The 60,875-nt window shown below is 41.8% G+C and overlaps 2 protein-coding genes across 5 annotated transcripts in view; one reads left to right on the forward strand and one right to left on the reverse strand.

The window, feature by feature from the left end:
* BEST1 (bestrophin 1) overlaps positions 1–6,802 on the reverse strand; it is a 22,655-nt gene extending 15,853 nt beyond the window's left edge. The window contains exons 1-2 of the mRNA XM_018565188.1: positions 6,651–6,802; positions 3,188–3,282 (exon numbers count right to left, since the gene is read on the reverse strand). Coding sequence (XP_018420690.1) covers positions 3,188–3,282; positions 6,651–6,802 — 247 coding nt within the window. The remainder of the gene's footprint in view (positions 1–3,187; positions 3,283–6,650) is intronic.
* Positions 6,803–25,319: 18,517 nt separating this feature from the next.
* RAB3IL1 (RAB3A interacting protein like 1) lies at positions 25,320–50,921 on the forward strand. Of its 4 annotated transcripts, XM_018565172.1 has the most exons (12): positions 25,320–25,682; positions 28,597–28,810; positions 36,726–36,821; positions 38,741–38,818; positions 38,902–39,111; positions 43,394–43,519; positions 44,785–44,913; positions 45,835–45,947; positions 46,076–46,099; positions 48,958–49,057; positions 49,787–49,853; positions 50,412–50,921. In XM_018565172.1, the coding sequence occupies exons 1-12, from the start codon at positions 25,669–25,671 to the stop codon at positions 50,492–50,494; spliced, it is 1,254 nt and encodes a 417-aa protein (XP_018420674.1). In that variant the 5' UTR covers positions 25,320–25,668; the 3' UTR covers positions 50,495–50,921. The 4 variants fall into 4 exon arrangements, with proteins under 4 accessions (XP_018420674.1, XP_018420675.1, XP_018420676.1 ...); XM_018565173.1 differs by lacking the exon at positions 46,076–46,099; XM_018565174.1 differs by lacking the exon at positions 43,394–43,519.
* Positions 50,922–60,875: the final 9,954 nt, after the last annotated feature.

Raw genomic sequence — 60,875 nt, forward strand, 5'->3', positions numbered from 1 at the left:
GTCATCGTGCGGCGGGACTTTTTTAATTGCGGAGGGGCAAAGGGCGTTGTGCATCGTGAACGACGATGGATTACATCAATGGAGCCATTTTAATTTAATTTTTTTAAATTAAAGGAATAGTCAAAAATTGGCTCTTTGGTTTTTATTTTTCAATTAAAGGATTTTATCAAAAGTCTGGACTATTATAACTATTACTTACTATTATTACTATAATAACTATTTTATTTAACACTTTAGTGAATGGGTAGGTGTGCAAGTACCCCTTACTCATTCACAAGGGGGGCGGCAGCATCTGGGTGCCCCTTAATTAAAGGGGTACCCTGATGCAAATAAGCCCCCTTGCCCGCATGACCCCCACAACCACCGGGTCAGGGTTGTGGGAAAGAGGCCCTTGTCCCCATTGGGATGGGGACACCCTCCCAATGCCGAGGGAACGTGGCCTGGTAAGGCGCACGGAGGGAGGGGGCCCTCGATCATCCCCCCTTTCCTGCCCTGCCGGCCGAGTGCTCGCATCAAGGGTCTGTTAGGGGGGACCCCGTGTTTCCTCCCCCCATTTCTTGGGGCTGGGGTTCCCCCTTAAAATTCCTACCAGACCTAAAGGGCCTGGTATGGATATTGGGGGGAACCCCACGCTCTTTTTTTAAATTTTAACTTGGGGGGATCCCTCCTAACATTCCTAGAGGGTCTGGTATGTATTGGAGGGGGGACCTGGTGCTTTCCCCCCCCTTTTCTAATGTCATTTTGCTGCAACGAAATTTCGTCCACACTACCACTAACGAATTTCGGAATCTGAAATTCGGATTCGTTTGCACTCATTATATCTGTGATTTGGAATTCGGATACATCCGAATGTCCGAATTTACGAAGTTTTTTTCCAATTACGGTTCGGAACGAATTGCACATGTCTACAAAACAATTAGGCAGAATGTGTTTGGAAAATGTTCCGCTTAGCCCTTTTTACATTCTGTCTCAGTGACGATGGCCATCAGGACTAATAGGAAGGGTCTCTTTATCACAGAGGAGGTAGGGATCCTTTCTATGCCTGTACAGCTGTTTTGTTAGGTGCAGTGATCTCTGCAATGAGGCCAAAAGCTTTCTTCACCCTTTTCTATTGATGATACGTACAGCTTATGTGATTTATAATTATAATACAAGCAGACACAATCACTGTGAGTACACGGCACAAATATCCAGAAGCTGTAAATATTCTTTCATGCAGAACAGCATCAATAAACATTGTTAAGACTCTATAATCTGATTATAAACCTGTTTAAACCTCTCATGCATGTGTAGGCAGCAGTGTTTACCAAGCGCCATAGTTTGCTTACGCAACCCTTTAATGACAATTACACATGTGATAAGTATAATGTATGTCACAATGGTGTTATTTAGAGATCAGAACTAACTTGAAAACAAAAGTCCAGGAAAGATCTGATTATAGTATACAGTTATGTGGCAATAGCTGTAAAACCCGGGTGACTGTAGTATGCAAATATGGCTATGCAGAGTTTTATAACACAAGTTAAAGTGACACTAAACCCAGGAATGAAATCTTAAGAATGCATTTAGGCTGGGTTCACACCTGGGCGTAGCATAGGCGAGTTTTTTTCTGCTAGTTTTTTCCGTTCAGTGAAACGCGTGTTTCACTGGCGGTATGATTTTTTTCCCTTTATTATTTTCTCTATATATTTTTTTTTAACTTTCAAACTTCCCGCGGGTTCTGCCCCCCTGCGATGTGGCCGCTCGCAAGGGACGGAACCCAGAAGTCGCCAGCCGCCGAAGGACACAGTGGGGATCGCAGACAAGGTAAGTCCTACGCTGTATTCCCGAGTGTGGCTCGTGGTTACCGCCTTGTTATGTAGCTCATTTGGGCATCACTCAGCTGTAGATCCTCAAATCATCACTGAATTGGTGCTGCTGGAACGTGGCTACTTTTGTTCCCCATGGTCCCTGTGTGTGTTGTAAAGTTAACACCGCTCCAAGCTCACTCCTGTGATGGACTACAATCTCAATACAAATTAGAAAACTAAACGAGAGATTGTAGTCCATCACGGGAGCGAGCTTGGAGCAGTGTCTACTTTACAACACACACAGGGATCATGAGCAACAAAGTAGCCAGCCTCCAGAAGGAAGGACAGTGTCAGCACCAATTCAGAGATGATTTGAGAATCTACAGCTGAGTGCTGCCCAAATGAGCTACATTTTCGTTAATAGTTAGGGTAATAGAATGCATTTTTATGATTTAACTCCTAAGTTTAGTTTTTTCTGCAGCGTCTGTTCTAAATGAATAGAAAGTACAGAGGCTTCCCATTCATTCAGAAAATATTTACTATCAACCAGTTTCTGAATGGGGAGAAGTCTCTGTACTGAGTGCTACTACCCATTCAGAAACTCATGAATGAACAGGAAGTGATGTAAAGCATTCATTTATAACTGGGGACACATAGAACTATGTGTCCCCAGTTATTTACAAACACTGGAGTGATCACTGATATTTACCGATCCTCCGATCTCCATCCTGAGCCGCTCAGCCTGCAGCTTGTTCTCGGATCCCTGCTGCTCTCCCCCGCCTGCATGGGCAGAGGCAGCGGGGAGATCCGAGGAGAAGTGAAGTACTGAAGCCGGCAGAAGGGAGTGGAGTGCCGTCACTTCAGGATGGCCCAGCGGTGAGGAGAGAGGAGAGCCGCCGGCAGTCAGATCCTGGCCGAGCAGCTCTCTCCTCACAGCGAGTGCCTCAATCGCCTCGCCCTAGCTAAGGCCCTGCACTGAGATCAAAAGCAATCATATCAAACTAGACCTTCTGACACTCCCTAGATGATGAATACCAGTGCTCTGTCACTGACAAAAAGGCTGGTTATCTCAATGAGACCTCTCCATGTAGTAACACAGTAAGGGGACCACATGTTCCACAGTTGTCTTATAATGGGTCCTTCCTGCTGCTATTTACAATATTTGAAAGACTAAGGTTCCACCACTACAACAGGTTCTCATAGAGATCTTTGTATGTTATGGATTTGCAGTGATATCATATTTGCCATGAGGTGGAGATGTACATGTAATCTTCAGTTGCAGCTTTCCATCACTGTCAATCTCATTTAGGTGACCTCTTTATAAAGTGCATGTGAGAATGTATCATAGCCATCATTCTACTACAAATAGGTGACGTGAAGAATAATCTAAGTGTTACCTAGGACAAACGACACTGGAATCAGCTCTGCATAGTTGTTACAGTAAAGTGCCAGCTTCTCAAAGTGACTCCTCTGCTGCTCATTGAGAAGGAGCCTGTAGTACAAATGAAAATAGGTCAGTGCCATACATTGGAGATCAGTGGAGGTGACTCATTAATGACAGCAATATCATAAATTGCAGTAGGAACTATAGTTTCACCAACTATTTTTTATTATTCATTCCCTTTAAAGAACCATTGTGTCCTGAAAATGTCACTGACTTTGAACAAATGAAATATATCTACTTATTCTATAATACATTATAATTAACTAGCTGCTAATTATTATGACTGCAGAGCTTTTACTTGTCTTGAAAGCTGTAAAACCGCATTAGCCTGAAGGTTGTTTTTCAAGTGGAGGCAGGGGAAAACTGGGAACCTTTGGCCTGGGGGGGACACAACCTTGTAGCCTTTTCATGGTTGTGACAGATTTCGGTGGGCTCAAGTGGTGCGTAACTTATTGCTGAGCATGGTAAAAGGTGGGTGTTCCTAAGGGATATGGCTAATTGTGACACAGCTTTTCACAGCTTCCAGCATCAGCATCTTCTGCATTAGGACACATCTCATATTTAGGAGCCACAACAGAAGTCAAGGCAGGAAGACTTTCCTCTGCCAGGTTTGATTCCAGGTCTGAACAGAGAGAAGATGGCTATGCAATGCCCAGAACGTGTGACTGATTGCAGGTCCCACTCTGGTCAATGTCTTAATGGTGAAGTATCTCCACTAAGGGCCAACAACCCAACATATCCTATTAATACTCACCCAGGGGGCAAATACCCTTATGCCCTCCAGCCCACTTTTTCCCTAATGAAGGAATAATTTTTATGGACTCCAGAGCTCTAAAACTGTAGTCACTGAATAATGCCCTTGCATGGAATTCTGCTTGGATCCATAACAGAATCCAGTGTTTCAACCAGTCCTGGATTTGTGGAAAGTCCACAAAGCAAAAGTCTAGGGTGGCAAAATATTAGGTAGTGGTAAGTTGCTCCTTGTTTCATTATCTTATTTTTTTTTTCCTATTCAGACCTGCAATGGTAAAACAATGTTATTTATAATGAGGTGTATAGAGCTATGTGGCCAGAAACATGCAATGATGGAGGCAGCACTTTTAACATGACCTCTGAAAGCATTCCACTGGCATGAAACCATTGATATTATGTCCTCTGTATATTCCACTGACATGACATCATAGATTTTATGTCCTCTTCATATTCCACTGACATCAAACCATAGATATTATGCCCTCTTTATATTCCACTGACATGAAATCATAGATATTATGTCCTCTTTATATTCCACTGACATGAAACCATAGATATTATGTCCTCTTTATATTCCACTGGCATGAAATCATAGATATTATGTCCTCTTTATATTCCACTGACATGAAACCATAGATATTATGTCCTCTTTATATTCCACTGGCATGAAATCATAGATATTATGTCCTCTTTATATTCCACTAGCATGAAATCATAGATATTATGTCCTCTTTATATTCCACTGACATTAAAATCATTGATATTATGTCCTCTTCATATTCCACTGACATTAAAGCATAGACAGTATGTATTTTGTAATGCTGTTTTCTGTCTTAAACAGCACTGGTCCAGAAACCAGTCCTGAGAGGGACTTGCAGGCCTGTATGAATCATTGGAGCTGCATGTTTTTACCCAAAACTATTTTTGATTTTTAACTATTTTCTGTTATCATGCATCAGTGTTATATTTCGTTTATAGAGGTATGACTATAAAACATACACATCTACAATTTCTGATTTGACTTGAAATTATAATGGTTTTTACTGAGTGTTATTTCATTTAAATACTGGCTGGCCCCAAAAAGTAATCACCTGGATTTAGCTAAGCAAAGGCCAGAGCCTTCCATTGGATAGTCTAGGTTCAGCAATGTTATGTCCCCAAAAAATAAGGTCAGCTGTCTACCTAAATATACTGAATGACCAGATTTTTTCATCAATGGATTTTTTTCTTCCTTGATGGCACAGCATATTCCAAGATGACAATGCCAGGATTCTTTGGGCTCAGATTGTGAAAGAGTGGTTCAGGGAGCACGAGGCATCATTTTCACATATAGATTGGCCACCACAGAGTCCAGACCTGAACCCCATTGAGAGTCTTTGGGATGTTCTGGAGAAGACTTTACACAGTGGTCTGACTCTCCCATTATCACTACAAGATCTTAGTGAAAAATTAACTCTGGACGGAAATAAATGTTGTGACATTGCATAAGCTTATAGAAACAATGCCATGGTGAATGCGTGCCGTAATCAAAGCTAAAGGAGGTCCAATGAAATATTAATGTGTGACTTTATTTTGCCAGGCAGTGTATTTGTTTATCAAAAGATAATTAAAAACATTTTTTCCTCATTAATTGAATAAAAAAAAAGAGTACTCCCATGATATTTTGTTTCCAGAGCATATTAGGCTTTCTGATCACCAACCCCAGCAGTGGCTACCCAGATTTTGATTGTCCCTCTAACAGAAAATCTACAGGAGGCTAAAAGAGCTATAGTTGGGAAGAAGGGTATCCCTCCTCTGACTCATTCAGCTGTCTGTGTCAAAAAGAGAAAACCAGGAACTAAAATTTCACTAGGAAAATGAGGCTATAGCAACATAGCAGGTAAATGGCTTAAGCTGTCCATACACCAGTAGAAAGTCATTTTCTGTGCGTTCGTTCAAGTTAATGGGGCCAAACCAACGATCCTTTTCAACCAGAGCGATGAAAAAAATAGAAGGAACGGGATGGAAAGTTTTGCACAAACAAAATTCTACCAGTGAGATCCCATTCACAACGGGGCGGTTCGGCCGCATGGATCCGCCGGCATGAACGATCCCATACCATACTATTGGGACCATTCATGCGACCGTGCGGGTCCGCGCGATCCGAACCGCCCCTCCCTCCGCCCGAACTTCTCCCTGCACGATTTTAGCCACGCTGATCAGTGCGGATTCCATACAGATTTCAATGGAATCGCGCTAATCCCTTGCGAGATCAGCGCGGTAACCGCGCTGATCAGCAACCGGCCAGGTGTGAATGTGTTCTTAATTAGGTTTTCGTTTGAGAAACTCAATTTATTACCAAAATCAAATGTTAAAACCAAAAAAATTAAAATGACTTTCGTCAAGTCTCTGATGACCTTATTGAATGTTCTGATTTTTGTATGAAAATGAGTATAAACATCTACACTTGTATAGCCAGTTTTTAGCAGAAATTTGCATCAAGTGCACCACCTGCTGGCTACATATGGGAAATATGAAGTATTCATATTAAATATTACCCTACCAAAAAGAAGTAACTTTTTGTTATCGTTGGTCTTGAACGTTATACTAAAATACAAACTAAATATACTAAAACATTCTTTGTTACCTTTCGATAGCCTATAATACATAACCGTAGAGATTACCTGTAGGTGGCACTGATAATGGAGTAGAAGCTGATGAAGATGAAGAACTCTCTGTATAATAATTTGTAGATACTGCCTCTCCAGCGAAGGAGCAACCGAGAGAAAGTGCCAAGCTTAGCGTCTGCCACACGATTACTGTAGGTGACCGTCATGTTTACAGGTAATCCTGGTAATTGGGTGGAGCGATTATGATAGTGATAGAGATTATGATAGTGATTACAAAGAGATAACGTGAACAGTGTTCTCAATATTTCCACTAGGAAACCCTTCTGGAACCTATCGCAAAAAAATATACAAAAAGTACTCACCTGCTTTTACATTATTGCTATGATCATATTATCCTACTACCAGGATAGAAGGAGATCTAGGCCTATAGTTATTTGTGTAAACTTCCATCACCTTCTTTTGAAGATTAAAGCGTATCTAAACCCAGGAACAAAAATTGTATTTATTTCAGCTTACTAGTCATTAGATGTGAGGGCTGCATTAGCAAACAGAAAATAACTGTTAATTGTGCTAGAAATACATTTCCCTTATCACACAGGGGGTTATTCACAAAGCTACCGAAGGCAGCCGAGTGAATAACCCAGCCGAAGTGAAGTGAGCCGAACGCTGTTCGGCTATTCACTTCTGGCTTGTACGCCTGATTTCAGCCGTATATCGGCTAAAATCGGCTGCCTTCGGCCTGCTCCGCCCAGTTGTTATTGTTTAACGACAGATGACCTGGGGATGCTGATCTGTCATTACAACTGGGCGGAGCGAACCGTGAGATCAAGGCTGGCTCTGCCCAGCTGTCATTTGCGAGGAGAACGGCCGGCCCTTCGGCAGGCCGTTCTCCCCGCTTCGGCTGTCACTTCGGCTCAGTCGAGCTGAAGCATATGCCCTCAGCTGAGCCTCTCGGCCGCCTTGGCTGCTATACGGGCTATTCTGAATAGCATGTACAGCAGCCCTTCGGTCCCACTGAACCGAAGGGCTTCTAGCGGCCGAAGAGATCCGAAGGATCAGCCGAAGCTACAGCTGGTTTCTTCGGCTCTTTAGTGAATAACCCCCTAAATGTAAATTGAACTCAAACTGTAAACATTATTAACAACCACTTAGAAAGCCATCCACAACTCTGCCTCTGGCTATTATCTCCAACCGCATCTCAAAGTATAACCCTAACCAAGACCCTTTGCTCTCTAGCTCCCTTGTCAACTCCTCTCATGCTTGCCTCCAGGGCTTCTCTAGAGTCTCTGCCATCCTCTGGAACTTCTTACCCCAACCTGTCTAGCTATCTCCTACTCTGTCTGCATTTAAACAATTACTGAAGACTCATCTCTTCAGGGAAGCCTATCCCACTTCTACCTAACTGCTAAACTATCACTTTCTCAAATAACTCATCCCCACACAGCTACCCCCTTTTGTATCACTTCCCCCTCCCTTTTGGATTGTAAACTCTCATGGGCAGGGACCTCCTTACCATCTTGTCTTGAATTGTATTGTGATTGTAATGTCTTCCTTATATTGTAAAGCGCTGCGCAAACTGTTGTCACTATATAAATCCTGAATAATAATCATTATAATCTTATTTCTAAGCTATCCTTTGTAAACTACTACTTCTCCTACTCCCCTTGTATTGGAGATTAAGAACAAAGGGTGTGCATCTCATTGGGGGTATTTCCCTTTACTTTTTGTTCAAAAGACAACCCAGGAAGTGAGTTGAAATCTCTCCAAAGAGAGTGAAAACCCCTTCTTTGACAGTTGTCACCTCCTGTTCTGGTAAAAGCCTTAAAATTGGAATTTCCCAACTTTTTCTGTCTGAATTTTTCTGGTGAATTTCCCCAGCAGAGATGCAGAGGTTACAACTCTACTCTACTCCATATCCCCCCAAAAATGTTTTGGCTGTAGTACAGATTGAGCGCTTTTGAGCGCGGCTGCTGGTGTGAATGTACCCAAAAATAATGCCAAGCACAATGACTATATGCAAAGTCTAAATGGGTGCTTATACTACCTTGGCTTTTACACTTAATAGTTTGCCCTTTAAAATGCAGACAGATAATCAATCACATGTAGTTTCAGAATAGTAAGGACATTGTGATCGAAAAGCATTTGTCATGCAACACATTTCACTTTATACTAAATAGAAGGAGGGGAATTGATCAAACCTGGAGCAGACATGGCAACCAATCAGTGTCTCTTTTTCATTTTCAAAGCATAACTGAGCAAAATGAAGAGAGAAGCTGATTGGTTGCCCTGGGTAACTGCTCCAGATTCTGTCTGCTCCAGTGATGTTAAATTCCTCCATTTTGTTTTCTGCTGCTTATTAGCAGTAGTTTAACACACAGTGACAATATAAATTGCTGTTCTCAGTAGACATGTAACAATTCACATCAACATTAGAATAATATGCTCAACCAACACATAGATACAATGTTTATGAGCTCTCCCACATAATATAAAGTTACACAGTCTATACAGTAGACACAGCTTACAAGTAAATGGCATCACATCCACCTGGTGGTCATATAGGGTACTGTAAGTTAAATAGTCATAAAATATTCTGGAAAATGCATACACACATCTATATATATTCTACTCCATAAATATATTAATATTATATATGAAATGTAGTCATTTTGTAATGTTTGGTTAACTGGCCCTTTAAGAGTTGTTTGCCAGGTATGGGTCCTTCAAGTTGTATGTTGGCAGAGTTTATACCTAATCTTAGGAATGCTGTGTACCTAGGTGGAGTATGAGATGAGTCAGAATATCTTTTATTCTAAATAGGATGTTTGTAATCCATAATAATTAACAGTAAACCAAGACAGTCCAATCATCGTTAGAAGGTTACTCACCATTCAGCTCTGAGTTGTTGTGCCCCACTTATTTCTGTCTTCACCCATTAAGATCTAGAGCAGAAATGACCAAATCTTTCCTTGTGATCCAATAATCCCCCTTTACAGTGTGCACTTTGTTGTCCCTGTAACCGCCACCCCCACTATCGTCCGTGCACTGTTGTGGGCTTAGTGTGCGCAGCTCCTGGCACTGCTTTCTCTGCTCAAACATAAACTGTTTGCACTTTACATCTTTTCCTGTTTGGATTTTCTTGGAGATTAATAGGGACAGAATTAACAACTCCTTAATATGTGGGTTAGGTCCAGACCATCTAATTCGATAAGAAAGTAACGAGAGCAGAGTAGAAAACGACACTTCATCGATGGGACTGTATTAAGTTTTGACAAACAATGTAAATTGTACAGTTCATATAAGAGATGCGGATGCATAATTTAAACACACAATAGCTAAAAATGGAACAAAATAGTCCACTCCTAATAGATGTTTGCATCAGTAGTTCAACATGGTGTCACATCAGGTTTCAAAGTAGATCTAAATCCTAACTAGATGGCATTTAGTTGGCTAAAGTGCTGTACATCAGCCTTTCTCAACCAGTGTACCGTGGCACCCTGGGGTTCCTTCTGGCTTCCTCAGGGGTGCTTCAAAGTCTTGTGATGGTAGGACTCTGATGTAAAGGGGGGACTGAGGACTCTGATATGAAGGGTGGCTGAGGACACTCATATGAAGGGGACTGAGGACTCTGTTATGAAGGGTGGCTGAGGACACTCATATGAATGGGACTGAGGACTCTGATATGAAGGTGGACTGAGAACTCTGATGTCAAGTGGACACTGAGGACTCTACTGTAATATGATTGGGGACTGAGGACACTTATATGAAGGAGACTGAGAACTCTGATATAAAGGTGGACTGAGTACTCTGATGTGAAGGGGGCTTCTGATCTGAAAGGGGATCCTCTGATGTGAAAATGGGAGAATCAGATATGAAAGGAGTGCTCTGATGTAAAGGGCGTGAAGGAGGGCTCCTAATGTAAAGGGGGACTCTGATGCAAAAGGGGGGATTCTGATGTGAAGTGGGAATCAGAAATGGTCCTATCGCATTTCTTACTGGAATGCCATTCACAATACTTTAGCGGTGCTGAAGTGGCAGCGAGTGGCGCCGCACAAATCAACATGTAGAAGGATAAGCCACTAGCACACCAGGGTCCACTTTATCTTCCTGTTATTTATTAAGGTCAGATAAACATGATATCACATATGGATGCAAAGTTTCGGAACCGTATATGGTCCCTTCAGGTGATACCATGTTTATCTGACCTTCATAAATTACGGGAAGATATAGTGGATCCTGGTGTACTGGTGGCTTATCCTTCTACATCTGATGTGAAGTAGTGACCTTGATGTGAAGGAGGAACCCCGTTTTTTTGTGTGTTTTTGCATGGGGACCCTCAAGATTTTTTTATCCTTTAAAGAGTGCTGTGCATGTGACAGTGATAATATGGGAGTACAATTGGGAGACAGTTGTCACCACGTAACAGGTAGTGCATTAAACAAAGACCTTCATAGCAGGCTCCCCCGGGCATAATTTGAATGTATGCAGCAGATTTAAAAAGATTGAAAATACCTTTTAAAATTACATTTAAAAGTGATTTGTTTGGATCTGCTTTTAAAGGAAAGACTCTGCATCAGGACTGCTTTGACCAAAATGGGAGCCTTAAATCGAGGAGGGGTATAAATCGAGGAGGGTAGGGCTATACCAGAAAACTGTACTAACAGTATTAGCAGCAGCCCACCATGTTGTAAGCAAACCTAGAAGAGAATTGTTTAAATACAAGTGCCAAATCCATAAAGACCAGAACAGATCTTTTAGATAAGTCTCAAACAGTTGTGTTTCAGGGGCACAGCCCTCCCTTCTAGTATATTGTACCGTAACAGCTCCCTGGTTACCTTTGACATGAAAGGGGTTCCTTGGTTTGTCAACATTTCTTTGGAGATTCTTTTACAGCTCTTTAGCAATAACCTTAAAGAATGGGTTTCTGATTGCTTCTGGATACCGGGTAGCATAGTCAAGGACTACCAGTATATGTTGGTGCCCCCTGGTGGGCTTTGGCTGCTTAACCACTTAATCCTTTGTTTTTGTTTTTTCTACTTCTAAATGACCACCCAACACATGATAATGACACAGATCCAATACCATCTTTGTGTGAGACTTGGGTACCATCAGCTGTTCCACAACTTGCCCCAGTTCAATCTTTACATGATACAATATGTCCTGGTATACTGAAAATTGGATGTATACCACTCTAACTGGTTCCTGAGGTACCCTAATAATCACCTTTATATTTTTTCCATCTATTTTTTAAATTGGGATCCCACAGCTGCGGCTCTCAAAAACCTACATTGCCAACAGTATATCTGTTATATCTGGCAATGGGGCAGTTTACGCTTACTCCCCAACCATAGCCACTAGTGGGAAGTTACCAGGTACCTCTGACATAGGGGTGTCAACATACCTCACAAATTCAGGCAAAATAGCAACAACAGGTTCTTAACCACACCCATGGTATGCTTTATAGTTGCACTAGGTGTCTCCGCTGAGGGCACCACAGTGGGTTAGCTTTGGTATCACCATATACAAAGTACTCCCATTCGGTCTGTGCCAAGTTTGACAGGGTCCAACTGAAATTAACCAATGTTGCTAGGCTTCCACAGCCTAACAACGTCTCCACTGGAAGACCTTTTATTGTAATAGGGCATATCTGCCTTCCAGTCTTAAATTCACAGTGTGATGCAAAATGGTGATATATGCCTCCCCATGTCACCTTCCATAGACCCATGTAATATGGGGTGATTGGTAGCCACATGTCTCAGTCATTGGCACCACCAGCACCTAATATGCCATGTCTTTCCCAAGGAAGAGACTCCTTTTGGGCAGTTTATATCTGGTACCCTTGAGAGTCTTACTCCTCTCCTTAAGAGCCTGTTTACAGTCTTACCCCAAGTTAATGTTTCCTGTTCCCAGGAGTTACAGGCTTGGAAACCAAATGCCAGAGATACTTCTTGATTCAATGGCCCTTTTGGGCTATGAATGAGTTTCACAGCAGCATGTGCGGTGAGGAGATAGAGAGCCGCCAGCTGTCAGATCCAGGCTAAGCGGCTCTCTCTCTCTTTCTCTCCTCACCGCTCGGCTGCTGCTGTAATTGGGGCCCAGCCAATACAGATGGGGAGAGCAGCGGGGATCCAGAGAAGCCCCACGGCATGAGTACAGGACATCCCGATCTACCAGGGATCGCTTTGCGGTTGACTGGTAGATCGCGATCGACCTAATGGGCACCCCTGTATTAGGAGATTATAGCGGAGGTGTGCAGGACCAAAGTTTCCCAGGGTGTCGATTGTGGCTGACAGTGGAGATTGTGATATCTCCAAAAAGCAATCTAGGACAAGCTTCAAATCTGGTCATTTTTATTCAATAAGTGTGTACTGTAAGTTGTTGGGGTGGGAGAAGCTGAAGTGTTTAAAGGGAGACACAGCTTGATGTTCCAGAGTATTCCAAGTGACTCGATCATGCTGTAAACTGCAGCCGGAAGGAGAGGACCTATGGCAAGTACAGCGTTATAAAAAATACTGGAATTCCTTCAACACAAAATCAGGGGCACAAAGTATGCCATCTTCAAGGTGTTTCAGTAACACAACAGCAACATCTGAGAGGGCGACCCTTCAGCCAGTGAAACCTTTTTCCATTGTGACTGGCGGTAAAAAGGCTAATGGAGAGTAGTTGAGAGCCATCAGACACTGAAATGTTAAAGGTAAAGCCCAAATATGCTCATAAGACTCATAAGCCACTCAACATGTGGGAAGAGTAGGCATCCTCTGTGGCATGTTCCTGTTGGGGAGGGACTTAGAAATACTGTCACATAAGAATGACACGGTTGATAAAAGCAGTTTAGAAGGGAGTTTATGATAGATTAAAGTTACAAGTGTGTTATGGTGTGCTTCACAGCAGTCAGTTATAAAAGAAAAAACACAGAAGCAGAATGGTGCTCATTCAGTGTGGTGCTTCCTAAAACCCTGAGAGAGGTGAACGTTCTAATACAGAACTGATCGTTTTTCTTCTCTCTGAGCACCAGGTGTTTCACTGGCCAATTCAATACATTTTAAGCACGTTCAATCAGCTTTTGAATGTTCTTATTAGTAAAAAATACAAGGAGCTGTATAACCTAGCTGTCCCATGTTTTAGGCATCTTTGTTGTTTTTTGGCACTCACATTTTCTTATGTGTGTTTGTCTTTCAATGCCTCTGTTTAGAACTATGTCTCAGAGCAGATGTTGGTTTAGTCATCTGTTTGACCTTTTGCAATATTTTTCATTGTAAATTGTTGTATTTAAGGATCAGTAGTATCATTTTTGCAATCTTTGGTTGAGTTTATTATTGTGTCTTTTGTTTGTGAACCTGTATACATTTTTGGGACACGGGGAATTATTCAGTAAGGCAATACGTACAGTGTCCTCCAGCAACCACTATTTCTATCCATTGTAAAATTAAGTCGGTTGGTTGAAATAGTTTATTTTTTTTAACAGGTAAAACTTTTATTGATTTTCATACATAAAAACAGCCACATAAAACACAATAACAACTACATATCGACATTTCAAAATCGTATTTCAGCAGTCGATACAAGACAATACAATAATGCAAAATTAAAGAAAAAATACATTTACAACGAGACAAATACATCAAGGCAACCATCCTGTGGATCATTAGCACCCCGCGCCTGTATCACCACCAAACCCAAAATAGGATCAAAAGAAGGGGGACTATGCTCATTTCAACCCCGTCTCTCGTCCTCCTCCAAGATCTCCGCCACCTCCATCCACCCCCCCTGGATCACTGCTGAGGAGATGCAGGTGGGAGCAAGGTCTCTCCACCCGGTCCCTCCAAGGTAAGTCTGAAATAGGTTTTTGTACTTTGCACATACATTGTCATAGCTTAATGCACTGTCTCACCAAATAGGGTTTTGGAATTAAGGGTATTCTATATGGTGATGAATCATTATTCTATTTAGAAAGCCAAAGTGCCTTGAAAAGGTTGGTGCCCTATAATAGAAATTTGAGTGCCACCACACCACAACCCAGTGATTCTTGGGAGCCTGTTGGGACTTCAAGATCTCATACATACACATTTAAAAAAACTTTGATCTCAACCAGTAGTCTTGAACCAACATAGCCACAGATAAATGCAGAACACTTGGAATTTAAGTGGTATCAGTAAAATCAGGGCAGGATTAAGAGCATCATGGGCCTGGTGCTGAGGATTTCGGTGGGCCTTTTTATGGAAATGGCAACGGTCACACGTGCCCTCTTCTTCCTGTCCACGCTCTCTCTACAGCTTGGAGTCAGTGGTAGAGCGCCAGGGCCCGGCTGCAGCTGTGAGCCTGGTGGATCTGCCACTGACTCCAAGTTGTAGAGAGACTACAAATCTCAGCAATACATTATACAGCAATGCAGAATACCGCCAACTATAGAGGAACTACAAATCCCAGTAATACATTATACAGCAATGCAGAATAATACCACCAGCTATGGAGGACTACAAATCCCAGCAATAAATTACACAGTAATGCAAAATACAGCCAACTATAGAGACTGCAAATCCCAGTAATGCATTACACAGCAATGTTTTACTGGGATTTGCAGTTCTCTGCAGAATACCACCAACTATAGAGGACTATAAATCCCAGCAACCCATTATAAAGCAATGCAGAATACCACCAGCTATAGAGGACTACAAATCCTAGCAATCCATTATACAGCATTGCAGAATAATATGAAGCTACATACTCTGTGTTGCTCACCAGGTCTGTGTGGCCTCTCAGGAGGCTGTGCGGTGACTCACCAGGGCTGCAAGCAGGTCTCCCCTGGGCTGTGCAAGTCTCACCAGGACTGTTGGGTCTCACCAGGGCTCTGCTTGGTCTCACCAGGGCTCTGTGAGGTCTCACCAGGGCTCTGCGAGTTCTCATCAAGGCTGTGCGGGGTCTTACTAAGGTTGTGCGGGGGTCTCAAGAGGATGTGCGGGGTCTCACCTGGGCTGTGTGCGGTCTCACCAGGGCTGTGTGCGGTCTCACCAGGGCTGCGTGCGGTCTCACTGGGGCTGTGCGGTTCTCAAAAGCGCTGCATGCAGTCTCACTATGACTGTGAGGTATCACTGGGGCTGTGCAGGTCTCACCAGGGCTGCGTAAGGTCTCACCAGGGCTTCGCGCGGGTCTCACCATGGCTCTGCAGGTGGGTGCGGGTGGCGGGGTCTCATCAGGGTTCTGAGGCCGGCGAGAGAAGGAAGGAGGAGGAGATGTGAGGGCCAGTGCTGTAAACAGCCGCTGCGGGATCCCCAGCAAGCGCTGGACCATACGGCAGCCGCTTGTGTTTAACAATTTAAAGTGCCGGTATCGGCGCTTAGTATCGGGGGTATGAATACTCCTGAAAATACCCAGTATCCAGGAGCATCCTGAGGCGTGGTGTCACCCGGAGCGGCCACAGGGTGACATGCATGTGTGTGACATCACACACTTTTACCTGCCTCCAGCCATTTAGGGGATAGAGGACGGCAGAGAGAGTAGGGGACATTCACCCGGCAGGATAAGGTATGCCACCAGGTCCCCTCCTCTCTGGTGCAACTGTCGGGCTCCAAGTGCCCGACTGTTCAGAGGGTGTGACAACAAAATGACTGCACCCCCGGCACCTCCCTAGTGACGCCACTGCCAGTATCCACACTGATACCGATCCTGGTATCGATATCGTTACATCCCTAGTTATAGTGTTCTGGAGACTACAGGATACTGCCCATCTTTGTTATCTACAAGAGGACAGGGGGTGTTCCCAATAGTCATGTACTGTTTCTTTTGTCCTGATAGAGCACAGTAAGTGACCATTGTCACCCTAGACAGGAAGTGTTACTGCAAGGATTACCAGGTGAAAATAAAGGAAGGAGACTACAGGCTTGCTGTAAGAAAAGGTCAGAGACTACAGGCATTGCGACAAGTGATGTTCAGAGACTACTGAAATGGTAGAGATGGTCAGAGACTACAAGCATGCTACAAGAGATGGTCAGAGACTACAGAAACGTTACAAGAGATGGTCATAGACTATAGGCATGCTACCAGAGATGGTCAAAGACTACAGGCATGCTACAAGAGATGTTTAGAGACTACAGGAATGCTACCAGAGATTGTCAGAGATTAGAGGCATGCTACAAACCAGGGACGTGCGGTCAGGGGAGGCAGAGCCTCACCTAGTATTATGCAGGAAAAAGCTGTCAGCTTCAAGTCTGAATCTGACAGCTTTTTCTCCATTCAGATCAGCTTGTTACAGGTTACAAGCAGGGAAATCCTCCACGCTGTGTAACATGCCATAAACGGAGCTGCATCCGGCTTTTGACAGATAGTTAGGTTACACAGCAGCGGGCTTTCCCACTGCTTGTGTAACCTAACCTAGTGAGGCAAGAGCTGTCACAGCCTTCTACTCTGTGTTAGAGGCGTGAGCTCTGTGGATTGCATGGACCAACACAAAAGCGCCATTGGTCCAAGCTGTCCAATCAAAAAAACGAAAAGAAAAAAAACCAGTGAGGACCAGCAGCACAGCAAATAACAATATAGGTTATCTAAAAAGGCAGGCAGTACAGAAGAATAAGCTTGCCTTCAGGTAAGATTTGTGTGACTGGATCATCAGACGGGAGCCGTCTAAAGAGAGAGGAGTCACTCATTTACTGTCACTCATTTACTTGTGTGTGTAAATTTAGGTTTGAGCTTCTGAGCTCTGTAAAAAGGGGATTTCTGTACTCGCTGTAAAATCCCTTCTTGAACAATTCATTGGGTGACACAGCTGACCTCAGATGACACAGATGTTTAAGCCTTGCACCCCAGGTGATGGACACAGAGTAAAAAGAAGAAGGTCACTGTCCTTACCTCTGACGGTTATACCCCTCTGCCCAGGAACTGAGATCTCAGAAGTAGCTGGTAGGACTAAAAGAAAAAAAGAGACTTGCACCCAGTGGGGAGGAGAGAAGCTGAGGTGCATTGAATTTCGTCCGTCATTGCACTTTTGGCATTGTGCCAAAAGGGCCATTGTCGGCCAAAATGTTTTGGCGGCCGAAATTTCGGTGCATCTCTAATTATAAGGCTTGTACATCACATAGTAACTGGATTTGGCACTTGTTTAGAATGTCATAGAGGAGCCTTTAGTGGTATTTTAAACTTTCTTGGGTTAAACAGATCTATTCTCTGACAAAACATGTTCAAAAGGAATAGGGCAGCTTGGACAACTTTGTCTTTTTCTGCCATCAATCTTCTATGTTTCTATTACAGTACTATATCTGGCACAACTTACGTGTCTGTGCCCATCCTTTCCCACTACTTTGTGCTCACAGCACAACTTGAATGGTTGCTTGCTAACAATGAAAGCTTGCAATTCTTATTCCTAAATCCACCTTAAATTACCTATGTAAATAAAATAACCATCCAAAGTTAATAACCTTTGCTTTTGTTAGGTTTGCTGATGCAAGTTGCAGAATAGATATATTTCTTATCAGTGTAATGATACCCATGCCAGGTTTTCCAAGGTTTACTTTTATATCTCATGTACGGATGGGTAAGTGATTTCAGGGACATTGATTTTGTAGGAAAGTCAGCAATTTCAACTACAGAGTTTTTCTGCTGGGCTGCAAACAGGCAAAATTCTAGGTTTGCAGCTCTATATTAGTGGTGAATTTCAACAGATTACAGGAGCAACATTTAAAAAGTGGTGAAAACGAAAGAACTAAGCAATAGAAGCGGCCCAGCTTACACTATATTGCCAAAAGTATTGAGAAACCCATCCAAATCATTGGATTCAGATCACCTGATCACCTAACGGTCACCTGTTAGTGGTATTATAACAAAGTGGAACCAACTAGGAACAACAGCAACTCAGCCACGAAGTGGTAGGCCACGTAAAATAACAGAGCGGGGTCAGGGCAGGCTAAAGTGCCCAGTACAGAGAAGTCGCCAACTGTCTGCAGAGTCAATAGCTACAGACCTCCAAACTTCGTGTGGCCTTCACATTGGCACACTAACAGTGCGTATAGAGCTTCATGGAATGGGTTTCCATGGCTGAGCAGCTGCAAACACGCCTTACATCACTAAGTGCAATGCACAGTGTCGGATGCAGTGGACTCTAGAGAAGCAGAGACATGTTCTCTGGATTGATGAATCACGCTTCTCTGAATGGCTATACGATGGATGTATCTGGGCTTGGCGGTTGCCAGGAGAACGGTACTTGCTTGACTGGATTGTGCCAAGTGTAAAGTTTGGTGGAGGGGGGATTATGGTGTGGGGGTTGTTTTTCAGGGGTTGGGCTTGGCCCCTTAGTTCCAATGAAGGGAACTCTTAAAGCATCAGCATACCAAGACATTTTGGACAATTGTGGACAATTTCATGCTCCCCACTTTGTGGGAACAGTTTGGGGATGGCCCCATCCTGTACCAACATTATTGCGCACCAGTGAACAAAGCAAGGTCCATAAAGACATGGATAAGAGAATTTGGGGTGGAGGAACTTGACTGGCCTGCACAGAGTCCTGACCTCAAGCCGATAGAACACCTTTGGGATGAATTAGAGTGGAGACGGCGAGCCCGGCCTTCTCGTCCAACATCAGTACCTGACCTCACAAATGCGCTTCTGGAAGAATGGTCAAACATTCCCATAGACACACTCCTAAACCTTGTGGATGACTTCCCAGTAGAGTTGAAGCTGTTATAGTGGCAAAGAGTTGGCCAACTTAATATTGAACCCTGCGGACTAAGACTGGGATTTCCTTTTAAAGTTCAGGCATCCCAAAGGCAGGCATCCCAATACTTTTGGTAATATAGTGTACAATTAGAGAAAAAAGATGCTAACAGACTGGGGGAGAACCATTTATAACAGATGACACATATAGGGGTCTATTTATAAAAACAATTTTTTGGTTCTGTGCGAGTTAACCAGCTGTTGTTAGAATCAAGCAAACATTTTTTCATAGTGCAGGTAGTAAGTAAATACAATGTTACAATTTAAGACCCGGCTGGAGGGAATGATCACATAAATGTAACTATTGCTAACCCCATAGTATCAATGCTCACATTTATATGCTCATTCCCTCTTGAATTGTAACGTTGCATCTCCTTAGTGACATGTATTTATTTCCTGTGATCCTTCTAGTGGGCATAATGCAGTATTTTCCCTTTCACTCTGTCCTGTATGAATAAACATATTGATGAACATTCAACCAGAAAATACATTGACCAAGAACATTCATTTTTGCCCCATTCTCACAACAGCTGGTTAACTCACACAGAATAAATTTACATGCAGTTTAATTGGACGAATAAGGTATGTGAATTTTTTTTATAGACAGTGGTGTCACAAAGGGGTGCGGGGGGTGCAGCCCACATCGGGTAACATCATCAGAGGGGGTGACACCAAAACGACTGACAGTCATTTTGGTGTCACCCCCTCTGAAACATCAGGCATTTGGTCATAGACCGAGAGCCCGACAGCTGCAAAAGTTAGAAGGGGACGCGTTGGTATTCTTTATTCTGATGGATGACCGTCCCCTCCTCTCTTTCCTCATCCACCCTCATCTTGGTGATGGACGCCATCAGGGAAGTGCACGTGAAGTCATTATACGCGTGCATACTGACGTGCCACCGGTTGACACCTGGCTTGGTGACGCCTCTGCCCATAGAGTCTCTTCTGGCATAAAATGCTACCTAACAGCATTTGAAAACAAAAGTCACTTTAAGTGTTAACTACAAGGTCAGGTTGGGGAAATGACAACTCTGAGGGGAATTTATCACAGCACTGTCAGTTCTTGCGCCGAGCAGCCATTCAAAATATGCCTCCCAGAGTCGAGTGTCAGCTTGAGGTGGGATGTGATACGCAAGCTCAGAGGAGTCAGCGCTGGACGGAGACCCGCTGTATACACAGAAACTGGCCTTTTAGGGACCGAGCAGAACAGAGGGACCGAGCAGAACAGCCGAGCAGAATGCCGCTCAGCGGCATTCGGCTATTTACTCACTGCTGTTCGGCATCTATGAGAATAGACCAAACAGCAGCGAGAAGCCTGCCGGAGGTTCGGCTTAGCCAATCCAGATGTTGGATCGGCTGAGTCGAACTCCCTCTGCACTTCGGGTCACCCGAAGCCACACGACGCCACACGATGTACGGCCATACCAGCCTGAAGTGAATAGCCGAACAGCGTTCGGCTCACTTCGCTTGGGGTCGGTGAGTCACTCGGCTGCCTACGGCAGCTTAGTGAATACTAGCAGATGTAGATAAACTTGACTAAAAATTTTAATCCAACCTCCAGTTAACACTTCTTAGCAGTTACAGCAACAATTTTTTTTTCTTTTGGGATAAAGGTTTAAGTAATTTAATAATAAAAGCTTATCATTGTAAGCACCTCTGTTAGTGTTAAATGATTTGTCTCGACCCTTTATCTGCCATATTTGCTTGGTCTGTTAAAGGAAATGGAAAACATAACTGATTCACCAGGAGCAAATAAAGATTGAAAGACTAAAAAAACTAATGACTGGCAAATTGCAAAATATTACATTTTTGCTTTTGGGTTTAGATATGCTTTAATATAAGAACTTCTTTACAACAGTTTCTCATCACACTGCTTCAATTGTGGCATTTTTCCTCCAACTACATTGTCAACCTGCAGGGCTTAGATCCATAGCCCACAGTGCGAGGGAAGCTAATTTCTGTTCCTCTTCTAGGGTAATTGCGTCAGCAATCCTGGCAAAGCTCCACAAGTGAGGGAAGTCCCAGCTGTGATGGAAGCTCCTATGCTGGATCAATTACAATGTCCCAAAATAGGAGCCCTCTGTTTCCACGTATAAACCTCTTCTTCTCTTAAAATGGCTGCTCCACCACTACCCACTGGCAACTGGCCTCCACTCTCTCCCCCCTCCCCTTGACTCTTTCTATGGCCACTTACATGGGAGAAAAGTACCCATCCACCTCCAGGAGCCATCAAGTAAACACTATCTAAAAGGGCCTTACAACTTTCCCTTAAGGCTAGTATGCCTACTGGTACTTGGATACTTCAAATATTGGTGCTATATTTGCAGAACTGAGATGCACCCCAGCAAACCCAAAGAGAGAGTTCACAAGCCAGATCATATGGCTGGAGGATGTGGAATGGTTCTAGATAGGTGCAGTATGCAGGAGCAAGCAGCACTAGTGTGTGGCCGGAACGCCAAGCTTCTACTGTTCAGTGGCATATTTTGTTTTCCAAGAAAGAGTCAGGGTAGGTGGCACTCCGTAGTGTATCTGTTATCCAGGCAAGGGTTATCCAAGCCCTTGGCTTGTGATGTATAAATAAAGCACGACAGCGACAGAAGCCAACAGATGAGACTAGGCAGATAGAACTGACCCACTGCCTATCAATGAGGACGCCTCCTGAGGTGACTGCCTCTGCTGGCTAATGGGGAGGAGGAGGTGAAGGGCAACTGAAGCTCAGGTTGGGCAAGGGAGAGCGGTTGACCGGCGGCTGCAGGAGAGGCAGACACCTTAGGAATTGGTTTGAGGCATTTTTTTCCTCTTTTATATTTCAAGGAGGAAAGAACTTGACCCCTAGCTGCATTGGTGTCTTTTTGTTTTTTTCTGTGTGCGTGTGGGTGTAACCTGTCCAGCAATGGTGACATTGACAAAGATTGGGACAAACATAGCAACATCAGGGGTGCTTACAACTCTCGTCATATCCACGGGTTTTAATTTCTAAGAATACACAAAAACTGTTGCTTACACTACTCAAGCACCCGGCAGTGTTAGGGTTCTTGTACTTAGCCACTTGTGTTACAACATGAATTCTAATGTATTTCCACTAACAGGGAGCCACAGGTGATGCCTACAGTTTTCTATTAAAGTCAATGTACGCGGGTGTACACCATACTTGCGTAAAAACACAGATGCATACGGGCGCACAACTCTGAACGCAAACAGTTTGCATCCAGGGTTCCTTTGTCGTATGCATGCATGTGTTTATGCAAGTCTGAGATATACCTGCATGAAGCAATTGACTTCTATGGGAGGCTGTATACAGCACCTGTGGCTCCCTGGCAGTGGAAATATGCAGAATTTATGTTGTATGCCCAGAAGTGGCCATGTACAATAGCCCTTACAGTTTGTACCAACCCCTGGCACTCGAAAATAAAAACCAATAGCGCCAGAGATGACCACTTCACTGAAGAAATGTACATGCAGAAGTTCTACTGGTCTTTGCCCCCCATCAGTCAACGAGACTGTGATTTCTAATGAAAAAAACAAAAACAAGGGGCGCCTTTTACTTGGCAGTTTCTGATGAAGGGGGTGTGGCCCCGGAAACGCGTCAACCTAGGCATACTGTGCTATCACACAGGAACCACCATCTGTGCAGCTCTCACATGCTGTGTCTTGCTTTTTGTTAAGACTGAGGATCAACCTTTGATTTTGAAGGCACATTGTTATCTACTCTTTTGTGAGTATTATTCTATTTCTGCCATTTGCTTAATAAAAATGTATCTACACTAGGGAAGGCGCATGTGAAATAAAAAGAAATTAATATTTTATAAGCTATCATTACAGCTATTAACTGTTGGAAATACAGCAGCATATGCTGATACATACTGATCGTATTACTGACATTCTGATGTGTACTGGTATGTCTTTTGAGCTGTAGATGGAGATGTAGTGCAATGTTACGCTCTGTGTGAATGCTTATCTATGATACACAGGAAGTTTTCCTATCGATTTGTTTCCCGCGTAATGCTGCATACACAGATGTAATATTCTCCTAAGCAAGTAAAACTTAATTCAGCATTGCTCAAGATCTCAGTGCTTCAACTAAACACATAACCAACATTAAATGCATGCAGTTAAAGAGTAGTGATGTGTGTGGTATAGGTGTAAACCGAGTTGACCCAAACCCACCATAAAACTGTTAGTGACCCCCCCCATCCTAGCCCAATCAGCTGCAGATGAGACATTCCCCACCCCGCAGCTATGTATAACTGTTGGGGGGAAAGGAGGGGTGTCACTAACAGTTTTGCAGGGGCTTGGGAAATACGGGCGAAGTTGGCTCACGCCAACCCCTTGCAAGAGGAACTTCATCGCCATACTTTTTTTAGATCCCTACTTGCCTCTGTCACTGAGGTTATCCACAAATAATATACTCACATGCCCAGTGTATCCAGCAATGTCCTGCTGTGATCTGCCAAACCCCTGCTGCATGCCATGTCCTGCGCCGCTATCTTCATTCCTTACGTTATTGGGAGATGGCTGTGTCTTCTGGGTTCTTGCAGCCAGCCCGCATTGACACACCGCCAGGTCCTCCCTGCTTCAGCTCCAATGTGTGAAAGCCAAAGCGTCCTGGGATTAGTGTTGTGCAGGGACTTTGAGTGATTCCAGTTCGCTGTAGTTCGCTCAAGTCCTTGCAAATCTGTCACTGGCAGACCCCCCTCCTGGCCCAGTCAGTTGCGGTCAGGTCATTTCCTGCTCCTTTGTGATGTGTAGCTGCATGGTAGGGTATGCCCCGGTTGCAGCTGATTGGGCCAGGAGGGGTGTGTGCAGCGGCGTCACCTGGCCGGGTGTCACCCGGTGCGACCACCGAGTGTCACCTGCTGTTCACGTTATGACGTACACACATGACTTCATCACGCATGCGCATAATGTCACATGCACTTCAAAGCCGGCGGCAATCTTGGTGATTGACACTTGCAAAGAGAGGAGGGGACGTTCATCTGGCTGGATAAGGAATGGCGCTGGGTCCCCTCCTCTCTTTTGCAGCTGTAGGGCTCTCTGTCCATGACCGAGTGCACGACTGTCAGTCATTTTGGTGTCACCCGCTCTGATGGTGTCACCTGGTGTGAGCTGCACCCCCCTTGTGATACCACTGGTGGTGTGTCAGTGGCTGATCTACGCAGGCTTGGGTGAACTGCATCAAACTGGACCCCCGTGCATCATTACCTGGGATATCTGAAATAGAAATCCCAGGAGGCTGCTGGAGCGAAGGAGGCATCAATCTCATTTAGGCAAGAATGGAGGAGTTGGGGTTGGACTTAGAAATTGAAAAAAAAAGGTAAATAAACAAAACTAAAAAGACTTTGTAGATTACGGATGGTGTTACAAGGATGCAATGTTCTTTTTTGGGAGTGAAAGTCCGCGTTTACAGAATATGTTTTATGTGTGCAATAGTTGATTTTCTATTGAATCTGATAATTTAATTATTAAGCAAAGAATTGTGCAGGATGCAAAAAATGTCCAGCACTGAAGTTAAACATATTTTCTATCCTGCTCTGTAATTAAACTATGTGGCGGATTTCTGAGTACTGAGATCTCTCAGCACAGAGGACACGGGCAATAAAACTGATTAGCCTCTCTCTGCTAGCTGGCTGTATGTAAAAGTGATTTTCACTAGCTTTCGCAAAAGGAACTGAAATTTGCATTCACTTCAAACCAAAAATGTCCCCTGGGTGTGTCACATGATAATCATGTGACGTAGCAGGCAGTGTACACTGCTGCAATGGGAAACAGATGGAGGTCATGTGACCAGATCCATGTGTAGGGGGCTAGGAGCTACTATACAGTTAACTGATCATCTAGCGTAGCATAGGACTGCATGTTTCATGCAAACAAATGCTGTCCTAAAGGGAATATACACACTGCTAAACATGTAAGTATATTTATTCAATCATTGGAGATATTTTCAGATCCTTGAAATATTTGTAGGTGTTAATTTTTTTTTAATCCTTGCATATCTGCATTAACTGTCAGTTTATGTCTTTTGTTTGCACACTTGTCTATGTAGCCACCTCTTCCGCCTGTCCTCTACCCCTGTCCACCCTCACTCCCTGCAGCTGGAAGTGTTTCCTCTGTGTGCCGCAGAGAGGGGGGGGTGGGAGGAAGTGACAGGCAGGAGACACACACATACTTATGTGGAATGCACTGAAACTCGACAGTGAAACATCAGCTCTCCGCCAACATCTGTACCCCGCTATTGTCTCTGTGAGCTGCATCCACCATTTTCATCCTTCTCATTTCTTGAACTTCCACTTCCATCTTTTACTGTCTGACCACTAAATCTTTCTGGATGTCCCCTCCCTGAGCCAGCCTGGAGGCGAGAGTGTCAGCTGGTGAGATGTGGACAGCGGGGTAAGATTAATGTTAATTGTATTCAGTTATTGCAGGACATCTGTGCAATCTGCGGTGACACAAATAATGACCAAGCGTTATACATTGGAGTGCAGCAGATAGCTCAGATAACAGTTCGGCTATGCTTTTGTTCTGGCACTTCAGAATCCAGTTAATAAGTTTAATTATATAAGAAGCAGTGGACTTTAGAATGGCATAGATTATAGAGAGGCTATTTGCGCCACTCAGTACAATAATTATAGAACACTCATTTTTTGAGTTCTGGGTTGTATAAATTATAGGATAGCTTTTTAGATGTTGTAGAACTACATAGACAAGCAGGTTTGGACTAAAGGGTCCATAATATCTAGAGAACAATATTAAGAGAACCACACACTGCCTCAAAATACCGTACCTCCAATATTTGTGAAGGTTACAATGTTCTTCAAAAGACAGAAGATCGAAAATGATATTAGTTGTGCATTTTTTTAATGACTTCTCATTCCCAAGCTTAAAGGAGTTTTCCATTTTTATCAATTAGTAGCACCCTGCTTTAGTTGACCCCTAATAGCAAAGATTAGAACGTATAAGTAAGGACATTCTGGCTTGTGTAAATTAGATGAGAGCTTTTTATATGTTGTAGAACTATATAGACCAACAGGCATGAACTTAAGAGTCCATAATATCAAGTGAACCAACCACTGCTTTAATATACTGTACCTTCAATATTTTTGAAGGTTACAATGTTCTTCAAAAGAGAGAAGATCCAAAACGATAATAGTTCTGTATTTTTGTATGAGATCTCATTCCCAAGCTTAAAGGAGTTTTCCCATTTTTATCAATTAGTAGCACCCTGCTTTAGTTGACCCCTAATAGCAAAGATTAGGATGTAAAGGTAAGGATGTCTATTGAGTTCTGGGTTGTGTAAATTAGAGAAGAGCTTGTTAGATGTTGTAGAACTACATAGACAGGCAGGAATGGACTGGTCCATAATTTCGAGAAAACCAAACACTGCTTCATGATACCTCCAATATTTGTGAAGGTTACAATGTTCTTCAAAAGAGAGAAGATCCAAAATGATAATAGTTGGGTTTTTTTTAAGGACATCTCATTCCCAAACTTAAAGGAGTTTTCCATTTTTATCAATGAGTAGCTCCATGCTCCAGTTTACTCCGGATAACAAAGAGGGGACTACAGCTGCTGTATGCTTGTAGATCAAAAGGATCTCTTGCTTTTCTTGGTTTGTTTCATGGACTGTCTCCTTGTGATTCCCTATAATGGAGGTTATTGACTTGATGGATGCCGCCTAAGAAACTGGGTGTGTAAAGGAGGATGGCTGAGGTCTAGATTTAGTCTAAGGTGGAGAACCCCTTTAAAACAATTATGTGAGACTCCAGCCAAAACTTTGTTCCTAGTTTTGGACAGAGTGGGGAAGGCTTTGAGTTTCTGTCACATTCTGGCCATTGGTATCTGTGTGCCAGTTGGGATATTAATTCTGAATTTGTATCCTGAAAGCTGAACTCCAGGATAAGCAAATATTGTTTAAATACAAGAGACGCGTGTATTCTTACTTGAATCTTGGTGTGTTTTATGTATTTCTTCCGGATCTGTGCAGTAATCCAGTGTAAAACTTTTCCTGTGCGTAGGAGCTTTTTTAAAATAAATACCAGTCACTGCTCCTCTCTCTCCTTGTGCAGGGGGACTGGTCTTGTGTCCTCCCTTACTGTAGTTATCTACAGGCAGCCTGTAGTGGATGGAGCTTCAGGGTCCCTCACACACCTCTGCTCTCTGCACAGCCTATATTCACCACACTGATGATGTCACTGCTATTTTTATATAGTAATATGTGGGGTTGCAAAGGTGCACACAAAGTGGATTTATATTGAGGAATATATTGGAATTAAAGTTTTTGTGCCCAGAGTTAAAATGTAAAATTTTGCATTTGTCTCCTGAACACAAATTGAGGAAAAATCTCCAATGGGGGCACTTTTTCCTACTTTACAATGATTTCCTCTTACTTTCTATTCCTGCCTCAAGGAAAGGAAACAAAGATTAAATCTCCACCGTATGGGCACAGTCAGAAATGTAAACCCTTATAGGGATTCTGATATTTTCAACTCTATGCAAAAGTAGGAAAACATTTGGCCTGGAGTTGTGTTTTCAAGTAATCCTTTACACTAGCCATTGACTCTTAGTATGTATTCTATATATATCACCTAAAATTAATTTAATGGACTGTTTAATTTCTTAATCAAACCATTGTTTTTAGGATCGATTGACTACTATTTTTATTCTGAACCTTCTCGAGGCTTTCATGTGGGTCTGTAGGTGTACTGGTATCGAAGATTGAGTTATATAGATTTCTAGGAATTGCGTTAGGCAGAACATGAATTGCTCATTGATTGAGGATGCCGACCTCTAGCTAAGCATTCTGGGTGAATGACAGGAAACTTCATTCATGGGCAGTTTCCTGGCGGCAGTGATATTAGCTTTCTTTCTGCATACTCCCTCCCAGATAGCAAGAAATTGTGCTGCAAGTTTGAAAATGACTTGCTAAACTATTGCAGACTTGCCAAGCTTCACAATTTTGTTGCACAATTACAGCAAAGCATTGCAAGTCTCCAGACCAGCGAGCTTGCAGAGCTCTTGCCAAGACCTGCAAGACTCTTGCTGTAGACTTGCCAAGCAAATTTGCTACAAATTCAAAACTAGAACTAGAACTTGTGCTGCGAGTGTTCTGCAAGTCTACAACTTGCCAGGAATGTGTGCAGCAAGTTAACAAGAATTACAATTTAACCCTGACACAAGTTTGTGGCAAGTTATCCTTGCTATCTGGGCTTTGTCTTGATTATTTTTAAAGGTACTTTTTAAAGTCACATTCATTTTCTTCTATATATTGTTCCCATCAGGCTTGGTTTCTTGTGTTTTCACACAGGCAGGCTCCTGTCCTGGATGGGGGTCCACAGCTCCAGCGCTCGCCCCCTTTTGAGGATTGGTCTACATCTCCCAAACCTGAAACTTCAAGATCAGTCACCGAGGGAGGTATGGAGAAGCCTATCTATGATTTATCTCGACTGCGCAGTTCCTCTGTGGAGATCAGAGAGAAGGGGTCAGAGATCCTGAGAGATGAGCTGCTTAAGGCTCAGAAGGTAATTTTATGGGCCATGCATTTGTATGTGTCTTCTATAATGGTTATAGCAATCATTCCAGATATTGATTATAGGTAACATAGGTAACAGAGATTAAATTATAAATCAGGTGAACTGAGATTCTGGGGCTCCTGAATATCACTTATTCCCCATTTTTCGTACCTTTTTGTTTATGTTATGTACAGTGGTGGACATAGTCAGAAAAGGGCCCCATTGTGAGTAGAAATATTGCCCCCCCCCAATTTTGAGCAATGGTAGATAGATGTAGGTGAAGAGTAGACCCTATGATGTCCTGAACTCTGTCATGGCATATGATATGCAACTGGGGTCAACATGGAACATCCCCTCCACCCCCTGCACATATGGGATCAAGAGGAAATGGGAGAAGTATTCTGCATGCCTCAGTTTTGGTCAATAATAAGCAAAAGGAGGAGAGAGCCGCAAGAGTTCCTAGTAGGTGCACTGGGCCTTTACTAATGCCTTCATAATCATGAGCCTTCCATGCACATCTCCTAATACCACTAGTCAACTTGGGTCCAGTATACTATAGAGTTTTCTCCACTGTTATAAGCCCTGATGTAGGTGGACCAGTGAGCCTCCAAAATGCATTGGATCCTTTTGTGAATTATGTTGATAATAATAAAGGTCTATAGGACTTACTAGGAACTCATGGGGCACTTTCTGGACTACTGGCACCTAGAAAGCAGCCTTTCCTTTTAATCCTTGAGAACTACTACTACAACTAGGGTCCAGCGCTCCACAAAGACATTTAACCTCAGTGTTGGTCAGGAAGGGAGTAGAAGGAGATTATTTTTGCCCGCCACCCTGTACCTTACCCGGAGCACATAAGGGTATTGTGTAGAATGCCTTTTTTTGCCGGTCCCAGAACTGAGCAGTATGCAGGTCTATGTGACAGTGGGGGGAGTCCCTGCACCTACCTGACCCACATCTCATGTAAATAGGCACCTAAATCCCAGAGTGCTCTTGTGCCACAGTCTTTAAAAATGGTGTGTGCACCCCTGGTTATATACTGTTTCAGCAAAAAGTTTAAAAAAATGACATGCATCTCTTGGAGGACTATCAGTTTGGTAACTTAAGCATATTTAGGCTTGGTATCAAGGGGCATTGGGCTCTTTTCCGCCTCCACTTCCAACTTGTGAAGGCACTATTTCCCGGGAAAACCAGTTATACTGAAGTGCCAGATTTAATAGGAACAAATACATATTCCTGTTTTCTTCTGAACTACAGGGGAATTCTTTATGACTCTGCAATTATGCAATCATAATGTTGCATAGCAATAGTTCATATGTATCACTATACTGTATAATACTGTGAATCTCTCTTGCAAGTTTGTATATAGTAGATGAATAACAATTGCGCTGGTCTATGGGCAATCCAATCCGCCTGTGTACGCTCCTTTACAGTACTCCTGAAATATAGGGGTTGCCATTACTGGTTTTCTGCTGCATATGCTAGTTGTTTGGCGGTGTCTGCCTTCAATACTTCTGCCTCATAGCGCGGGGCAAGTATGCAGCGAATGAAAGTCAAACAAAAGTTGAAATTCCTTAGCTCTACAGTATATTTGTTCTACGTTGGTGACTCTAAAAGTAATGAAGAAAAAGCATCAACACGACAGCCAGGCAACTAGCAGTTCTAGGTAGAGAGGGAAGCAATGGCACCCATGACGGGTTTTCTTTAACTCTCATAAGATTGCAATAAAAAACACCCATTCATTTTCCTCCATAAGCAGCACATGGAAAGGTGTGTTTACTGTGGTATAATGTGGCTGTACAGTATATACCATATAATATCTTCTGTCTTACAGTTTAGGATTTGGCTTTCTGTAGTGGGTGTAGATCTGCAAGTAAGGTGTGGGGGTATAGATAATTTCACAGGCCCTGTTATCTCAACCAAAAAGAATCTTAATGTTAGGAAATTGCTTCATAATCTTGGTACAAGTGATGGTATGCGTATAGGAGGGGAGAAGCTTCAACAAAAAAGTTGTGAAAACAAAAAAGAGTGAAGAGACACTTCAATTATCCAATCATGTGAAAAGCAAATTTAAAATGCAACTGAAGCCCAAACGTTTCTATTTTAATTTTGGATAGAGGGGAGAGAGAATATGCCCCCTGTCAGGTTCTTATTGCTATCTGTGTCCCCGTTAGAGAGATTCACCCTCTCTATATATCCTGCTGACCGGTTTTACTCAATGTAAAAGTGAAAGGAATCCAAAATTTTGGGTTGTCACCAATGGGGACACTAGTTCCGAGGACCCTTCTCTCCACCAGCAATGTCCATCTCTTTGAAGGGATTTCCACTCACTTCCTGTTGTGGCTATCAGACAGGAAGTGAAGGGAAATCTTCCCCAATGGCACACAGATTGCAAAAAAAAAGCTAATTGTCCCCTACTCTATCCAAAACTAAAAACTACTTTAACTTTATTTATTTCATTTGCACATGACTCGATAATTGAAAAGAATCTTCACTCAATTTATTGGATGAAGATTCTCAACTTTTATAGTAAATCAGCCTTGTGTGTAGAGTGTGCCTGCCACTACCTTTCCGGCCAGAGCATCCCAGGTTGCTAATAGCCAGGAGGGGAGATGTGTAAGGGCCATACGCATCTCTCCGCCCAGCTCTTAGCAATCTGGAAACGCTCTTGTCCCAGGCTGCTAAGAGTGGGTTGGGGAGATGCACATCTCTTAGCGGCATCACTCTCCACCAGCACACAACCCCCCCTCCCCCCCCACACACACACACTACTTATGCACCACTAAGTCCAGCATCAAGAAAGGAAACTAATTCAATCAAATATAAGGACCGGTGAGCTGCAATATATTCAGTTTTTGCTCTTGGGTTTAGATACACTTTAAGGCAGTTGGAAGGGGATAAAAATGGAACCGAGACTTCATTTCTTCAGTAAGAAAAAAATGAAACAGACTCTCAATCTTGCTATAAATTAGTCCCATTGTGGTCTTTGCTTGTTTTCTGCTTAGATTTCGTATGTATAGCATTTTATGGCATCTCCAGGTGTAGGACCCTCTCTGCAAACTAATTTTTCCTACTCCCAGAAGCAAAGTGACCCTAAAGGCAAGCTAAGCACTAATAGTTTACAAGTAAAAAAGTCTGGGCTGATGTCCATAGCAGCTGATTCCTTATTACAATATAATATGATGCAGGACATAAAGATTTGTATAGAAATTTCCCCCATGGGACTCAAGAGCTTGGCAATTTTTACAATTTTATATTAACTAAGTGGGAAATATGTGAAGTTATTTAGAGACCAGGCTGAGCATGTGTTTTGAGATGGATGTTGAAAATGAAAAGAGATCTCAGATCATGCTTCTTGAACAGTGGAGGGAAGAATGTTCTAAAGTGTTAACTGACAGATTGCACGTTTCAAAAGTCTTCTGGATTTTATACCAATTTTAGTTTTCTGTGTCAGAGGAATGAGGGTTATGTAGAGTATTATAGGGTTCCAGACGTTCCATCTGATGGCTGGCAGCCAAAATTTTCAGTATTTTGTAGGACTCTAGTCCGATTGTAAAGACATACATCAGCTACTTCAGCTTCATAATTAAAATGAAGCCCTCGGAAAGCACTCAACAGGGGCAGCTTGCTTTTCTAAGTGTTGATATTTTAATTCAGGCTTTAATATAGCGTGTGAGGCCAGTCCACATCAAATAAAAGGCCCTTGCTGACAGTAATCCAGAATCCTTTCAACACCAGTCCTACTCCCAACTAAGTGTGGCAGGTAATACCAACCTAAATCTACCCACTAGCTTTACAGGCCATAGAGGTGGTGAAAGGTGAGGATATCACCTCATGTCCTGTTCTTGACAAATGCCACCCACTTCTTGCTTGTTGCGCACACTCCAGCTTGCTTTTGTTGCCAGCACCTGACTGATTGTCTGGTTCCTGACTCTGGCTTTGTTTCCGTTAATCCTGCTCTCCATACTCCCTGACCTGGCTTGGCTGACTACCTGTTTTGGCATATGACCCCCAGCTTGGCACTGTCTACGTCCTGGACTTTCTCCATTTGTTTTGACATTTATGTTTATTGTTGTTTTCAATTAACTCCTTTTATATTTTAAACCTACACTTTAAGTTTCAGTCTGGTTTCCTGGTTCCCTAACATCAAAAGAGATCCCGCACAACCTACCTGAGACCCCGCAGAGCTCACCCAAGATCCTGCAAAGCCCACCTGAGAGCCTACACAGCCCACCTAACACCCTGCAGAGCCCACCATAGACCCCGCACAGCCCACCACAGACCCCACACAGCCCACCGTAGATCATGCAGTGCCCACCTGAGGCCCAGCACAGCCCACCATAGACCCAGCACAGCCCACCATAGACCCAGCACAGCCCACCATAGACCCAGCACAGCCCACCATAGATCTTGCACAGCCCACTATAGACCCCACACAGCCCACCATAGATCCTTCACAGCCCACCTGAGACTCTCAGGCAAATTAGGAGGTTGCGAGGCCCCATGAGCAGGCGCCTAATTTGCCTTATAAGGCAGCGGAGGCTGCCTGATTCTGTGTGGCCTGGCTTGCCTCTCTGATTTGTATGTGGTTTTTTTTGTCCACCTGGAAAGTGCCACCCAAGGTAAACTGCTTGTTTGCCTTTCGGTGGATATGCTCTTAAGTAGACTTACTAGGTACACAGCTCTGAGGCCCTCCTGTTAGTTACTCTACCTGTGACCTCCTGAATATCGATCTAGCAACCACTGCTGAACTTAAGACAAGAGTTCTTGAGGTTGAAAAAGACTATATGATTTCTGATATTTGGTGTTTAAAACACATCACTCTCCAGCTGTAGGTTTACATGCCTAATTTCTGTGATTGCCAACTCCAGTAATCAATATAGTTTAAAGATGAAGTAGAGATGGTTATCTCCTACCTAGCAGTGGTAGCTCAATGGCAATAATTATATTCTGCAATCAATTTTGATATTATCAGTGAGACTTGTGGTATTGCACATGGCACAGGAATAGAAATAAATGAATAACTTCTAGATGTGATCTTTTTAGGTTTGCCAGCTGCAAAGCATGTGGACCAGTTGAGCACTGAGCTATCAGGACAACAATATTACTTTAAAGATTCGATTAGGATATCATAGTCTACCATATTAAATGCTGCCCAATGCTTAAAGAGGACTGGAATAGAACACATTCCTTTGTCTTTGACCATTAATAGGTCTGGGAATTGTTGATGTTTAATTAATGATTAATTGTTTCCAGATTAATATCTGTCATAGATGTGAGAGTTTAAGCTCTAGTTGGCTTGCAACCTTAAATCTAATAAACTGCTATGGGCAACAGCTGCACTCTTGTTTTCTTTGTATATTAAGCCTCTATGTTGTGTAAGTGTATGCACCCTTTTCCTTAGATGTCCCCATTATTACCCACTGAATTTAATAACATCTTTTTTTTTTAACTTTCTTGGACTTTCATTGGTACAAAAATTACTGACAGTGACCAGTACTGGGATTGATTTTGTACTAGGGATGCACCAATACCAAGTACTGTACTCGGTACAAGTACAAGTACAGATACTTTCCCAGTTCCAAGACTAGACTAGAGAAAAATTCAAAAGTTAGGAGGCAGCTGTCATTTGTAAGGAGCATACGGAGCTCCTGGGATTTGTACATCTGTTTTAATGTATGATTTTGTTTTTATAAATATAAATAAAGGGATGCACCCATACCATTTTTGCAGGTACAAGTACTGATACTTGCCCATGTACTTACAAGTACAAAAAGTACAACATTTTTGTTTATTGTCATGTGACAGTATTTCTAAAACAATGCAGACTAATGATTTCAGGACAGTGGTGGAGCGCCAGAGCCAGGTCCCAGCTGCAACCACTGCAACCCTGGTAGTTCTCATGAAAATGCCAAGTATCGGCACTGGTATCTGAAAAGTATCGGTGCATCCCTAGTTTGCACACCTCTTGTCAAACATCTGCACTTCAATAGTAAACAAATAATGTGAATTGCAATGGTTGGGCGGAATATAATGTACTTGGTTCTTTATGAATTAATGTTTATATTTGAAGTGTCATATTTAAATTGTAAATGTAGTTATCACTTTTAGTCCACTGGGCATAGCCATTCCCACTACTCCCTAAATTCCTCACTGTGATGGACATTCTCACTGATTAATAGTGATGTGTGGGAGGCAGAAGGGGGTATATCCAAGCTTAGCTTCAGGAGCTAAAACTAGTATTTGATAACAAGAAATCAAGGTTTTGTAAGTTCCAGGATACTAATGAAGATGTGTATTACTATGTATGGCCACCTCAAGGTGTCTTCTTTACAGATATTGTAGAGGTTTATTAGGTTAATTATTGGCACAGGCTTACTTTAAAGCAGGGGTGGGGGAACCTCCAGCCCTTCAGCTGTGGTGAAACTACAAATCCCATGAGGCATTGCAAGATTCTCACAGTCACAGGCATGACTCCTAGAGACAGATGCATCATGGGATTTGTAGTTTCACCACAGCTGGAGGGCCGGAGGTTCCCCACCCCTGCTTCAAAGTGACACTACACTCAGGAGTTAAATCCTAAACTGCAAGTACCTTAACTATTAACATAAATGTAGCTTACTTGTGTATCAATCAGCTGTAGATCCTCAATCTTCAAATTCACGCTGACACAGCCCTTTCTTCTAGAGCAGGGGTGCCCATTAGGTATATCGTGATCTACCAGTAGCTCTCAAAGCTGATGCTGGTAGATCACGAAGGGTGGGAATGGTGGCCCCTTTATTCCATTTTGGTATATTTATTTAGCTGTGCACACATGATTACCTATTAGCCTGAGTCTGCTGAGCCAAGCTCCCTGACACCATTCTGGTGGATACTGGTGGTTGAAGTGTTATGTATTACATCAAAGAATACTACTTTACACAGCCTGTTGCACTACACTGTTTGCAAAATACAGCAAGGTGAGCCAGGGGGGAGAGAGCAAGGAGAGACAGTCAGGGGAGAGAGCAAAGAGAGACAGCCAGGGGAGAGAGCAAGGAGAGACAGCCAGGGGAGAGAGCAAGGTGAGACAGCCAGGGGAAAGCAAGGAGGGACAGCCAGGAGAGAAAATGAAGAATGACAGCCAGGAGAGAGAGCAAGGAGAGAGCGAGGGAGGTTTTTTTTCCGTTGGTAGATCTCATGTAGCTCATCATTTTAAAAAGTAGATCTTAACACAAAAGATTGTGGGCACCCCTGTTCTAGAGGGTGCCTACCTTTGTTCCCCATGGTCCCTGTGTGTGTTGTAAAGTAGTCACCACTCCAAGCTCACTCCCGTGATGGACTACAATCTCACTTTTATTTTACTAATTTGTATTGAGATTGTAGTCCATCATGGGAGTGATCTTGGAGCGGTGACTACTTTACAACACACTGGGACCATGGGGAACAAAAGTAGCCACCCTCCAGAAGGAAGGACAGTGTCAGCACCAATTCAGAGATGATTTGAGGATCTACAGCCGAGTGATACACAAATAAGATACATTTTTGTTAATAGTCAAGGTACTTCAATGCATTTTTAAGATTTAACTCCTGAGTTTAGTGTCACCTTAGACCAAATCTAGACATGTGTACCTTTATACTATTTACTTATGGCCAGAGCAACACACTAAAGATCGGCTGTGAAAGAGTTAGGTGTGACAATTTAAATTAATATCCAGCACCCTCCATAAGTAACTAACACCAACTTCTTCCTGAAACTAACTTTTTAACACCATCGTTAGAAAATACCATTACCATCATAACTAAAAAAGAAACACTAAGGCAGCACATCTTTTCTAGCAGATTGTTTTTATGCTTTATATACAACTAGATTTGTATCTAGCACATATGCTTTTGAGGAGAGCAATATTAAAAAAAGTTAATCTTGTATCTCCTGTTCTCACTGTAGGAGTTGAAGCTGAGAGATGAAGAGTGTGAGAGGTTATCAAAGGTCAGAGAGCAACTGGAACAAGAACTAGAGGAGCTAACCGCTAGTCTTTTTGAGGTATAGTTTGATATGCGTTACTATCATTCTACCCATTTGAAATATTTGCAGCTGGTTAAAATTCTGTAAATGACTATATACTGTATGTTTTTTGAAGTTAAAGTGACACTAAACTCAGGAGTTAAACCTTAAAAAGCCATTCAAGTGTCTTAACTATTAACAAAAATGTATCTTATTTGTGTATCACTCAGCTGTAGATCCTCAAATCAACTGTGAAATGGTGCTGACACTGTCCTTCCTTCTGGAGGGTGGCTACCATAGGTGTCCGCACACCCTAATCACCCCCGTGCACACATGGCTGTCAGTATGCTAATGGAAGATTGTGCTCCTATGATCTAGAGCCTTAGAGAGCCCAGACATCTGCTCTCCATATCACCCCCATATCAAATGCAGGACATTAATTGAGCATGATACATGGTAGTTGGGAGACTGCATTTGACCTTTTAAACATGTTAAACATGTTCACATTAGAGGTGAGGAGATTAAGGGGGGATATGATTTCCATGTACAAGATGTTCAATGGTGGTAGCAACATTAGCGATAAACTGTTTAAAATTAACTCCATTACAAAAACTAGAGGCCACCACCTAAAATTGGTGGAAAAAAAATTCCAGCACAAGGGGCGAAGGGGGTTCTTCACAGTAAGATCAGTTAGGGTCTGGAACTCACTGCCACAGGCGGTGATTTCAGCAAATAATGTGGAATTGTTCAAGAAACTTTTGGACGATTTCTTAAGGGACCGTAATATACAGGGGTACGGGTACTCCTAGAATGAGATCCTAATAGGTTGGACTTGATGGACTAATGTCTTTATTCAACCTCAAATACTATGTAACTATGTAACCTGACTTGTGTTGCATTGTGTGTCTTTGGAACGTAGCCTTTACTTCTCAAACGATGCATCTGCAATTCAATGCACACACTTGCGTATGAATAGCAAACGCATGGTTTGAAAAGAATGCCCTTCAATATAAACCATAACCTAGTTGTATGATTTGGTGAAGAATCTCTCTGTTGTGTCTATACAGCTGTAACCACAGCTGTATCTTTTCAGTGTAACTGGAATAAAACCACATGTCTTGTAAATCTACTCTGTTCTATTTCCTGTTTGACAGATGCATCACATTACCTCTGAATTCCAGACAATAATATATAAAGCCATGATCTGAACTTTGAAAGTTGACTAGTTTTGTTGTGTCCAGTGGCTGCCGCAGTGTCAGTGGTCACAAAACCGATCCCCCTGCTGTTGTACCATACTCCATGATTAAAAATGCCTTTCTGTTTAATTGTGATTTTTGTCTTTTTTCAGATAAAATAAACTTTTAAACTGCCCTTGTAGAGTACTATTCTAGTTTCTTTAGCCATGCAACAGCTTTTGTAAACAAGGCCAGATTTCCTTTTTGGCCTTTAGCTTTTTTTGGCTCCAGGAAGCAATCATGTCATGTCATCTGATCATGCTGGGTTTTCTGTAGAGTTACCCAACTGTACATCTATCTCAGCCAAAGAGATTGCCATTTTTTGTCTAGGGCACTGGGTACATTCTGAATCCTATAACTACTGATTGGATTTTGTTTTTCAGATGGTAGACAGCAGTACCACAAGCACATTTGCATGTAGGCTAGTCAGCTCTGCCATTGTTGCTTACTTAGAGGTCCTGTACTATGTATGTGCTGCCCCTAGGGCTTCTGTCCTGCTTGTAGGCATCCACTGCTCTGAGTGGCCTTGTCTCTGGGCCTTGAAATGTGTATCCTGCCATCAGGTCCCAAAATGTGTGCAAATTATTTGTGCCAGTGTGCTCAGCTTAGATCCATTACAAAAGGTCAATATTACAGAGACCAGAACCAAAAGTATTTGTAGGGAGAAATTCCATTATCTGTCAGCAAAGATTTCTCATTTCTTCATTTCATCTTTTATGGCAGGAGGCTCATAAAATGGTGCGTGAGGCTAATATGAAGCAGGCTACATCTGAAAAGCAGCTAAGAGAGGCCCACGGGAAGGTAATTTCACTTTAGTTAGCCAGTGATGGGCTTAAAGCTGCTTTATATATTCACCTATATGTTTATTGCTTCTACTTTTTTAGATTGATATGCTGCAGGCCGAAGTTTCAGCTTTGAAGACACTGGTCATCACTTCTACCCCATCTTCCCCAAACCGTGAGCTGCACCCCCAGTTACAAAGCCCTTCTAAGAACGCACTACGCAAAGGCCATGCTCGCAACAAGAGTGCAGGTTGTGCTGCTGTCGTGCCTGCTGCCCCCCCAGCTCAGCCAGTCAGCACAGAGGGCAAAGAGGTGAAGTCAACTATCGTATTTTTTAGATAGATAGATAGACAGCTCAAGTTGGCTATGCAAAACACTCCCAAAGAACAGTTTGGATTTGTATATAAAATAAAGAACTTTGGGGAACTAGTATGTGGGCAATCTTCCAAACTGTTGAGTTCAGGTGCAAACAGTCAGATCCATGAAGACATGGTTCGGTGTGGAGGGACTTGAGTAGCCCACACAGAGCCTTGACCTCAACCTAACCGAATATTCTGGAGTGGAAATGGAACACTGAATGCAAGCCAGGTGTTCTCATCCAACATCAGTGCTTGCCCTTACAAATGTTCTTTAGCCTCATTTGGCAAAAGTTCATACAAACACAATCCAAAATCTTGTGGATAGCCTTCCCAGAAGAGTGGAGAGTATTATAGAAAAAAGATGGAGGAAAGGAAGGGGGGGGGGGTTCATCTTTAAGTATACCTATAGCTAAATCTTAATTTTAGTAGGCAAATATTTGAACATCTGTCAAGTTTTACTGTCTCCTTAAGTGAAGGAAACTCTCCAACAGCAACACAGACAGAAGTAAAATGTTTTTATGTTAAGTAGGGGAAGTCTAGTACCCCTGTCAGATTTTATTATTGCCTGTTTCCTTATTGCAGATTTTTCCTTACTTTCTGCCTGGTAAAGCATTGGGGTTGATTTACTAAAAGCATATAGGCTGTTCAGTTCTGCTGACTTCCATCCAGTGGCGTAACTATAGCTACAGCAGCCCAGGCAGCTGCTATGGGGCCTGGGGGTGGAAGGGGGCCCCATTAGGGTGTTGAGGCAAATTAAACATAGAATGTGAAGAGAATACAGAACTATATTATTAAGCATTGGTGTTAAAGTTTACCGTATAGAGAGGACTTCAGATGCACAAGAGGAGTCTGTCATCCGGGGGGTCCCCATCACATTTTTGCTATGGAGCCTTGTGACTTGTAGTTATGGCCCTGCTTCCATCATCCAATCATATACAAGCAAAAATGCAATTTTTTTTTCTCCTTGCACGTGATTGGATATTCTTTGCTAGGTGAAATTTCACCACATTCACCAAGCACCTTGCCAAGTGAACAGCCTATTTGCTTTTAGTATATCAACCATTGTCTCCAGAATCAAAAATGAGAGAAAATCTCTCTAAGGGAGCCGCGGGTAGCAGTAAAACTTAACTGGAGTTCTCGCCCTTTATCAATCTATCCAAAACTCTTGGCTATAGATACACTATAGTTTCTATGGTTTTGAAATGTGATCCATCAAGCTCATACTGTATAAGTGTGATGTTCAGATAGCCACACATTTCTGGCCATAATGTGCAATATAGAATGAATAGAATGTTTTGAAAAGGTTTGGAGCTTTGAAAGTAACATATTGGGATAGAGGCAGGTATATATAATTTTGCTTTACAGCAGGGTTTGGTATTGTGAAGGCTTTAAGAAGTTAATTGACATAGTTAAGCAAGAGGATAACAATTAAATAATGTCAAGTAGCGGTTACTCCAAATGTGAGAGTGACTGTACATACAAAAAAAAAAAATATCTCTTTTAATAAAAAAAGAAAGGGAGATAAAAGCTGAGGAAGAAGGTGGAGAGTTGAGATCAAACGCAATTCTTCAATAAACAATAGGGAGAGTGTTGATATATTGTGCCAACACTCTCTTTTAAATGCAATAAAATATAAAGGAACAAAATAAATTGTTGTGTTGATTAGGTTGAGTGGCACAAACAGATAATTATAGAAATGCAATTTGAGGTGTAAGAAATAAAAAAGTAATAAAGGGAAGAAATGTGCATGTGACCAAATATTGGTCACTTATCAGTGGGCTCCTAGTTAAGTTCTTTTAGGTGGGGTATTGCCATCTTTATGAGTGGAGTTTTAGTTTATAATCAAAAGGCATTTGGACCTGGTCCCCCAAGACACAGGGCTACCCAAGAGACTTTACCCATGGGGCTATAACGGTGTTCATGTCCCTGGTAATCTTGAAAGCCAAAAGTTCTGTTTTTTTTTACAAAGGAGAGTGTCATTCTCTTTTATGGATCAGTGTGATCTTAAAGGTATTTTATATGATTTTTTTCTGTATTAGTATATTACTGTACTTTTCTATTTTATTTTTCAGGTAAATATTAAATATGACACATTAATATTTCATATTTACCTCTGGCAGCCTGCAGGTGGTGGGCTCTAGTCAACTTCCATTTTATAAAGCTGATATACTGCTATGTTCGCAATAGCCTGAGTAGACCACATTGTGTGCAGCCTAATTAGAAATATTTCAGATTGCACACATAGCTGAATGACAGAGAGGAGAAACAAATCCTTTCTCTGTGTTAGCAGGGATGAAACCAATTGGATTATTCAGTTGCACTAAAAAAATGCAAAAAGCATGCAGGTCCTCCTGGGTTCCCCTATTACAAAGTGCTTTGTGCTCTCCAAAACTATTCAGTAAAAAACTTAAACTTATATACAATATACAGTATTGTCCAAACCTAATGCATCCAGGGTGTGTACTTTTATTATTATGTCATTTTTTTAATAGTGACATTATACTCAGTACGGTATATCGAAACCATACATAGAACAGGAAATTGTATAACATGTATGCACCATAAATCGAAACTCTAAAATCATCTCAATGCTCTCTAACTCTTTCTGTTTCTCTCCATTCTGCCTTACAGTCTTCCATCATACTTTCCTGTTCTGGTATAACCTAATATCTACATCATTTATCTTTCTTTGCCCATCAGCTTATTATCTATGCTTGTCTTTCTCTGTCCCCCTTACTTTAGTATACCTTTGACAGGATTGTCTCTAGACACATTAAAAAATAAAGTATATTTCCATAAACACTCATGCTTGGATCATTGGAGACAGTATGTGTATGCCTATGAGGGAAAGGAGGAGTAGAGCAGGCAGACTGCCAATATAACTGCCTAATCCTGGAGGACAGAATTGTAGTTAACTAAAAATATCAAACACAGGTCAGTTGTCTGGAACAGTCTGCTTATTCCCATAACTGTAGGGATTACTGTAGGACTGTTGTAAGAAAAAGTTGTAAAATGTAAGTTATAGGGGCAGGCCTTGATTATACAATGTCTATGGGTAACTTAAAAGTTGACAATTTTGTGCAACAGCCAATATAGTTCTTTATTTTCCCCACTTTCATAGTTCCTCTAGACCTGGTAACCACAATCAAGGGTTTTACACAACCAGCTCTTGGACTTTAGTCTAGTCTACGCAGAAATTACTTAGTTTGCTTTAACTCACCAGTCACCCTGTGTACTATCAAGGGAAGTCCTCTTTGCATCTCGCAGCACAGGCACCTTGTCCATAATTTATGGACCTCCAGTTTGTGATTATGTTGGGATCTAAAGGAGATCCATCTTTTATTTAGTTATATTTCTCTCCATTGTAAGGAAATAAAGAGATATATCCTTATATCTCTTAAATAAGGAAATATATCCTATAAAGAAGTTCTATACTTCAATATTAGGTCAACATCTATTACTGTCTGGAGATTAGGGGTGGGGAACACACTCCAGGATAGGGCATAAATGAACTAGTAAGGGAGGTGATGGTTCCCCTTACTAGTTGACTATACACCTGGCAGATAACCAATATCCACCTAGTCATTCTACCAAACCACTAGTGGAGCAGATTTGTCCAGATTGCCTAATACTGGTCTTCAATTTTAAACTGCTGGATCTTCCCATTATGAATCCTATGTGTATATAGACTGTTGATGAGCTATCATCTAGTCAGCTGGGTTCAGTTGACATTTTGGCTGGTGGATTGCCAGCTTAGGCTTACTGAGGTTTATTGAATTGAATAAAAATTCCTTATGTGGATACTTTCTCAGCATCACTGACTCAGAAGATTTTAGAACTAAAGGTTCAGCATGATATCCAGATAACTGGCATTTTTAGAAGGAAATGCAGCAATGGCGGCTTCCATATTTCTTGTATTACAATTTTTCTTTAACATTTGTGGTTTTAGCAAATATTATATCTAGGTATTCTCCCCAGGCTATTAAATAATCCCGTGTTCCAGTTGCTCTAGGTGTTCATTTTCTTTTCTCATATTCCGTCCTTGCTTTCATCATTCACATTTCTTAGTATCTTCTATATGGTAGCAGTTCTATGTGTCTTTCTTTTTCTCAGTCACTTTCCCCACATTTTCTCTTTCTGTACCTGTTTGTTTTGTTTTATGTGCCTCTTTTTCTAAGTCGTTGTGTCTCTCACCCCTCTGCTATCTTTTCCTTTCTCTGTCTCTTTTCTCTTAGTTTTCTGCAGTTCCATCTCTTCTTTCATTGCTTCTCTGTATTGTACCGGGGAAGGTTGTCCATATAACCTACGAGCCCGGATGGCCTGTCTCTGATGAGTCTTCCTCTTCTACTTCCTCACGCCAGGTACTGTCTTTAGGACTGGCCTTAGACTTAAGATGGCAGTTGGATCATGTGGTTACTGCCAAACAGGCTTAAAAGAGATTTAAGAATTAGTATTTGTATTGCCCAGTATATATTGAGCAGACACCTCCCCATAAGGGAAACAATAACCCCCAAAAGTCATCAATTACTTTTTTCTTCAAGAATGATCAACCAGGGCTATCTATTCTGATATGAAGGTGCCTAGACTTAAAGTATAAAATATCTAAAGCCCAAACTTTTTTTTCTCCATAGAGTAGGAAATATTTAAAACCTCTGCTATCTGTTCCCACATTGGGGAGATTTCCTGTCACTTCCTGTCTTGCAGACAAAGACAGGAAGTGAAATACATTCTCTACAAAGAGAGGGAAAATCGTCTCTTGCTTACTAGAACAGTTGTCCTCAGATGAAGTGTTCCCTTCTGTACCCATACTGGTGACAACTGTAAAATTTTGGAATTTCCATCACTTTTTGTTCTGGTGACTATTCACCAAGACAAACAAAGAGGGCAAATCTCTTTATAGTGGTTAGAGAACATTACAAAAATCTGAATAGGGTTTTAACACTTCCATTTTCCTTTAAAAACTAACAAAGTTTTGGCTTTAAATTCACTTTAATGACAGTTACATTATTTGGTGCAAATTGGACATTACAGTGCAAATAGGGAAAAAGGTTGTCCAATATCTAATTCATAAATTTAGACTTTTGGGGGACCAGCTGTATACCAGCTGTATAAGCTCACACCCACCCAAATGAAGCTACCACATGATCTGATTTTCCATCCATATGAGCAGAATGTGACTGGAGCCATTTTATCTGCCCATTCAGTTACTGGGGAGTCATTTGTGGGGATGATGGAATCAGAAAAATTGCTGATTCATAACTTTTTGATTTTCCTGAATATGTGATTGTATCGTTGTCTAACTTAGTAATAATCCATCAATTAATGAATGCAGGAACTTACAATCCATGGTGGGTTTGATTCTCTGTAGAATAGAAAAATCCACATGAATATATACAGTAGAATCTAAAAAAATGAGGTTCACGAACTAACTTTGCTTTTCAGGTTTGTTTGTGCCTGCATTGACTGTTTTAAACTCCTTCAACTACCCAATGAGTGTCTTGTATTTAGGCCCCTTAAGGCTGTAGTTTAGTCCCAGTATGGTAGCACAGCTATCAGGTACATTTCCATACAGATAGTACACCAATTCCCCTGATAAGATCTGACCTTTTCTGTACTACTCCCACAGGTGGACACCCTCCTTTACTCAGAGTTTCTTGGATGGAAAGAGAACCCAACACTAAATAAATCCAGCCCCTTCCTGTCACGTATCTACCAAGAGGATATTACACCCTGCTTGGACTTTGCAAAAAGGGAGGTAAGTTAAATCTAAAGAAGGTTTGACCTAGAAGGAAAATCAGGCCTGGTTTATGTACAATTTGATGTGGCTAACATAAATACCAAGTGTGGTGCATTTGAATGAGGCTAATATTATACTGAACCTGAGGACAACGGGTCTGCTTCATCAAGACATGGAATATTGTTAATTAAGGGACCACTTTAGCATGCCATAAAGATGAACTCGAGGAATGGTATTTTATGGATACTTACATTGGTCTAGCTTGACTCAGTGTAAGTATCCATATCTCATCTGTAGAGAGCCACTGAGATCATCATGGCAGCTGGGCAGTTAGAGTTTTCAGAAGTGTTTGCAATAACATCCTACGTATTTTATTTAGTACAGATTTGCTCTAAGATCATTGGTAATCTACACTGCTTAATAGTTTCTACCACCAACCTTTATATGGTTATTCTGCTTACAATATACATCAGCATATCCAGTGTATTAATATTGGAACAATGCAGGGAGTTTGTGATAATCATCTTAATTAATTTCTATATGGCTGAAGAGTTCCTTGATCCTCGGTTCACTACCTGGGGCATTGACATTTGGCTGACTTGGGCCAAATCCCTAACTCAATAATTTCACAGTCCAATGAGAGAGCCTCTACTGGCCACTGAGGTTCCAGTTTTCGACCGTTAAATGAAGGTGATGGGGCATAAGTTTAGCAGAGAGTCGGGTTCACAAGTCTGAATCTGGACCCTATGTAGTGTTCACCCAGGATACAAGGATTTTTGGAAAGGTCCGATTTTAGACTTACATTTTACCCTATTTGGTAAAATCACAAATATGTTTTATCTACCCCACCCATTTTAGCACATGACTCTTGATATATTTGATTTGTGTCATTGACCTGTTAAGCCATGCCATAACTCCATACATCTGATATTCCTACAGTTGTCAGAACAGGTTCTTGCTGCAGTAGAGGACAATACACTGTCCGTGGAACCAGTCATTCAACCTGCACTTCCCGTTGTGAAAGCATCAGCTGTAGAACGTGGGGGGCCCAGGTAATTGTGCTTCTCTTGGCTAAAATCTTACAAATGTAAAATATATTTCCAGCAATGAAGATCTGGTGTCCGGAACATTTCGGTTAAATAAGTTAACGCTGACTACCCTCTTTCACTTTTCTTTTCAGCGGGTGTCGGGTGGAGGTCTTAACGTAAGTGAGATGTGTAAACAAATACTAATCCACTGATGAGCTCTATTAATCAGAGAATGGCTTTTGACATGACCTCTAAGCCAATCAATACTCAACTAATCTGCACCCTGTTTGCTTTAACTGAATCATTCTGCTATACTGAGACAATGGGGTTGATTTACTAACGTTATAAACACACCACGAACGTGTATACACCTCTGCAGTGTGTTCCCTCCCAGCATGATCTATGGGTGGAATCTAAACACTTTTGTAATGTGTACACACCCAGCAGGTGTGTTGTGCAAAGCCCTGAAGGAATTCCAAGGTGATGTTGGGTAAATTAGCTCTATGTTGTGTTGCTTGCGTTGATGAATGCAAGGAATGTAAAGGCATGAGCTAACCATTTTTGTCTAAACTGTGAAGCAGCATTATATATGCATCATGTGCATGATTTTTCCATATATGGCATTAGTGGAAATATGCTTTTAGAGACTTTTTGGTTGATAAATACGTTTTGCTGTGTGAAAATCACACACACCTGGTGTGTGTGTGTGTGTGTTTAGGTTAGTAAATCACCCCCAATAACTCATAGGACTTGTGTATGGCTAGTGAGTTGGCATGATAAATGTGGTTCCACTGTAAATTTTAAGGATCCCTAGAGCGAAAGAAATCATATTTGAGGTTTTATGGAAGAGCACATATTTGGGGTCCAAGGAAAACCATTCTGTATGTGGATACCTGCTAAAGTACCCTGACACTGTCTTTTAAAGTGCACTAATCAATGTTAACGACTATCTTCCATTTTCCACTTGACCATAAGCATTTTCAGTGCTGATAAACGAAGTACAAGAAGACCATTAGTGGTATTTGTAGGGGCCTCATTTATAGAAACTGAAGAACTGAAGAACAAAAGTGGAGTAATTTCCTACACTACACTACACTGGTCAGTCAGGTCTGAGCAATCAGCTAAGGCTACCCATGGGCAGGACATTGGTCTTTGACCAGTGTAACCAATAATCTGTGTCTATTAGCACTGCAGCCAAAACTGATTGGAGGTCTATGGGAATCATGTGACCTCTTCAGGCACCTCCTGGACAACCATTCTTGTTGGAATAACCTGTGATCTTAAATATATTTTCCTGGACAATTGCTATTCTTCTCCTCAGATAATGCTGGAGCTAGGGTTGTTTGTTCAGTGATTAAATTACACACTTGGCTAAAATACTGTGCATTTATATTAAGAATATTACTATGCCTAGCTGTAGAAAACATAGAAGTGTTTGGTTGGTTGCTGTGTGTAAAACTTTTATTCATACTCTTCAGGGGCATTAAATAAACCCCAATGTTTAATATGCTTTATCACTATTTAACATGGACATTTTATAACATTAACATTACTGATGTGCTCAGATTTAGACTGAATTCAGTCCGAACCAGAGCTCTCCGAACATGGGCACTTCAAACTAATCAGCTGCAAGCCGGGCATTCCTTTTTAACTAGGGATGCACCAATACTGGTTTTTCAGTATTGAGTACGAGTACCGATATTTATCTTTGGGTACTCGCTGATACAGAGTACGGATACCAGTACTTCCATTAGCATGGAGCCGGCTTCCCGGATATTCAGGCTTCTTGATTGCCCGGCAAGCTGACTCTGCTGTTTGGCTGGCTTGATGCTGATTGGCCGAGAAGGCGGCTCCATGCTGTTTAGACGGCTCCAGGCTGATTGATGGGAAGCCTGCTTCATGTTCCTAAGGTATCGGAGCATTTGGCCAAATACTTGGTATCGGCACTGATACCGATACTAGTATTGGTGCATCTCTACTTTTTACAAACATTAGACTACAGTTTTCAATGCTTTTAAATAAACCAGTGATAATAAATATGTAAGCGTTATTCTTTTTTTAGGTTTATTTCCACTTTGGGATTACACCTACTTTATATTTGTTATATGTTCTCATTCACATAGCATAGCTAAAAATAATTTTTTATTTTTTTGTAATAGCTGCTTACATTTTAGTTGCTTTTTTCTGCACCTTGAAAACTTAAATTTCCTCTGCTATGGAAGAGTGGTTGAGGAGTTAATGTTTACCATAATTGACCCGATCTATTATATGCTGGCAGACCTCATTATCAGTTGTAAACTACTGCAGATTTGAACACTTTCTGTCCTAACAAATGGATAAAGGACTAGAAACTTGGCTTCTGCATTGAATGTTAATGAGGGGAATCTCAGTGTGTCTCCAGTCTTTGTGTCGGGGGACACACGTTAAAGATATCCCATCGCACTCCAGATGGACATATCTCATCTTGCAACTGCAGTGGGTGCTGAAATGGCCAGCGAATGGTGGCGCAAAAACAGTGGAGGTAATGGGGTCACCAGCACATCGGGGTATGTCTGATGAAGGGACCACACTGGTTCAGAAATGTTGAATTTTTTGTGATAGCATGTTTATTTAACGTCAAAGGACAGAGTGATACTGTAGTACTGTAGAATTGTTTGCAGTAGTTTGCATTCTGCCCAGAGGCCTGTTTTAAATACATATCTAAAAGATAAGAAATATTTGATTAAATTATGTATAGATATGCTGTGTGAATGGGAACACATAACAAACATAGAGGGGGTTTCTCAAGTATGACTGCATACGAGGAAATACACTTTAAGGCTGAACTCAGAAGGCAGGTAATTAAGTTTATTAAACAAGTGTATTGGATGGAAGTTCACAATCATTCTCACTTAATAAACGCCTTCATGTAAAAAGTAAGTGAGAATTGTGTTCCTCATAGCAACCAAACATATTTCATCTCTGAGCAAAAGGAGAATCCTGAACAGTCAGTTGATAATATCTGCTCACTTGTTTTTTGCTTTTTATTTTGTAGAAAATGTGCCCTCAGTGGTCTTTCACGTTCGTGTCGCCATCGAATTAAGCTGGGAGATTCTGGAAATTATTACTTCATCTCACCATCCTGTAGGGCCAGGGTAAGCATTACTGATGAATGTGTTGGTCTGCTTTGGCTTCACATCATTTTATGTCATTTAATATCATGTCATTGTCAGTGGGATTTCTACTAACTCACCTGTCAAGTCTCTCAGACAGGAAGTGAAGTGAAATCTACTCAATGGGGAGACAAACATCAAGGGGTTTTTAAACCTTTCCAGCTCTATCCTCATTTTTTGAAGTGTCTAGACAAAACATCTGTGTTCATAGGCAAGACTTTCCCTATAATGAGTGGCATGGCTGCTCTGCTGCACAATGTTTGAACTATGCCTGCTGACCCTTTCCAGCCAGAGCGTCCCAGGCTGCTAAGAGCTGGGCAGGGAGATTTGTAAGGGCCATACGCATCTCCCTGCCCAGCTCTTAGCAACCTGGGAGCTCTGGCTGGTGTCCTGCCCAGCTCCTCACCACCAGTGATTTTGGTTTCCGGAAGCTGGATGGGATGCCCGCCACAGCGTCCCAGGTTGCTAGGAGCCTGCAGAGGGTATCATCTCCAGTAGCACCCACTCCCCCACCTCAGAAGGCAATCAGACTAGGGATACCCCTGTTCATAGGAAAGGCACACTTTTAGATTCTTTTATTCAGTTGTGTCATAGATTTCATATGGTAAAAGGGAACATCTGATTGTAATTCAGACAAGTTTTTCTGTATAAAGTCTTTTATAGCATACTTGTTTATATCAGTCCTTACTTAACTTTCCTCTCTTTTGGCAGATAACAGCCGTGTGCAATTTCTTCACTTACATCCGTTACATACAGCAAGGTCTGGTACGCCAGGACAGTAAGTATCCCCTGTGGTGATCCATGAAACAGTACACAAATAAAAAAATACCAACACATTTACCAGCTAGCCTGCAAAACAACAGATGACACTGTGCTATTAACTATTAGGGTTAAAAACAGAGGTTTTTATTGCATACCTTTTAGAAGATATGTGGAAACCACACTGCCAAGTCAAGCCCCCCCTGCGCAGTGTGTTTCTATATCTAATCTATGAGAGCCTCCATCTTGGAGCATATATAGCAATGTTGATGTGTTGCTGCCATCAATTTGAAAATTACCTTATTTTTTTAAATTTTCTCAGTTTAAACATTTGATATGTTTTCTTTCCTCTATTGTGAATAAAATATGGGCTAATACGATTTGCAAATCATGGCATTTTTGTTTTTTTGTAAATTTTTCACAGTGTCCCAACTTTGGAATTGGGGTTGTGAATTATTCAATCAAATAATAATCATTATATACACCAGAATATAGAGAGATTTTGTTTTTGGTGTACCACTGTAAAATAACAGTAGTTACCTTCTGCAGATAACCCATCTTCTCTGTTACCCCACAGCTGAGCTTATATTCTGGGAGATCATGAGACTTCGCCAAGAGATGTCAGTGGCAAAACTTGGCTTCTACGTCTTTGAATCGTAGCGATTCCAGTGTAAGGACAACGTAAATGACCAATACGGACCGATGACATTCTGCTGCTGTGGGATCAAATGATAACTGAGAGCAGACGTGTGTGAGTGCTTTTGAAAACACACCTGAGGTGACATAGACTCTATGTGTGGACTCTTCATTCATAGATGGTACTCCACCAATGATGAGAATAAGAGCACACAACGATCTATACATTAGGGATTTTTTACAAAGATCAAGAGCGGCTATACACCAGCACAGATAAAGCACAGATAATGAGAGTTTCCAGGTCATGAGGGACACAATAGTTGTTGTATAATGACCACACATACACTTGCAGATGGGGCCATTGTATGACTGGATTTTTTCATGCTGGAATGTTGATATTTTATTGGATCTCAACTGATAACAGTCACTTGTTCCATACAAGGAACACATTAGGTGTAAACAGCCTGATCTGTTCCTATAATTGGCCTTTTTGTGAACATGTTAAATGTGGCAAAGGTCACCCTACCATATTCTTCATTTTAATAAGGGAACCTATGATGATAGAACTATGCAGATTGTCATTCTGACTTGTTTTTAAAAGGATTCAGGGTTGTCATCCTTATCCTCGCATCATTATTTACTCACTGACCTGAAAGAAGTATTAAGGAACTCAATAGTTTCAGATTTTCCTTGCTATATGCTGGTATTGGATCAGTGACTCACTAGGTATTGGAGCCGGGATAAGGATGACAGCCCCACTGCCCACTCCTTTACAAATTGGTCAGCAATGGCAGCTTTACCTATTTCAAATGTCACAGAATTATAGTTATGTTTATTGGATGTAGAAGGTTAAGAGGGATTTACAGGAAAACAGGAAATCCTCAGTTTGTTTAGGGCCATTCATATAGCATGAACGGGTTTCAGCTCGCGGGGTTCCTAGGAAAAGTCTCTAAATTATAAATGTCAATTGTTGCTAAAATATGTTCTTGCAGATTACCTGTAACGTACAGTGGTGCTCTGTAATCAGTGCCCCCCACTATTGATGACAATGAAACTTTAAAATGTGGAGACCCTGCTCTATTACTACATGGAGGGGCCCCAATCGTATATCTCATTTGCATTTCTTTTGGAACTCACCTTCAGGGTTCATGCACATGACCGAATGTAAATACAGCAACTAGTTTACAGGATCAAGCTGACAGCATGATGCTCTGTAACAAGTATTCTGTATGTTGTATGCATGTAACATTTGTTTCCGCATTTACATGTGTACAGTGTATATCACAAAAGGGCCCTATTGGTTGACAGTATGCAGGCTGCTTAAGCCGCCAAAAGTCCTTCTTGCTGCCCAGTGCCCTTGGTTGTTAGGATGCAGGCAGCTCAAGCCTCCTGCATCCTAGCAACAAAAGACACTAGGCTGCCGCAGCCGCCTGCATCTTAACAACAAAGGACTCTAGGTAGCCAGATCTGCCTGCATCCTAGCAACTAGCGCCTAGCGTCCTTTGTTGCTAGGACGCAGGCAGCTCCAATATAGTGCATTTGCGGTGTACTCATAAAAATATTAGAACAAACATTTACATGCATACAGTGTAAAATATGGTCCATAAGCGGGACCTCAGAGGCGGATCTTTCGATTTTGATTTTACAGGTTTGAATGCAGCGCATGTTTACTGATTGTTACACACTGTGTGCATGAACCTATAGAAATCAGATCCGTAAAAAATATTCTAATGTACTGATAAAAATGCAGAATTTTTACTACTGTGTGCATAAGCCCTAAAGTATATGTAAAGCCCAAATATACTTGTTTAGTTTTACATAGAGTAAGAAAGGTTAAAAAGCCCTGTCAGCTTATTCCTTTCTGTCTGTGTCCCATAAGGGAGATCTCCCTTTACTTCCTGCCCTGGAGAACACTTCCCTCCTGTCTTCAGGAAGTGAGAGGCAATCTCTCCAAAGGGTCAGACAGTTGTCATTGGAAAAGGGGTTCCCGTTTGATCATTTAACCTCACCTTTTACTCTAGTGACATCTCTAAAATTTTGAATTTCCCTTCACTTTGTACCACAGTGACAACAGTCAAAAAGACAAATAGGGGGGATCTCTCCAGCTGGGACAAAGACAGCAGTAGAAACATCACAAACGGTCTAACCCTTGCCCACACTATTCCAAACCTAAAAACAAGTTTAACTTTTTCGTCTTGTCCGTTAACCAATGCCCCTGAGTTTCTCTTGATTCTTTGCTATAGGAAATCAGGTATTTTCTAATTAAATACAAAAGACGAATCTGTGTCACATGCAGGTTGAACTTAGTTGGACACATCTCGATGTCTCAATAACCAACTTCTTATTACTTTTGGGTACAGTGGGGAAAAGTTAAAACATCTGCCAAAATTAAATTGCTCTACAAAAACTTCAAGGAAGAAACTCTTCTTATTGACAATATGTTTTGTGGGTTGAAGGAGACCCACTTTGTCATGACATCAAATTTCCAAGAAAAGTGAATACTCAGAAAGAGAACCCTGATAAGATAGTTTTAAAAGATGGTGGGATCATTCCTATAGTTGGTTTGATGAATGTAATTGTTGTCTGTGTCGCCATTGAGTGAACAAAGACACTCTCTCATCATGCTCTGTCTGATACTTCACAAGCAGAAGACATAGACAATCTTTCTTACAGGGACATTAACAGCAATAAAAAGAGAACAGATGTTCTAACTCATCTCCACAATATAAAAAAAAGTTCTGGATAGAAATGAACGTTAATACGTTATTCTATAGACAGTTTCAAAGTGGAAAATTCTTTGACTTTGTAAAGAATGTATCAACAGTGGAGATGGCTGGAATCTAAAAATGTAGGGGACATCAAGACATTGCAAGCCCCAACGCACCATGGGGCTTTACTGATAGCATGTTGCCACAACATCCATGCAAATCATCTATAGTGTATTATATACAGTAGAGTGGCAGTTGATAGGCCATTGATTGACTGATGTGTTTTACTGCACATTCCTCTTTGTTGCATGTTATTAGGGAAAGCTCTAGAATAAGCTCTGGATATAACCAAATCTACATTAGTACAACATATCTGATGCGCACAACCTGATGAGGTGCTTATGAGATTCTTTTATAAGGGCAGGACCTGGGGGTTCATTCACTAAAGTTAAATGCTGGGCGGATGCCGTTTGCATGGCACTACCGCCCCTAGATGTGATTTTGCACCAGATATTATGAGACTCTTTTGCACACTCACCTTATATGAGCATGCTGCTGATTCTATGTAAGTAAGTCTTATCTGCATTCGCAGCTCCATGCACCCTGAGTGCAAACTGGCTCCAAATGACACTGTATCGGGTTTATTTATAACACTTCCACCCAGCGTGTAGCTGTTAGCCCAGTACCAGTGCCACTAGATGGCATTCATGAGCAGATTTCCTATACTCCTCAGCACCATCCAGGGGCGATAGTGCCATGTGAAAGGCATCTATATGTTCAGCTGAAGTTTTATAAATAAACCCCACAGTAATAATAAGAATTCATTGCTTCCATTTGTTCATAAAGGTCTTGTATTCATGGTGGAGCTTGCATGTAGTACACTCCATTCTTCACAGGGATCTGTTTATGTGAGGGCTGTACCAATGTAGTTCTATTTATTATTGTTCATGTAAACTGCATAGCATTTTAAAGTATACTCATGTTCATTCTTACTGTAGCGTTAAAGAGAACCTGTTAGATGGATGCCTGATAGTCAGAACACAACTAAGGACCTTTTGGCCTGGGGGCAGACAAAACCAGCTAGCACTTTTATTAGTAGGGAGAGACTTCTGTGGGTTAAAGAGAGTGTGCTGTGATACCCCATTGATTTGGAGCCATTTTGAAAGGTGAAAATGTGGTTTAAAATCCCCCCATTTTATATTTATAGGCACACAAATCAAAGTCTTCTTTCACCACTTCAGGACCTAAGAATTTTTTTACATTTCTGCACACACATGTTTGAATCAGACTTTTTGGCTAGAAAACTGTTTAAACCCCCAACAATTATAGATTTTCTGAAAGCAGAGATCCTGTAGAATAAAAAAAATGCTAGCTGCAATTTTCTGTGTCCCATGATATCAACACTACAGTGCTTTATAATTGAGGTACGTGTTGCTCTGTACAGTGTGAAGGGCCGGTTGTTGATTTGCCCGGAGCTGCGGGAAGAAGTGTCCAGGCAGCTCATTTAAATCTATGTGGATGCCGGAGCTGTGCACCCTCACACACTGCTTTCCACAGCTCTGAGTTTTGACAGCTGCACACAGACGGTGTACAGACCTGTCTGTGTCCAATGCTGTACACCATCTGTGTGCGGCTGCCAAAACGCTGAGCTGTGGAAAGGGCACCCAGTTCCGTGTGAGGGCACACAGTTCCTGTGTCTCCAGCATCTCCATGACAGCACCCCTGGAATATTTAGGAGAGATTGGGCAATCATGATGTGGTTGTAAATTAAATAATATGGGTCTCTTTTGCACATTAACCTTATACGAGCATGCTGCTTTTTCCCAAGTAAGCAAATCTTATCTGTGTTTGCAGCTCAATGCACCATGAGGCCTATGAAATGCATTGTGTCAGATTTATTTATAAAACTTCCACCTAGCATATAGCTGGGCAGATTCCATTCGCATGGCACTGGCACCCCTAGATGGCGCTGTGGAGCATAGGTATTTATGCTAGTGCCATCTAGGGGTGCTAGTGCTGTGTGAACGGCACCTACTCAGCTATACACTGGGAAGAGGTTTTATAAAGAAACCTGTATGTATATGGACTCCAGGCATAGCTCACCAGGATGCTTAAAGTAGTTTGAAAATCTACCTGGACAACATTTAGGTTGCTATTATAATTATATTATAAACAATTGCCACCCCCCCTCCCCCACACACATTTTTATCTTTATTTGTTTTGTATGTCACTGCTGCTGATTCCCTCCCCTTCAGGCCATTTCAGTGCCTCTTGTCTACATGCACTGACTGCAGCTGCACACCACTTACATACTTTCTCTTCTGGGTGAATGTTCTTCATTAGGTTCATTTATAAAATAGAAAGCGAATGAGGAAAATACGGCATAATGGCCACTAGATGGAGCTGAGGATCATAGGAAATAAAAACATGTTAGTAATGAGATTAAATGTTACACTTCAAGAGAACACTGGAGGGAATGAGTATATAAATGCAACCATTGCTAATCCCATGGTATCAATGGTTACATGTATGCCCATTCTTATCACTACCTGGAAGGACTCCTTGTTCTGATTTCCTCATTAGACTTCTCATATTAAAGGAGAACTATGAGGTGAGTGAAAATTACTCATCCTCATAGTTCGAGCCGATATGTGACAATGAAACTGTCACACGACAGCTCAATCGATCGGGAAGTGAGTGAACGCATATCGCCCCTCGCACACTTCTCGATCATCTCCCTGCAGAGAGCAGGAACGGACGGGGTTTGACGGGCACAGCTGGCTCTGCCTCTATATAGGCAGAGCTGGCTGTCAGTCACGTAGTTGGGTGGATTTTGACAGCATTATTGGGATCTGTCCCGGCTGTGGCGGTCTCAGTATACCGCGAGCTGTAGCTCGCGATATACTGAGCTTTGGGTCACGGGAGGACACTAGTATATGTCCTCCCGTGACCCTTAAGAGAACAATGGGGAAAAACACTTACCCCATAGTTCTCTTTTAAAGGACACAGTTAACACTCAAGAGAACACTTAAAAGAAGGAGCATATAACTGTAACCATTGGTGGTACCATGGTATTAATTGTTACATTTATATACTCGTTCCCTCCAGCGGTTTTTAGAATTGTTACTTTTTATTTTATTACTAACATGTATTAATTTTCTATGATCCTCGGCTCCATTTAGTAGCTGTAATGCAGCATTGCTCCCATTTATTCTATTCAGTATGGATAAACCTATTGAAGAGCATTCATCCAGAGAAATTACACTAAGAACATTTTTTTCCCCCCATTCCCACAGCAGCTGGTTAACTCGCACAGAACGAATGTACATGCTGGATGAATAAGCAATGTTAATTTTTATATGCACAAAAAAGTAGATAATATCCTAAACTTTATCTGATTTGAACAAATGTTCATGACCTGCACTCCTGCACAGCCAGTGGACAATAATATTTCATTGTTCAGGCTGCTGTTTAACTAATGAAGGGTACATTCTGATTGGTTACTCTGGGTTACTGCACTTTACCTGATCCCCAGCACTGATTTATGAGAAAACTCTGCTGAGCCAAGTATGTCATAAAGTCAAGTGATACATTTGAAGATTTAAACGCATAGGGACATGGTAGGTGTCTAGATATTAAAGCTGGGTTAACAAGGCCAATAATCTGGCTACCTTCTGCACCCCGGTTATTTACACCAGCTATATACCATTCACTGTGAGTTCGCAAAGGGAGTTATTTTTGCATAAGTCTTCCTGCAAATGTACAGTTCACCAGCACCTATACATCCTATGATGTTTCAGCTTTAACAGGAGTTATTCCAAACTTTTGCACTCAGTTAATAGTGGATAGATGTTACAGTTTAGGCGTTTGTCTATTTTTTACTGGAACCTGAAGCTGCAATGACACTTGCCTTTTAAAGAATGTATTGCATTTTGTGGCATTATATCCCTGTATTTGCCTTCATCCCAGTATGGAATTATAACTGGCAGTAGAATAGCCCACTATAATGCTTACTGGTGGGAAGTCTCTGAATTACTGCACACAGGATGCAGATGTAACACTACACTTTTTATTTACCCCTAAAATTTCCTTTATTAAAGCCTGATCAATGTATTGCAGCATTGATATGGTCTGTACTAGAAACTGTCTGTGAAGGTTCTCATTCATCCAGGTCATGGTATATCTGTAAAAAATAAGTCAAGGCAACTGGACTTGCAACTAGAAACTGTAACCCCCCCTTTTTTTTTCTTCTTTTCAAAATATTTGATTGGTTTTTGACATTTTCAAAAAGAATGTAACATTGGTACATACATGTATAGTAGTGACATAAAGTAACATATGACATCATAACAGAACTAACAAGCATTGGTCAACTACCGAGGCAACGGACCACGTAGTGAGCATATATGGAAAGGAGACATGTTTAGGTGACTGTCTGCCAAACATATAGGAGAAACTGTAACCCCTTATTATCAATTCATGAAAACATAACATATGCAATATTATTCTTTACAAAAATTTTATTAAAGAACAACGGAAAAAAACAAATACATAGAACATGTGGAAGAAAAGCAATATTGAAAAGGTTAACCAAACAAAGACTTGTAGTTCATTTTGGAGACATCATATACTTAGTGAAGTCAGGTAAAATGAAAGTGCTATAAGGAGCAGATAGCGAGGGCTGCCAAAGTTGTGTTGGACTGCCTTCCAAGATTTAGCTATGATCAGTTTGTTGGCTGTAAAAATATGAAAGACTAAAACATGTTCATGCCTAAGCAAAGTGGGTATAGGTTTATTGAGGAGAGCATCACAGGGATCCCCATCAAAGTTCACATGGACATATGCAATATTTGTGTTTGCTATGCATTATAAGTTATTTTTATCGATCCTTTTGCTTCAGATTTCTCTGACAACAGGGTCTCGAGAAGTAAATCCGGCCCTCAATCAGATCTTTTCAGCCTGGGAGAGTGCTGACAAGGAATGGATCTGCAGGGGCAGATATAGCCAGATGCAGCAGGTTAGATTCAGGTGGGAGTGCTGAAGAAGAGAACCTTTCACCAAGCACTGATGTGCATGGAGTCATTTAGCTCTGTACAACCCTTTGGGTCTGGCACCTTCGTTTGACATCTATAAGTATGGAACCTTAGCATTAAAATTGTAAAGCTTGCGCCATATACCAAGCTTATAGTTTTTGTGTATTTCATGAAAGCCTATCTCAAGGCAAACACAAATATACCCTTACAAAGGGACTACCACTGCACTGCAAGGGTTAAGTGCTCATTTTGTTCTAGGGGCTGGAGAAAAGCAGATTTATTTACCTGAACCTTGCTCCCCCAGTCGTCAGCGCTCTCCTCTTATTCCCCTCCTTGCAAGTTAGTGGAACGTTCCTTGGTGTCCTCACATCTAATACAGGTCTATGGAACCTGCATTAGACGCACTGACGTCAGCAGTCCTTAGAACGCCAGAACACAGGGAAGAAGTGGCTCTGGGGACCGATCTAGCAGCACTGAGGTAGCCGGCAGGAACGGGACCGGTAAGTAAATCTTCTTTACTCCAGTCCCTAAACAAAAATGAGCACTTAACCCTTGCAGTGCGGGGGTAGCCATATTGCAAGGGTACGTTATTTATTTCACCCAATAATTCATCAGGCGTTCCAGTTTAAGGGATATTTGCTGGCACAAATCACATTCCCTTTAAATTCCCTATGTAGGATTGTAATAAGCACAACCTTCTCATTAGAGAGGATGACATACCCACTGCTCTTCCATTACACTGTGACATCAGTGTGTGTATCAGTGTTAAACATTGCAGAAATAGAGAAATGTATAATGCTGCGGGCTAGCCTTATGATGCAGTATTCATTTACCAGTATTATGCAACATGTAGTCAATGCCATAATGTACATAAATATGTATTGATCTCTGAAATCATATTAAAACGATTTCTTTATAAAGAATTTGTGTGTTTTGTTTCTTCTTTTAAGCAGAAATTGACGATTTGGTGCAATAACAGCAAACTGCGCTGACGAATTGAATCTAATCAGAATTGTACTGGATAATGTAAACCTTTCATAAAAAGATAATACCCAGCAAATGATTGTCCACAGTTGTAATCAGTAGATGGCTCCTTTCTGCAGCTTATGAAGGTTTTTGGCTTTTAGAGGCATCATGCACTTACAGCAATTGTCCACTAGATGTCGCTGGAATATAATGGCATAACGTAACATACACTCAGGCTGATTTACTAAAGGAGTAGTAAAGTGACTGTTTATAAGTGAATAGGGTGAAGCTGTGTTTACTTTGAATACCCATTTATGTGTAACGGAAATAAGAAATAAATTAGCATTTTGCTTGCACATTTCGTGACTAAATAAATATTTAAATGCATTTAAACCATGGTTGACATTTACAGGGTTAGTCACAAAAGGGTGCAGAGTTTGGAGAAGGCAGGAGAAGTGACCAATCTAGGACAAAATAGCTGATTTGGGGAAATTCTTCAATTCAGCTCATTTTCCAGTTCAGCTATTTTGGCCTAAATTGGTCACTTCTCCTGCCTTCTCCAAACTCATCTCCCTTTTGTGACTAACCCTGTTAAAGCACTGTGTATCATCAACAGTTGCCATACCCCCCCCCCAAAAAAAAAATAGCCTTTCACCTTTTTCCACCCTTTTTTGAATCTCAGTGGTCCTGATGTCCTCCAGCCTTTTTTAGCCACTTCCTGTCCCTTTTAGATTGTAAGCCTAATGTCTTCCTTATATTGTAAAGCTCTGTGCAAACTATTGGCGCTATAAAAATCCTGTATTATAATAATAATAATAATATATGCAGTTGCTTCATTATCATCTGCACATCATTGCTCTACACCAGGGGTGCCCATTAGGTAGATTGCGATCTACCAGTAGATCACAAAGCGAACACTGGTAGATCGCAATCAACTCACTGACCTGTGTCCTGTCCTCCGCGGGGCTCATGCGACTGCCGACTGAATGTGTCAGACACTGCAGATGGAAAGGGGCGGGACACCTCTCCCCGTGTGCAACGTCGGCCACACAAGCACCGCTGGAGGACAGGACGCCGGCGCACGAGAGGAGACCTGGGAAGTTGCTGCAGTGGATGTAAGAAAAGACAGAGAGGAGAGAGACAGCAGAGGAAGTGAGAGAAGAGACAGCAGATAGAAACAGGGGAGAGAGCGAGGAAAGAGAGCGTGAGGAGAGAGAGAAGAGACATCCAAAAGAGAGGGCCGGTTCACACCACAAAGTCTGCATTCCAGAGTGTTCGGCCTCTAGAACGCACTGGAATGCAAACTGGCCGTCTCCCTGCTTTCAGGGGCGGGAGAGGGGTTGCACTGAAGTCAATGGGTGCCTGTAGCATTTTTGCACATCGCACTGGACTGGAACGCAGGCACTAATGTGCCTGCATTCCGAGTGCAGGCGATCGCACTGTGGGCGGGGGGCGTGGCTGCGGTGCCATTGACATCAATACACCGCCACACCCCTTCCTGCCCCTGAATACAGGTGTTTTTTCGTTGGTGGATCTCATTGAGCTCGTCATTTGAAAAGTAGAACTCCAGACGAACAATTGTGGGCGCCCCTGCTCTACACAAAGGGATCATTTCTGGCCTGTTGGAAGGGTTCATTACTGTTTGTGTATCAACATTTTACATTTGTGTTAGTTTTTGTAATGCAGAGTTAAAGAGCT

Source organism: Nanorana parkeri, unplaced genomic scaffold (assembly GCF_000935625.1).
Source record: "Nanorana parkeri isolate BGI_ZX_2015 unplaced genomic scaffold, ASM93562v1 scaffold820, whole genome shotgun sequence".
Taxonomy (NCBI): Eukaryota; Metazoa; Chordata; class Amphibia; order Anura; family Dicroglossidae; genus Nanorana; species Nanorana parkeri.

Bases quoted from the DNA above. Each gene is read 5' to 3' on its own strand.
- RAB3IL1 (XM_018565172.1), top strand. The intron at 28,811-36,725 runs GTAATTTTATGG...TTCTCACTGTAG, and splicing joins AGCTGCTTAAGGCTCAGAAG to GAGTTGAAGCTGAGAGATGA. The intron at 49,058-49,786 runs GTAAGCATTACT...CTCTTTTGGCAG, and splicing joins CACCATCCTGTAGGGCCAGG to ATAACAGCCGTGTGCAATTT.